This window comes from Microchirus variegatus, assembly GCF_963457635.1.
Source record: "Microchirus variegatus genome assembly, chromosome: 18".
Classification (NCBI taxonomy): Eukaryota; Metazoa; Chordata; class Actinopteri; order Pleuronectiformes; family Soleidae; genus Microchirus; species Microchirus variegatus.
In genome coordinates this window covers 2,450,210-2,522,298 of record NC_139819.1, presented here as the reverse complement: position 1 = coordinate 2,522,298, position 72,089 = coordinate 2,450,210, and the positions used below count along the sequence as shown (strand labels likewise).

The 72,089-nt window shown below is 40.5% G+C and overlaps 4 protein-coding genes across 4 annotated transcripts in view; 2 read left to right on the top strand and 2 right to left on the bottom strand.

Annotated features, from left to right (window-relative positions):
- anxa1a (annexin A1a) overlaps positions 1-7,024 on the bottom strand; it is an 11,078-nt gene extending 4,054 nt beyond the window's left edge. Inside the window, exons 1-6 of the mRNA XM_083905323.1 lie at positions 6,894-7,024; positions 4,288-4,358; positions 3,188-3,278; positions 1,340-1,434; positions 1,119-1,232; positions 1-18 (exon numbers count right to left, since the gene is read on the bottom strand). The exon at positions 1-18 is cut by the window's left edge and continues 73 nt beyond it. Coding sequence (XP_083761449.1) covers positions 1-18; positions 1,119-1,232; positions 1,340-1,434; positions 3,188-3,278; positions 4,288-4,347 — 378 coding nt within the window. The 5' untranslated portion in view covers positions 4,348-4,358; positions 6,894-7,024. The remainder of the gene's footprint in view (positions 19-1,118; positions 1,233-1,339; positions 1,435-3,187; positions 3,279-4,287; positions 4,359-6,893) is intronic.
- Positions 7,025-14,135: 7,111 nt separating this feature from the next.
- Positions 14,136-20,410, bottom strand: gle1 (GLE1 RNA export mediator; the record flags this gene model as incomplete). The annotated part of the gene is made up of 15 exons (XM_083905075.1): positions 14,136-14,954; positions 15,592-15,655; positions 15,765-15,847; positions 16,113-16,217; positions 16,319-16,448; positions 16,545-16,735; positions 17,275-17,487; positions 17,585-17,697; positions 17,799-18,024; positions 18,139-18,396; positions 18,499-18,559; positions 18,678-18,826; positions 18,912-19,070; positions 19,161-19,403; positions 20,312-20,410. 15 exons carry the CDS (start codon positions 20,408-20,410, stop codon positions 14,886-14,888), a joined length of 2,163 nt encoding a protein of 720 aa, XP_083761201.1. The 3' UTR covers positions 14,136-14,885.
- A 616-nt stretch (positions 20,411-21,026) lies between these two features.
- Positions 21,027-25,947, top strand: tmem127 (transmembrane protein 127). The gene is made up of 4 exons (XM_083904421.1): positions 21,027-21,065; positions 21,785-22,121; positions 22,208-22,372; positions 23,837-25,947. The coding sequence occupies exons 2-4, from the start codon at positions 21,854-21,856 to the stop codon at positions 24,145-24,147; spliced, it is 744 nt and encodes a 247-aa protein (XP_083760547.1). The 5' UTR covers positions 21,027-21,065; positions 21,785-21,853; the 3' UTR covers positions 24,148-25,947.
- A 3,328-nt stretch (positions 25,948-29,275) lies between these two features.
- On the top strand, positions 29,276-32,905 carry gatd3l (glutamine amidotransferase class 1 domain containing 3, like; the record flags this gene model as incomplete). The annotated part of the gene is made up of 7 exons (XM_083904875.1): positions 29,276-29,383; positions 29,894-29,946; positions 30,043-30,156; positions 31,429-31,560; positions 31,639-31,731; positions 32,491-32,656; positions 32,771-32,905. The coding sequence occupies 7 exons, from the start codon at positions 29,276-29,278 to the stop codon at positions 32,903-32,905; spliced, it is 801 nt and encodes a 266-aa protein (XP_083761001.1).
- Positions 32,906-72,089: the final 39,184 nt, after the last annotated feature.

Genomic DNA, 72,089 nt, shown 5'->3' with positions numbered 1-72,089 from the left:
CTCCTCTGTGCCCAGACCCTGAGAGGACAGACGGACAAGAATACATCAACACACAAACTCCTCCTCATGCACCTCCTGTTGCTAAAGAAACAACACTTAAATCTACGAAAAAATTGTCAAATTTTGGACGACATAGTAATAAATAAAGTATGACGTTTTTGTCAAATTTTGGACGACAGTATAGTTTTATGTTTCTGTCAAATTTGGGACCAAATTTTTTTTTAGAGAAAAGTTGTCAAATTTTGCATGACATAGTATAGTATGACGTTTTCGTCAAATTTTGGACCAAAAAAAGTTTTTCTAAAAAATTGACAAATTTTGGACGACAAAGTTTAGTATGACGGTTTTGTCAAATTTTGGACCAAAACTTTTTTTTTGAAAAAAAAAAAGGTCAAATTTTGAATGACATAGTATAGTATGATGTTTTTGTCAAATTTTGGACCCAAAAAAATTTTTTTCAAAAAAAAATTGTCAAATTTTGAATGACATAGTATAGTATGACGTTTTTGTCAAATTTTGGACCAAAATTTTTTTTTCAAAAAAATTGTCAGTTTTGGACGACAAAGTTTAGTATGACATTTTTGTCAAATTTTCGACCAAATTTTTTTTTTGAAAAAAGTGGTCAAATTTGGACAAAAAGTGGGCGGGGTTATGTCAGATTTAAGATCTCAGAGAAAGATGAGATAGTGATGATGGAACAATTTTAAATTGTCACTTCTCTTCTCCACGACCTTCACTATTTACTATTTTACACTTTATTTTAATGATGTTTTGTGTCTAGTTGCTGTTGTTGTTGTACCTTTGTAACTTTAGAAATCCTTTAAATAAAACTCTGGCTGTTTTTAAATGTACTTTAGAAATAAATCTGACTTGTTTAGACGAGGAGGTTAGGCCAGAGGTGTCAAACTTGCGGCCTGTGGGCCACATACGGCCCCCCAATCAACTTCCTGTGGCCCACTATTTACTATCAACTTATAATAACTTATTTATTTATGTCTAAAACCAGACTAAACACTCATTGGCCCCTGGGTCATGTGACTTCAGAACATCTCAGGATGTTCCTCACAAATAAACCCAACAATTTTCCAGTGTGTGTGTGTGTGTGTGTGTGTGTTGACCTTCATGGCCAGCTTCAGCTGCTGAGCGTCGTACTGAGCCGGTGTTTTGAGCAGAGCCAGCACCACGTCCTCCAGATCTCCCTTCAGAGCGCTCTTCAGCGCCGACTCCAGAGGCTGCGAGGAGAGAAGAACAGTGAATAACTCTGAGTTGTGGAAACGTTATTGTTATGAATGAAGAATGTTTGTTTGTTTGTTTGTTTGTTTGTTTGTTTGTGTGTTACCTTGCCGGTGGTCTGCTGATAGGCCTGTCTGATCTGCTGCCTCTGCTGGTTACTCCTCTTCACCAGAACCTCAATGATGGTCTTCTCGTCCACACCTGAGGAAACATCCACAACCATCATCATCATCATCAACATCATCAACATCATTATCATCATCATTATCATCATCATCATCATCATCATCACAACAGTACTTACAATAGTAACAGTAGTAGAATTAGTAGAAGTAGTAACAGTAGTAGGAGTAGTAATAGTAGTAGAAGTAGTAATAGTAGTAGAATTAGTAGAAGTAGTAACAGTAGTAACAGTAGTAGAAGTAGTAACAGTAGTAGGAGTAGTAATAGTAGTAGAAGTAGTAATAGTAGTAGAATTAGTAGAAGTAGTAGAATTAGTAGAAGTAGTAACAGTAGTAGGAGTAGTAATAGTAGTAGAAGTAGTAACAGTAGTAACAGTAGTAACAGTAGTAACAGTAGTAGAATTAGTAGAAGTAGTAACAGTAGTAGGAGTAGTAATAGTAGTAGAAGTAGTAACAGTAGTAGAATTAGTAGAAGTAGTAACAGTAGTAGGAGTAGTAATAGTAGTAGAAGTAGTAACAGTAGTAGGAGTAGTAATAGTAGTAGAAGTAGTAACAGTAGTAGAATTAGTAGAAGTAGTAACAGTAGTAGGAGTAGTAATAGTAGTAGAAGTAGTAATAGTAGTAGAATTAGTAGAAGTAGTAGAATTAGTAGAAGTAGTAACAGTAGTAGGAGTAGTAATAGTAGTAGAAGTAGTAATAGTAGTAGAATTAGTAGAAGAAGTAACAGTAGTAACAGTAGTAGAATTAGTAGAAGTAGTAACAGTAGTAGGAGTAGTAATAGTAGTAGAAGTAGTAACAGTAGTAGAATTAGTAGAAGTAGTAACAGTAGTAGGAGTAGTAATAGTAGTAGAATTAGTAGAAGTAGTAGAATTAGTAGAAGTAGTAACAGTAGTAGGAGTAGTAATAGTAGTAGAAGTAGTAACAGTAGTAGAATTAGTAGAAGTAGTAACAGTAGTAACAGTAGTAGAATTAGTAGAAGTAGTAACAGTAGTAGGAGTAGTAATAGTAGTAGAAGTAGTAACAGTAGTAGGAGTAGTAATAGTAGTAGAAGTAGTAACAGTAGTAGAATTAGTAGAAGTAGTAACAGTAGTAGGAGTAGTAATAGTAGTAGAATTAGTAGAAGTAGTAGAATTAGTAGAAGTAGTAACAGTAGTAGGAGTAGTAATAGTAGTAGAATTAGTAATAGTAGTAGAATTAGTAGAAGTAGTAATAGTAGTAACAGTAGTAGAAGTAGTAGTAGTAGTAGTAACAGTAGTAGAGTTAGTAGAAGCAGTAACAATAGTAGAAGTAGAAGAAGTAGTAGTATCAGTAGTTATAGTAGTAACAGTAGTAGAATTAGTAGAAGTAGTAACAGTAGTAGAAGTAGTAACAGTAGTAGAAGCAGTAATAATAGTAACAGTAGTAATAGTAGTAACAGTAGCAGAGGCAGTAACAGTAGTAATAGTAGTACCAGTAGAAGTAGTATCAGTAGTAACATTAGTAGAAGCAGTAACAATAGTAACAGTAGTAAACATAGTAGCAGTAGAAGTAGTAACAATAGTAACAGTAGTAACTGCAGTAGTTCTACTACAGACAGCAGCTCTGTTTGTAGTAATGCTGCATGTCTGCCAGTAGAGGGTGCTGAGGCTCTGGTTATAAAAGTCAATCCATCATAGTTGACACACACGCACGCGCACACGCACACGCACACACACACACACACACGTGGGACATGTTCACACTCGCTCTCTCTCTCTCTCCCCAGTTCCCAGTGAGTGTTTGACAGAACTCACCTTTAACATTGATGGCTTTGTCCAACACTGCGACGTCTGCACTGGGACTGAAGTTTGACGCCGGCCTCACTGTCCCCTCGTTCATCAAGGTCTGACACACACACACACACACACACACACACACACACACACACACACACACACACACACACATCATTATTATTATTACATACAACAGCAGGTCCTACACTGTGATACAAAATAAGAGATGGAACATTAGAGGGACTTGAGTTATGTCCCATAAGCAGGAAAAGTCCCCATTACATGAGTGAGTTTACAAATGCAGGTCCCCACAGCGTGAGTAATAACACAAACACACACACACACATCCTCCCCTCGAATAATCCACATCCTTCTCTCATGCTCAGGTGACCCCGCCCCCCCCCCTATTCATCTACATGAAGACCTCTGTGTCTTTACTGCAGTTACACATATCAACCACTAGATGGTGCACTATACTCTTTCATGACCTCTGATGATTTATGTAGGGTTAAGTTCAGATAACAGCTCAGATAAAACACGCGTCACATTAGACTTTAAACACTAGATTAAGGGAGAATTCGAGGATTTTTTGAAGTTTTCTTGACGTTTTTTTCCTGCATCTTTTCGTCCAAATAAAGACAAATAAAGACTAAAAGGTTGTGCTCGAGGGGAGCAGAGGAAAAAAATAAGGCAGAAATAAGACATTTTCTTTTTGTGTGCACAGTTTGAAAAAAAGGGAGGGGCTGAGAAATTCCTGATTCACTGAGTCACCGTGCGCTCTGAGAAGACGTGTGATCATCATCTGTGTCTGTGTCTGTCTCACACAGATTATAATCTTTATTATCCAGATTATACTTTCTCCTTAATAACCTATCTCCCTGCTCTCTGCTCCACTCCTCTTTTTTCTTCTTCACGGTTCTTCAACGTCACATCCATGAACTCTCCGCCCTCCACACACACACACACACACACACACACACATAATCCAGACGGCGTCTGATACAAGTTTTCCACTCGAGCAGACCACGACCACAGGATGAGAGGGGGAAGAAGAGGGGGATAAAAAAGAGAGCGGTGGTTGCTCTTAGCAACTGGAACACAAGCACAAGGTTACGTACTGAGTCATCGGGCATGCCCAGATAGACCGTCTGCTGCAGGAGAGCGCGGATGAAGGACATGATGACGCTGTCTGTGGAGGAGGAGGAGGAGGAGGAAAGACAGGAAGTCAGCACTCATGTGATCCAAAAACATCAAATATCATGTCATATCATTGGTATTTAAAGGCACATGTGTGGGGTTTAGATGCCTCCAGTAGTGAAGTTGCATAGTGCAGCAGAACATCCCTACATTAGCGATAGCATCAACATTCAAAATGTGTTTATTTTGTCCAACGTAGCCACCTCTGACGTCACTAGAGGTCACTACTCTAACACGATGTTTGTGACTTACTTCCTGTCGGGAAAAAAAAAAGAGAAGCTAGATTTTGGTTTTAGAAGTTAGCCTTAAGAAAATAAAAGTCATTTTTTAATGTTATCTTTCATTTTAGTAGTTATTCCTACAAAATAAAACGCACGTATATATGTTTCTTTTTTCTTTGAGTAGTTATTCCTACAACATAAAATACAAGTTATTATGTTATCTTTCGTTTTAGTAGTTATTTTAACAAAATAAAATACACTCCTTTATGCTACTTTTAGTTTGAGTCGTTATTCCTACAAAATAAAATACAAGTTATTATGTTATCTTTCATTTTAGTAATTATTCTTACAAAATATAATTGACATTTTTTATATTATCTTTCATTTAGTAGTTATTCCTACAAAATAAAATGCACCTATTTATGTTACTTTTAGTTTTAGTAGTTATTCCTACAAATAAAATGCAAGTTTTTTTTTTAATATTATTTTTAGTAGTTATTTTTTACAAAATAAAATACACTTCTTAATGTTAGTTTTAGTGGTTATTCCTACAAAATATAATACATGTATTTATGTTAGCTTTCCTTTTAGTGGTTATTCTTACAAAATAAAATGTAAATTTTTTATATTATATTACATTTAGTAGTACAAAATAAAATGCAAGCGTTTGTTATTTTTAGTAGTAATTTTAACAAAATAAAATACACTCCTTTATGTTACTTTTAGTTTTAGTTGCTATTCCCCCAAAATAAAATACACGTTATTATGTGAGCTTTCATTTTAGTAGTTATTCTTTCAAAATAAAATGTACATTTATATATTATCTTACATTTAGTAGTTATTCCTACAAAATAAAATGCAAGTTTTAATGTTATTTTTAGTAGTTCTTTTAACAAAATAAAATACACTCCTGTATGTTACTTTTACTTTTAGTAGTCGCTCCTACAAAATAAAATATGTTATGATGTCATCTTTCATTTTAGTAGTTATTCTTACAAAATAAAATTTACATTTATATATTATCGTACATTTAGTAGCTATCCCTACAAAATAAAATGCAAGTTTCTATGTTATTTTTTAGTTTTAGTAGTCATTCCTACAAAATAAAGTGTGTAATGATGTCATCTTTCATTTTAGTAGTTATTCTTTCAAAATAAAATGTACATTTTTATATTATCTTACATTTAGTAGCTATCCCTACAAAATAAAATGCAAGTTTCTATGTTATTTTTTAGTTTTAGTAGTCATTCCTACAAAATAAAATATGTGTTATGATGTCATCTTTCATTTTAGTAGTTATTCTTTCAAAATAAAATGTACATTATTATATTATCTTACATTTAGTAGCTATTCCTACAAAATAAAAGTTATATTTTGCTTCAGTAGTTTTCACTCAAACAATCTTACATTGTGCCACCTCTTGGTTTTCAAAATAAGAGCCACTGACCTCAACAATAAAAAAAAAACAAAAAAAAAAACATCACTATATTTAATTTAAATCCCATTTCTGTCTGATTCGGACACATTTAAAACCTTTAAGTGAGAACAGACGAGCTAAGGGTTTAAAATGCAACAAACACTTTATGTTCTTTAAGTTATTAAAGTTACCTTAACTGTTACAAAGAAAAGGTTAAGGTGAAAACAGATCTACACATGTTTGCGTTTCAGCTTAAATCATCCTCACACTGTATTTACTGTAGGATTCTATTTTACCTCACTGTCAACATTTAAACGACTGACCACACCCACACACACACACACACACACGCACACACACACATTCTTCTACAGCATTCTTAAGGACACACACACACACACACACAGACATAATGCATTCCCAAACCCCTTACCCTAACCTGAACTAACCCCACCCCTTAAGTTACCCTTAACCTTAACTTTAACCTTAAACTAAGTCTAACCTTAAAACCTAAAAAGTCTTATAAACTTATAAACTAAACATTTTTTAAAAAAACAGCATTTTTTTCCACAAAATGTAGTCACTTCCTGTTCTTTTTAAGGTTTTTTACGGTCCTCACAAAACACACACACACACACACACACACACACAGCTGCATGACACATTGTATCCTCTCTACGTTTAAGCTCAATAAAGATAACAGCGTCATTGTTAACAGGAGTAACATTCAAACACATAATAATAAACAACAATAATAATAATAATAACGTTTGTTACACTGTAACAGCTACATTTCCCTCAGGCCACACCCTCTTTCACTTTCATGTGGAGCAGAAGAAACAAACTGGAGCTAAAAGTCAAACAAAGTCGAGAGAACGAGTGAACTCACCGTGAGATTCTGTCGGAGGAGAAGAAGAAGAAGAAGAAGGAGGAGAAGAAAGAGTGAGAGAGTGAGAGAGTGAGAGAGAGAGGCTGCAGAGGTGGAGCACACACACACACTCACACACTGACACACTGCAGCTTTATACACGCACACACGACAAAAACCACGCCCTGCAGCCTCCGGGACTGACTCTCCGCCCACTGCTGTCGTCACACTGACGAGCAGCAGAGGGCGCTGTCATATGTGTGTGTGTGTGTGTGTGTGTGGATTTAAACTGGTTTAAACAGTGAGGGGAAGAGATTAGGAACACACACACACACACACACACACACACACACAACTAAATGCCTTACTTTAACCCTTAACTTAACAATAGTCTTACTTTAACCCTTAACTTAACCTTAACAATCCAACTAAATCACTTACTTTAACCCTTAACTTAACTTTAACCATCACAACTAAAGGCCTTACATTAACCCTTAACTTAACAAATGCCTTACATTAACCCTTAACTTAACCATAACTATCACAACTAAATCACTTACCTTAACCCTTAACTTTAACCATCACAACTAAAGGCCTTACATTAACCCTTAACTTAACAAATGCCTTACATTAACTCTTAACATAACTTTAACCACCACAACTAAATGCCTTACTTTAACCCTTAATTTAACCTTAACTATCACAACTAAATCACTTACATTAACCCTTAACTTTAACCATCACAACTAAAGGCCTTATATTAACCCTTACATTTTTAACGTCACAACTAAATGCCTTATTTTAACCCTTAACTTAACTTTAACCATCACAACTAAAGGCCTTACATTAACCCTTACATTTTTAACGTCACAACTAAATGCCTTATTTTAACCCTTAACTTAACTTTAACCATCACAACTAAAGGCCTTACATTAACCCTCAACTTAACTTAGACTTGTGATGTGAACACATTGCGATCAATAAATAAAGACACATGATGAGCACAAGATAATAAAGATCAATGAGTCACGTGTTGATTTAGCTCCTCCCCCTTCACTCACAGATTATCAGGTGAATCTATGATGAGTAAACATTCTTTCACACAGTCTGTCTTTGTTGTGGTGATTTTCTCCCGACGCCACCTGCAGGCTGACATATGTACTACAGTGGGAACCATCAAACTGACCTGTGCATGTTTAATGTGTGTGCGTGCGTGTGTGTGTATGTGTGTGTGTGTGTGTGTGTGTGTGTGTGTGTGTGTGTGTGTGTGTGTGTCAGGTGAAACTTCATCTCCCCAGATTAAATATTTAAAGAGTGTTGAGAGTTTGGTTCCACTCAGAGACCAGGATCAGGATCAGGACCAGGATCAGTGTCAGTATCAGTACGAGGATCTAAGTGTGCGGTCGTCTTCACAGCATCAGTGGGACTGAAATAATCTAATCTAAGCTGTGAAAAAATCTGCAGGTAATCTGTCTTTTATCAGCCGTTTTGTTGTGTTTTCTGCTCAAATGAAAGAAAAATCACTGGATCCTTTGCGTCGGGTTAACGTCACAGTGACTTGTCGTCTTTGCTCAGGTCAGTTAATCTGACAGATTACACACAGACGTAACGACGCCGACACTCCCTGACTCAATCTGCTGAGTCACGGCTTCAACATCTGCTAATAATAATGTGAAGGGTTGAGTGCAGAGGTTCAGAGAATACGTTTGTGCTTTTATTTGCATGTAAATAACAAACGTCCACAGTTTTGTCCTCACACGAGACGGCGTGTGTGTGTGTGTGTTCTTGTACTTGCAGCATACTGAGGACCAGTGAGGGTTTTTAACCAACAAAGTGAGGTCATTTTTACGGAGTGAGGACATTTTGGCCCGGTCCTCACTTTGTTTTCATTGAAATCACTTCCTTAGGTTGCTATAACATGCTATACTCAATTTGTAAAAAAAAAATAAAGACGTCATAGTATGTTTGACGTTTTTGTCAAATTTTGGACCAAAAATTTTGGGTGAATTTTTTTTTTCTAATTTTGGACGACATAGTATAAGTATGATATTTTTGTCAAATTTTGGACCAAAAAATTTTGGGTCAAATTTTTTTCTTCAAATTTTGGACGACATGGTATAGTATGACATTTTTGTCAAATTTTGGACCAAACATTTTGAGTCAAATTTTGGACCAAACATTTTGAGTCAATTTTTTTCTCAAATTTTGGACGACATGACGTTTAAGTCAAATTTTGGACCAAAAATTTTGGGTCAAATTTTTTTTTCTAATTTTGGACGACATAGTATAGTATGACGTTTTTGTCAAATTTTGGACCAAAAATTTTGGGTCAAATTTTTTTTTCTAATTTTGGACGACAGTATAGTATGACGTTTTTGTCAAATTTTGGACCAAACATTTTGGGTCAATTTTTTTTTTTCACATTTTGGACGACAGTTTTGTATGACGTTTTTGTCAAATTTTGGACCAAAAATTTTGGGTCACATTTTTTTTTCTAATTTTGGACGACATAGTTTAGTATGACATTTTTGTCAAATTTTGGACCAAAAATTTTGGGTCAAATTTTTTTTCAAATTTTGGACGACATAGTATAGTGGGGCTCCACCTGCAGACATTTTATGGTGCTGCAAGCAGTAGTTATTTATAGATGTCATTCATGAAGTAGATATTTGTAATTGTGTTGATTTATAAAGTGGAAATGCTGGTCCTCAGTATGCAGCAAGTACAAGAATGTGTGTGTGTGTGTGTGTGTGTGTGTGTGTGTGTGTGTGTGTGTCTCTTTTGTCCACACAGGAAACCGTCATGTTTGTGAATTCATGTGAGCAGAGCAGCTCTCACTCGCTCACCTTCCTGGGGAAGAGAGTGGGCAGACGTCGCTCTGTGGCTCCTGCAGGAAAACAACGTGAGTGGGAAAACAAACCCAAGGCTCGCGGGCCCTCGTCTGGTCCGTCACACCGTTGTTTTTGGCCCCGTGAGATAATCAGTTATAATCCATTATAATCCGTTATAATCCTTCCTGCTCCTTCATCGTCACAATGATTAAGTTAAGTTACGTCACCTGTGAAAGAATTGAACACGTTAGAAACACAGAGGGGTTCGTTTAGCTTTAGCATGTTTAATAAAAATTCAAAGTCAATCATTGATTTCAAAATAAAATTTTAAAAAAGTGAAGACAAATAACTGTAGATATTATTTTAAATATAATTTATTAAAATAAATAAATCAATAGAGATGTAAAATGAATGGTGTAATCATTTATGTGCGACCAAATCTGTTATTGAGGATGAGATTTTCTTATTTATCTTAATTTAATTTTTAAAGTATGTGTCATATTTAAATAAAATGAAATAAATTAAAATAAACCAACGTTATTTAAATTAAGTTGGAAGTAATTTGTTTACATTCAAACTTTATATGATTTGCTGCAGATAATGAGAAATTATCCGGTTCATTTTGAGACATTTAAATTCTCACTGATTTATTGTATTTTATTTCTGAGAATTTAAATTGAAGGATATTTAACTGAGGCTTTTTAAAAAAAAAAAAAAAAAAAGATAAATAAAACGGGGTAAAAGATTCTAAGTTTTGACAGAATCAGCAGAAAGATCCAAAATAACTGAATAACAGAAATATAAAATACAGAAGTTTTTTTTTATGTTCAACCACAGCTGTGTGTGTGTGTGTGTGTGTGTGTGTGTGTGTGTGTGTGTGTGTGTGTGTTATTGTACACTCTTCTATATCAGATGTGATTTAACCTGAGGGCAGAGCTCCGTCATCTGGATATTATTAAAGAAGAATTGACTTCATACCTGTGTAATCTGTGCAATCTGCATCATAACCTGTACAATAATCTGCGTCATCCCCACCATCTTCCATCCAGATGTTTTTAAATCCGGCAGATTTTCTCTTTTCCTGCTTCTGCTTCTGCATCGAAATCAAAAAAACACAAAATCAAATCAAAGGTCAGCAGCTTCTCTCAAACACAAGTTTTTATATGTTAATAATATTATATTTATTCACACATTAATCTCTGTTACACTGTTAATTAGATGAAACTGATGAATAAAAACTGTTGAGAACTTTACAAAGGAAAGTGAAAAAGTTCATTTTACTCAAGATGTAAGTAAGTCCAAGTAGCATGGATTTATCGTCACACATTATTTTTATTTTTTTGTGATTTTCTTGATAAAAGTGAACAATAATAATAATAATAATAATAAACTCATGACACATAATTAACCGCTGTGTTCTTTGATTATATGTATAATTTCTGCAGGATTAAAGTTAAAACTGGTAAAACCAGTGTAAAACACATGTAAAACCTATGTAAAAACACATGTAAAACCAGTGTAAAATACATGTAAAACCAGTGTAAAATCAGTGCAAGACCAGTGTAAAACACATATAAAACCCGTGTAAAACACATCAAGTAGAACCTGTGTAAAGCACATCATGTAAAACCTGTGTAAAACACATGTAAAACCCGTGTAAAAGACATGTAAAACCAGAGTAAAACCTGTGTAAAATACATGTAAAACCAGTGTAAAATCAATGCAAGACCAGTGTAAAACACATGTAAAACCCATCAAGTAAAACCCGTGTAAAACACATGTAAACGCATGTAAAACCAGTGTAAAACACTGTCAGGCACATCATGTAACAGTATTTGAATTTAAATTTTTCAAATTTTAAAATTAAAATAAAGTAATAAAATGTTTCACTAGTAAAATAATTGCCATGTGAAGGTTCAACACTCATTTCGTCCGTTTTCAGACTTTGAATGGAAAATATTTCATTAACATCATGAGCTGGAGTTGACCTCTGACCTCTGACCTCTGGCCTCTGAGGACATCATGGGGCCAGATATTACATAAATACAGATATTACATATTGACATAAACAAAGGGATTTTCTGTCCACGATTAACAAACGTCTTATTTAACCCAAGTTTAGGAGGAAAAACACTCGATGATGATGATGATGATGATGATGTCATGTGACCTGTGTCTGTCAGGAGCCTGGGAGTCCACAGACTCTTCTTCTTCCGTCAGCGATGAGACTCTGGTGTCGTCTGGACCTGGACCCGGACGAGTCTCGGTCTCGGCTGCAGCAGCAGTTCAGGTTCTGGAGGATTTACCGGGCAGCGTTCCACACCTGAAGGACGAGAGGCCGCGTCCCGATATTCAGAGGACGTGAACTCTGCCTCGCGTGTGCTGGGTTTTATTGTTTTTGTAAAGCTCCGGTAGAACCCTCAGGTCTTTGTTTTATTATTATTATGTTAATTTTATGATTTCAAACTCTTGGGTGAGGTTTCCTCTCATTAGAAAGTCTTTAAAATAGCATTTAAAAAGACTTTTATCGATTTACTTTAACTGTTTTTTTTTTTTTACTTTTACTTTTAGTGATTTGCCATAATATTAATTTATCAACAACATTGTGACCATTAAACTTTATGTACTTTTACATTCTTAGTATGTTTTTATGAACGTGTTTCCTGTGAATTTGATTCTTTTACTTCATACGTTATTTTTTTACTTCACTTACTTTGTTTTCGTTGTTTATTTTACTTTATTATTTTTTTTGTATATATTAATCAGATGTAGTGGTAACATTAGTTTGTATTAAAAAGTGCTAAATAAAGTTTTAAACAGTTATGAATCACTGGTCTAGGGTTGCGACGATCGATCGAGGATTAATGATCAACTACTCTGATCATGGATTATTCATTTTTAATAACTCAAACCTGTTCAAACGTACATACGCATATACATATATATGTAAAAATCAATAAATAACCCTCTCACCTCTTTTGTGTGTATGTAATTCCTCACATATTTCTGTTTCTCCACTGGAAGGTGTTTCCGGGAGGAAAGTAAAGAGCGTGACGACATGCCCACATTCCTGTGAGACAAAGAGACAGACACAGAGAGGACAGAGGACAGAAGGTTATGAAAATATTCACAGTGTAAAAACCAGTGAAAAACCCATGGAAAACAAATTGTGTAAAACGCGTGTAAATCCAGTGTAAAACCCATGTAAAACACATCCTGTAAAGCATGTGTAAAACCTGTGTAAAACACATTCTGTAAAACGCTTGTAAATCCAGTGTAAAACCCATGTAAAACACATTCTGTAAAACAAGTGTAAATCCAGTGTAAAACCCATGTAAAACACATTCTGTAAAGCATGTGTAAAACCCGTTTAAAACACATTCTGTAAAACAAGTGTAAATCCAGTGTAAAACCCGTGTAAAACACATTCTGTAAAACAAGTGTAAATCCAGTGTAAAACCCATGTAAAACACATTCTGTAAAACAAGTGTAAATCCAGTGAAAACCTATGTAAAACACATTCTGTAAAGCATGTGTAAATCCAGTGTAAAACCCATGTAAAACACATTCTGTAAAGCATGTGTAAATCCAGTGTAAAACCCATGTAAAACACATTATGTAAAACAAGTGTAAATCCAGTGTAAAACCCATGTAAAACACATTCTGTAAAGCATGTGTAAAACCCGTGTAAAACACATTCTGTAAAACAAGTGTAAATCCAGTGTAAAACCCGTGTAAAACACATTCTGTAAAACAAGTGTAAATCCAGTGTAAATCCAGTGTAAAACCCGTGTAAAACACATTCTGTAAAACAAGTGTAAATCCAGTGAAAACCTATGTAAAACACATTCTGTAAAGCATGTGAAAATCCAGTGTAAAACCCGTGTAAAACACATTCTGTAAAACAAGTGTAAATCCAGTGTAAAACCCATGTAAAACACATTGCGTAAAACGTGTGAATCCAGTGTAAAACCCATGTAAAACCCGTATAAAACACATTCTGTTAAGCATGTCTAAAATCTGTGTAAAACCTGTGTAAAAATCCTGTGTAAAACCCATTGCCAGTGTTGCGACAGACAGACAGACAAAGTGAGTAAACAACAGACTCGGATGATGAAAGACTTGCCGTTACTCACCGATCTGGTTCAAAACAAACATCCTCCAACATTTTTCTCATTGTTTCACAAACGTGTGACGATGACGAAGAAGATGTTTGACGCTGAAGAAGAACTAGAAAATTCAGTGATAATTATAATAATTTACAAGTTTTTGGCTTCAATAATGAGAAAACTCTTTTAATCCCTCGCGGCTTTACATAAACCACACACACACACAACAGGACACGGACACTTTCATCATTGTTTATCACTTTATTTATTTTTTTTAATATTCGCACAATTTATTCCTAATTCTACCTACAGTCGTGTTTATATCCTTATTTTTTATTTACACTTTATTGGAATAATTCATTCTATATTCCCTATACAGCTATAATGTATAAATATACTTTATACATTATTATTGTAATGTTTCATGCAGTTTTTTTCTGTATAATTATGTGTCTGAGTATTCTTGAAGTATTCTTTCATTTGTTACTTCTTAAGTGTTGTATTTATATTATATTTGACATTTTCCTACTTTTGGAAGTGTCTGAAACGGACATAAAAGTGATTAAAAACACCTGATGTTCCTAAAACCATTCATTTTTTTTTTATCTTTCAAATTCAAATTCAAAAAAACAAAACAAACCAAGACGTGATTTTTAAAAAAAGATCTTCTCGAGGTTTTAATTTCATGAATATTTGGTTTAGAGATGTCACATTTGAGAACAACTGCATTATTCTGCAGATTAACGACGACAGGAACAAGAAGGATCTCGGCGGGTTTTCACAATAAAAGCACGCAGTTTTCGTAACGTCTGTCGCAGTAAAGTCACGTCGCCTTTGAACAAACCTCAAACTTTCGTGTCCACACGGTGGATTTTTTAAAAAAAACAAAAACACAGTAAACAAATAAAAACGTCCAGTATTTTCAGAGACTTTCGTCCTGTAGTGACTGAAAAAAACTCATTATTGTTCACTTTCCTTCTGTCAAACAAAAGGTTCGACTCTCTGAAGGACGACGGCGACGCGACGGCGTCCTCGTGATCAGACGTCTAAACGTCTCTTTTCGCCGCAACCCCTCACGACCTCCAGAAGGTGGAGGTCAGCTGACCTTTGGGAGGAGGGATCTGTCGACTGTGCAGCGACGTCTGCGGAAAAAAAGAGGAGAAACAAACACAATCAGCAAAAACTGCAGAAGATGAGATTTACCGTGTGAATGAATAATAACTAAAATACTATTTTTATTCATATTTATTCACAAAGTCGCAGCTTTGGTGACACAAAGTGTATTTTCTGTTAATTGAAGATGTTCTCAAATGTCTTATTTTGTCTAAAACCACACAAAACTGATTTGAGCCAAAAAAAACCTTGTAAATATTCACATTTAAGACACTGGAAAAGCAAAGTTCTTGCTTTTATTATTCAAAAAAGGACTCAAATCAATTCATTCGTCATCAAAAATGCTCAGCGACTGATTTACTAATCAATAAATAAACATCCCGACTGTAATAAGTTTACAATTTACATCATTCAGGTGAAAATAGAGTGGAATGTTGTGTTTCTGTGTCTCTATCTTCAAATTTGTCTTCATAGACTTAATTTGACACAGATTTTTATCACATAAATGTCTTTTTTTAAGAGGCTCAAATCATTTTTTTTCTTGTGTCCCTGTATCTCGAGCAGCAGGGGGCGCTCACAGCACAGTCGGCTCCAGCTCTGAATCAGAAACCACACATAAAAACTGCTGAACTGTCACTTAAAATGTCGTAGAGATGAATTTCAAACCTCCAGAAACTGTTTGAGTCGGATGACTGAGCCCATCTGACCGCTGCTGGTCACCGCCTCGATCCTGCACACACACACACACAGTCACACACACACACACACAGTTATAAACAGGTGAGTGTTACCCGGATGCGAGTGTGTGACGGTCACCGGTCAGAGTTTTTTTTTTTTACCTGGGGAAATATTCCTCTTTGACGAGCAGCAGGAGTTTCCAGAACTGAGCCTGATACTGTTTCATCAGAGCGTGACCGCAGACCTGAGGGACGACAACAAATGCCGAGTCAGCTCCACAGCGCCACCTGCTGTCACATCGCAACTTGCCAACAGCCACTTTTGTGTTAAACATGTCTCTGGTGTACAGCACTGTGTTTCAGCTGCTGCTGCTGTTGTTCATAAAGTGCGTAAAGTAACGTGAAACTTCACAGATGCATTTTACAAACTTGAAATGTTTACATGCGAGTTATTAACAATAACAACAACAAACTAGACCCAAGAAGAAGAAGAAGAAGAAGCGGACTAACCTCCAAAAAGTCAAAGAGCAGCGTTGCTGTGATGTCGGCCAGAGGCTCCATGTTCAACATCTGAGCTAACCAACGCCATCCGTGGTTCAGACCGTGAGGAAGAGGCTGAGATAAACAAACAAAACAAGTTAGAACAGTATTAAAAACAACTGCATAAACAAGAAGATTAAAAGGTACAGTAGCTTTAATTACGCTTTTTTTTTTACCCCTTGTTTGGCGCCGTAGGGCCACCGTAGCTGGATCACGGCGGCGTAAAGTCGTATCATCCCGGACATCCTCTTCAAGAAACTGTCCTGACCTTCCATTCCGCCGTCGTCCACGCGGTAACCAAGAATCCTGAGGGGGGGGGGGGGTGAAGAGAGATGAGTGGATGTGTGTGTGTGTGTCTCTGAGAGAGTGTGTGTGACGTCACAGTGAAGAGCAGACGCTCACCTCTGATAATCCTCCACAGACGTCCCCTCCTTCATCGGAGGGTAATGCGGGACGGCGTACGGACACTTCCTGTGCAGGTGGGCGAGGATGAGGTCTCCCACCCGAGGGTGGCGCTCCCACACGCCCGACGCCACCACGGCGATGGGGAACGCTGCCTCGTGATGCGACGCCACCTCCTCCTCTCCTTGTTTCTGTGCAGAAAAGTTTAGGGTCACTTAGAAATGTTCTTTCCAATGACTACAACAGATTTAGAGAAAGAAATGAACATTTTGAGGAAAATTTTTTAATTTTTGAGATTTTTTTTTTACAATTTTTGAGAATTCTTTATTGAAAATGTTTGAGATTTTTTTTTTATTATTATTATTTTTTAAGAAAAAATGAAAATTTTTGAGATAATTTTTTTTTTTTTTTGAGATTTTTTTTGAGATTTGAGTTTTTTTTTTACAATTTTTGAGAATTCTTTTTTAAAATGTATGAGATTTTTTTTTTTTAATTTTTGAGAAAAAAAAAATTCTAGAATAAAATTCTAGAGAAAAATTTTTGAGAGAAAAAATGAAAATTTTTGAGAGAAAAAATAAAAAATTGTTGAGAAAAAAATGAAAATTTGAGAAAAAAAATGAAAATTGTTGAGAAAAAAATTACAATTTTGAGGAAAAAAAATTACATTTTGAGAAAAAAAAATCAGACTATTCCAGCTGATATATTATCTTTTAACATTAAATAAACTTACGACAAACTTCTCGGCCAGTTTGTAGCTGATGAACTCCAGCCCCTGAGGATGCTGGGAGGTGGACACAGACTTGCCGCTGGACACCACCGCCTGTCCCGACAGCAGCTTGTCCATCTTGTCGAAGATCTCCCGCAGCTGTGATCCCGAGTCGCTGGCGATTTGACTGACGGGGATGGTCGCCGCTTTCTGGAGCTCCAGCTTTAGCCTCTTCGTCTGTGTCGAGGGAAGAGAACACGTGAGTCAAGATCAGCAGCTGAACCTCACGCAGACACCAGTGGGAAAGCGTGGACGCAGAGACGGTGAAACTCACCGTGTTGTCTTTGGGAGTGCTGAGGCTTTCGAAGGACGCGGCGCAGCGAGCGGCCGATTCCTGCAGGTTCTTGTACCATTTCAAAGTGCTGTCTTCAGCGCTGTTCTGCAGACCTGCAGGAGAACGATCAGTGTGATTAGTTACTGAGCAAAAAACACAATTTATTTTGTTAAAAGTGCTAATTACTGTCATATAAAAGCAGTCAGATATTCACCTCTCCTCTGTGCCTTCTCTTTGGCCGCCTGCTCCGCCTTCTTCTGCTCCTCCTGCTGCACCTGAAGCTCCGCCTGCTTCCTGCGAGCGTCCTCCTCCTGCTGCTCCTTCTTCTTCTTGTCCTCGTGAACCCTGGCGACCGCCTCTTGCATGAGCCTGATCAGCGCCCGCATCTCGTGGAGCGCTCGCTCGGCCACGGTCATGTCCTCCACGCTGGGGAACGCTCCCTGGAACGCAGACACGGGGGGTCAAAGGTCACGAGAAGAAAAAGATGGGAGGAAGGAAAAAGAGAAAACAAGAACTAGCAGAACCAGCGTGGCTTCGACAGCTTCCAGACTGACCTCGGTGGTCTTCCTCACCACCTCAGACACCTGCGAGCACAGCTGGTTCCCTCGGCTGCTGTAGGAGCTGAGGCTGGAGGGAGGCAGGTCACTCCTGGTCTGAGTGGTGGGCTCCAGCAGCAGGTTGAGCTGCAGGACCTCCTCCTGGATGGTGTTGAGGTTGCGGAGCCTCTCCTTACCCTCCGTCTGCCGCTGCCGCTCCAGCTCGGCCTCGCGCTGCCGCTGTTGCTCCGCCTCCCGCACCCGCAGGTTCAGGATCTGACGATGGAGAAAATGAATTCAGATGAACGGATCTCAGGACTGTGAAGAGTTTTCAGACCTATAAAAAGACTTATTGTGGAGTTCATGTGAAGATCGTACCTTCATTCTGTATCGCTGCTCCTCCTTTAGCTTCTCTTGGCGCCCGATGCTCTCTTTGGTTCTGGAGAGAGAAAAACAAAAACCAGATGGTTCACATCTCATGATCACAGGGAGGAACCTCTTTAAGAACCTAACAGAAGTCCAGTTGCCTAAATAAATGAAAACTAAACGGCTCTTACTCTCTCTCCATCATGTCGCGCATGCTCTGAAACTCCTGCCGCTGCTTCAGCTCCATGAACTCCTCAAAACGCTTCAACTGCTCCGACTCGGACGTTGCCGCCGCCGCCACAAGCTTCTCCTGCAGCTCCTGTCGCCGCCTGAGCGCCATCTGAACGTTCAGGCAAGAGAGCAGAGATTCAGGTGTTAGATTACACCTTATTAATCACACCCACAGAGAGGTCACTGCGTCTGACCTTGGCCTTTTCTCGATGCTCCTCCTCAAACTTGATGATGCGTCCTGCCACCTCCATGGCTTTGGGCGACAGCAGGGAAATGGCGGACGACGACGCAGGACTGGAAACCTCACCGACGTCCAAGTCTGGATCTTCATCCTTGACCTCGTCGCTGACAATCTGAGGAAAAAAACGAAACAGAAATGATCAGGGTTTGATTATACATTTTATAATATATCACATCAGCGTATATACAGTGTAAAAACTTGCCTGCTCGTGCTCTGTGCTTCCAGATAAACCATTAGAAAGCGTGTTTTGCCATCTGTTGTTGTCAGAAACTGAACCCGTGGAGGAAACCGAGGCCGGGATCTCCTCGCTCAGGCCAGGACTGGAGTATCCAGAGATGGAGTCCAGACAGAAGGACTTCTGCAGGGACGAGGAGCTGAGACGCTCCAGTAAGATCCCGGAGTGCGAGGACAGGCAGATGGTCTCTTTACAGCCAACCATGATGTTCTGCGAGAGCAAATAGACAAGAGTGTGTACACAGAGAAACGTTGTGTTTCTTTTTTTGAAGAATTAAATAAAGTTTCTCTGATTTGTCCACTTCTGAAATGTGAATAATTTCTGGTTTCTTTGCTCCATAAAACAGAGGGATCATTCAGACTGAATCGTATGTAGTTTTAGGACAAATCAAGACGTATGAGAAGATCATCATTTCCAGGTTTCCTTCTACACTACACATTTTAAACTCTTAAACCCTCGCCTTTTTGCTGCTTTGTTTTATATTTCTTCTGCCTATAACTCTCATTAAACGTGTATGTAAACATTGTAGTTGTGGCCTGAGCGTTAATATTTCTGCAGTTATTTTCAATTGGTGCTTGACTCCTGCTTTTAATCCGTCTTTTAAAAACGTTAACTTCACAGTTAATGTTTGTATATTATATAACAATATGTCTTTATTGTTGCAATTCTGTTAACTTTAATAATGTATTATACTTTTACGGTTGAATAAGAACATCTGTCCAGGGACTACAGCCTTCTTACTAATAACTCTGGTGCATGTTTACAGCAATATTAATCAATGTGCACTGTCCCTGTTAAATAAATCAACAAAATAAATAAATATATTCTGGATTAAGGCCTTTTTAATGTTCATATTACATATTTTATATAGTCTGTTGTTGCTGTAATTCGAGACTACACAGTGTATATTTATAACGCTGGGAACTGCACACGGTTTATATTCATGAATACACTTAAATTATTTAGATATATTAATCGCCGTTTTTTTGTTTCAGTGCTTGTTTTGTTTTTAAAAGTTGTCCAAATGCGAAACTATGCTAACATGACGTAAATGGATATAGATGAATGTGGCTAACATTAGCTCACATGCTAACTTCACCCGGACCATTGAAACTCACCTCGTCTCGTTCGGACCAGTGCGGATCAAATGTGATTTTCCCCTTCGGTGAGTTTTTTAACGCCTCTAAAGTTTCCCATCGTAAACTTTCACTCGGCATGGCGACAGAAAGATAATAATATTATCAACTTCTGAGTAACTGACGCCGCAGATTCGAAGCTCTGGGGTCAACGTTAAACTGCTGTCCGACTGGAAACAACGCAGCGGCTCTATAGTTCCGGTCGCACATTTATCAAAGCAAGATAATTTACACAAGCACCACAACACATGTATGGAGCAATATAAATTGCATTATAATAAATAAATTAATCAATAAAAGAATACATATATGAATGAATAAAGGAAAACATTAATAAGTAAAACAACAGAAAAAATACAGAAACAAATACATCATCATCATCATTTATTATTATTTCTGTATTTATTTATTGTAATGTCATTTGCAGTTCTCCATTCCACACGTGTCACATTTTCTTATTTTTATTTCCTTTTATATTTCGTTATTTTGTAACAATTGCAATGTTTGTATAGTTAGTAAGTCGTGTATTCTTAATTATTATTATTTATTTTATTTTTGCTGTGACAAAATCAATCCATCTTTTATTAATCTGGATCACTGAGCGCTGTTTATTTGTGTTTTGACGTGTCACCGGCAGGTGGCAGCACGCACCCACCTCGCGTTCAGACTGCAGCCAAATGAATCCGCGAAGAAGAATGTTGTGAACAAGGAAGTTGGTGTTTTACAGGAAGCCAGCGTAAGCTCTTTATTTATTATCGATCTTGTATTTGTGTTTCTAACAAACCGAACGTTACGTTTTCAGCGCACCGCGCTTCTAGATCATTCGGCGCGTTCGATGTGACTGAATTCGCCTGAGTTTTGTTCATTGTTGCCTGGTAACCGGCGATGTTTCGGCGTTAGCCGTGAGCTAGCTTCAGACGCTAACAACAGAAGAACAGACAGTCACGAAAAGGCCTGAAAGGGTCATTAAACGTCACAATATCCACCGCGTTCCCGTCATTTATGCACTCAGACATGTTTATAGAAGTGACGCGGAGCTGTAATGTCACACTTTGTTCCGAAACAGTGGATGTCAAAGTGGACAAAGCGCTGCTAGCATCGTTAGCTGTGGGGGGCTAACAGCTTTCTATTGTAGTTGAGCAGCGGCAGATGTTCGAAGTCAGAGGAAAATATGAATATAAACAATAATATACATGTGTAGGAAGTACATTACAATCATATTAATATTCAGACAACACAATATTGTGTAAACATGCAATAATAGTGTGATGACATATGACTTTTGCTATATAAAAATAAATGAAACGCATTATATCTAGTTAATAACATTATTTGGAATGAATGTCACACCATAATATCCTTAGAAATGACTGCTCTTTCCCTCGTTCGTCTGATGTCGTGTATTTATGTTGTTTTATTTTATTTTGTGTAATCCTTTGTCTGTTTTTTTCACAGGACAGCGTTGTGAATGAGAGCCCTGCTCTCACTTGAATAAATACAGGTTATCTCTGTGTGTCGTCGAGAATGTACGCTCCACCGGGTTCTGCGGCTCCTGGCGGCGGCGGCGGCAGCAGCGGCGGCGGCTCCAGCAGGAGGAGGAGAGCGGGAACCTCCCTGCCCAAGCAGCCGGAGCGGAGTCTGGTGTCGGCTCTGCCCGGAGCTCTGTCCATCACGGCGCTGTGCACGGCCCTGGCAGAACCGGCGTGGCTCCGCGTGCACGGGGGCACCTGTCCGAGGCAGGAGCTGGGCGTGGCCGACGTCCTGGGCTACATCGACCCAAAGCTTCTGGACGGTGGGAACCGGCAGCAGCAGAATAACGGTCAGAATAATTCTGGTGGAGCTCAGCAGTAACTCTCTCTCTCTTTCTTTCTCTCTCAGATTACTGTGTGAATCCTCAGACTGTCCTGCTGATGCGAGTCATCGCCGCCTTCTGCTTCCTGGGCATCCTGTGCAGCCTGACCGCCTTCCTCCTGGACGTGTTCGGACCCAAACACCCCGCGCTAAAGATAACGCGCAGATACGCATTTGCACATATTCTCACAGGTATTTATTATTATTATTTATATACTTAGCAACAAAGTTCAGGTTTTTTTTGTTGAAGTGTGCCAATATGAGTTATTGGGACTTTGTGTCTCTCCCACACCAAACCTCATAGAGAAAATCAGTGATTTTGGCTCGCAGGGAACACAGGAGCTGAGCTGCTGGTCTACTGCTGCCTCGTGTGGTCACTAAGTTAAGTCGTTAAGTAGTGATGGAGGCAGCAGTGGATCAACAACTCCTGTGTGCTGTGATGTTAAAATCACTGGTTTCCCCTATGGGGTTTGGTGTGGGAGAGTGAGTGGTTTACAAACTACAGTTTCCTGTTGTCTAACAGTGAGATAAAGACGTGAACATGTCACGTAGACGTCGTAGACTTAAACTGACGTAGATTTCATTCAATACGTCTTTCGTTAAGGGGCTAAAATTGTTGTTTTCTAGGTGTAAAAATCCACTCACTCTCCCACACCAAACCCCATAGAGAAAATCAGTGATTTTAACATTACAGCACACAGGAGTTGTTGATCCACTGCTGCCTCCATCACTAACTTCAAATGTCTTATTTTGTCAATTCGGCTTTTGAAAAAAATAATTTAGATTTACCTCAGTGACACAAAGTGACCACACGAGGCAGCAGTAGACCAGCAGCTCCTGTGTCCCCGCGAGCTAAAATCACTGATTTTCTCTATGGGGTTTGGTGTGGGAGAGTGAGCGGTTTACAAACTTCAGTTTCCTGTTGGAAAATTCTGTCTAACAGTGAAGATAAAGAAGAAAATAAACAGATTTATTCTGTCATGATCACATTCGTGATTTACAGTTTACATTTATAGTCACAAGTTCTACCTATAGATACAAATTCTACGTATAGTTACACATTCTACATATTGTTACAAATTCTACCTATAGTTTCAAATTCTACTTATAGTTACAAATTCTATGTATAGTTACAAATTCTACATATTGTTACAAATTCTACGTATAGTTACAAATTCTACCTATAGTTAAAAATTCTACGTATAGTTTCAAATTCTACGTATGTTACAAATTCTACGTATAGTTACAAAATCTACGTATAGTTACAAATTCTTCTTATAGTTAAAAATTCTACGTAAAGTTTCAAATTCTACGTATGTTACAAATTCTACGTATAGTTACAAAATCTACTTATAGTTACAAATTCTACGTATAGTTACACAATTCTACGTATTGTTACAAAATTCTACTTATAGTTACAAATTCTACTTTAGGTTACAAAATTCTACCTATAGTTACAAAATCTACGTATAGTTACAAAATCTACGTATAGTTACAAATTCCAGATATAGTCACAAAATTCTACGTGTAGTTACAAATTCTACGTATTGTTACAAAATTCTACTTTAGGTTACAAAATTCTATGTATACTTACAAATTCTACCTTTAGTTACAAATTCTACATATTGTTACAACATGTGTCTGGTCTCTCGTCAGTGTTACAGTGCGCCACCGTGATCGGCTTCTGCTACTGGGCGTCGGAGCTCATCCTGTCTCTGCAGCAGCAGCACAAAAAGTACCACGGCTCGCTCATATACGTCACGTTCGCCATCAGCTTCTACCTGGTGGCGGGCGCGGGCGGCGCCTCCATCCTCGCCACCGCCGCCAACCTGCTGCGCCACTACCCCACCGAGGAGGAGGAGCAGGCGCTGGAGCTGCTGTCGGAGATGGAGGACAGCAGCGAGACTTTTCCCGCCGACTACGACGTCGCCAACCAGTTCCAGCCGCCGCCCGCGTACACGCCGTAAACGGAAAAAAAACGACAACAACGCCGCGAGCGCTCGCTTTCTCTCTCTCCATCGCATCCCTCCTCCCTCCCTCCTCCCTCTCTCTCTCTTTCTCAGCACGGCTTTTTTGGCTTTGATGAGCAAAAACATTTCAAAGATCCTCTCTGTGAAGACGACGACGTGAGCAGAAACTGTCCGAGCGACGGCGCATGAAAGCTTTTCTTAAGCGGCGACGGATAAAAAAAAAAAGAAAAAAGAAATAGATTATTTTCCTCCTCTTTTTTTCTTTCTTTAACCACTGAATTTTTATTTGTAATTTGCATGTAAATGGCTTTTTAGGATCTCAGTCAATTACATGTAAACCTGACTGGACTCGTCACCAATAATCAATGAAGCGGCCGCAGACACCGATCAATGACGTTTACTCAAGCTCTTCTTTGGACGTGGATGGAGTTCTTTTCTCTGTGTGTGTGTGTGTGTGTGTGTGTGTGTGTGTGGTTTAATTTCACTGAGCGTGAAAAGGTCTTAGTCCAACTTTTAGATTTCTTGTTTTAACAATGTTTTCACGGTCATTTAGAGTTATTTTCTCTATCAGATTTCAACCAGAAAACACAGTAAATGCGTTGATGTTCTCAAAGAAACTAGAAAATATTCACATTTAAGAAGCTCAAAAATCAAAGAAACTGGTTTTAATTTTTTTTTTTTAACTTCAAAATTGTTGCAGTTGCCATCCTTAACATTATATACACATTTAACAGGCATAAAGTCACAATTTTGCATCGGTCAACACAGAAAATGTAGTCTTTTTTAAATTAATTAATAAATAAATAAATAAAAAAAAATTAAGTAATTTAATTAATTAATTACAGAAATTACTGCCATTTTTTGGTGTGAAATAGTTAATAAATTAATTTATTAATTACAGAAATGACAGCCATTTTTTGGTGGGAAATTGTGAAATTGTTAATTCATTAATTTGTTAATTAATTACAGAAATTCCTGCCATTTTTTGGTGGGGAATTGTTAATTAATTAATTAATTAATTTGTTAATTAATTAAGAAATTGCTGCCATTTTCTTGTGGGAAATTGTTTTATGGCGAATATTTGAAATTTATTTTAGCCCAAACTTTTAATGCAGTGAAATCAACACCTGTATATTAGCGCTGCCTAAGAAAAACCTGATTTAGTTCAAACTAAACTTATATTTGCTGTGTTTTCTGGTTTTGTCCTGATTTAAAAAAAAAAAAAGACTTAAAAAGTGAAATATTGACGCTCGTTTTTGCCAAACACTACAAATCCAGTTTTTCCTCCTTAGACGTTTAACTGTTTAAAAAAAAGAAGGAAGGATTTTCTTTATACATAAAAATATAAAAATTGACCGTTTATTATTTATGACGTAGACGTTTTGTGCCGTGTCTTCATTTCTTGGCTGTCACTGGTTCAGTCTTATTTCATTTTTAAAAAATTGTCCCAGTAAAAAAAAATATGATGATGATGATGATGATGATGTGGCACATTTGTGTTGTTTTTTAAAAAAGGAAAAACAAAAACAGGATCATGTGTTTAGAGTTAGAGTGAGATTTAAAGTCTCTTTGTGGATTCCATATGTGTGTGTGTGTGTGTTTGCTGTGCACGTGTGTGTGTGTGTGTGTTAATCCTGGCAGGAACATTTTTGTTTAAACTGTCAGGATTAAAATGACGCACTGATTCTTCTTCATGTTGTTGTTTTTTTCTGCTTGTGATTTGTTCAGTTTTGTTTTGTTTTTTCTTAAACTGTCACTGACGCGACTTTTCATCACCAGAATGTAAATATTAAACGTTTATACTTAAAAAAGAAAAAAAAGTGATCATAATAAAGTAAATGCCAAATTTTATGATGATGATTTAACACAGATTATTTATTATTTAACACTGACTTAAATAAGATTGACACAAGTTTTATGTATAGTTGCAAATTCTGCTTATAGTTACAAAATTCTACTTATAGTTACAAAATTCTATGTATAGTTACAAAAATCTACGTATAGTTACAAAATTCTTAGTAGTTACAAATTCTATGTATAGTTACAAATTCTACATATAATTACAAAATTCTACGTATAGTTACAAATTCTACGTATAGTTACAAATTCTATTTATAGTTACAAAATTCTATGTATAGTTACAAAATCTGATTGTTACAAAATATGTCACTTCATTACGTAATAATCGGACATTACGTAATGGTGAGAGGTCGTGAGAGGTGGTGAGAGGTCGTGAGAGGTCGTGAGAGGTGGTGAGAGGAGGTGAGAGGTGGTGAGAGGTCGTGAGAGGTCGTGAGAGGTGGTGAGAGGTGGTGAGAGGTGGTGAGAGGTGGTGAGAGGTCGTGAGAGGTCGTGAGAGGTCGTGAGAGGTCGTGAGAGGTGGTGAGAGGTGGTGAGAGGTGGTGAGAGGTCATGAGAGGTGGTGAGAGGTGGTGAGAGGTCGTGAGAGGTGGTGAGAGGTGGTGAGAGGTCGTGAGAGGTGGTGAGAGGTCGTGAGAGGTCGTGAGATTGGTGAGAGGTCGTGAGAGGTCGTGAGAGGTCGTGAGAGGTCGTGAGAGGTGGTGAGAGGTGGTGAGAGGTGGTGAGAGGTGGTGAGAGGTCGTGAGAGGTCGTGAGAGGTGGTGAGAGGTGGTGAGAGGTCATGAGAGGTGGTGAGAGGTGGTGAGAGGTGGTGAGAGGTCGTGAGAGGTGGTGAGAGGTCGTGAGAGGTCGTGAGATTGGTGAGAGGTCGTGAGAGGTCGTGAGAGGTCGTGAGAGGTCGTGAGAGGTCGTGAGAGGTCGTGAGAGGTGGTGAGAGGTCGTGAGAGGTGGTGAGAGGTGGTGAGAGGTCGTGAGACGTGAGAGGTGGTGAGAGGTGGTGAGACGTGGTGAGAGGTCGTGAGAGGTGGTGAGAGGTGGTGAGACGTGAGAGGTGGTGAGACGTGAGAGGTGGTGAGAGGTGGTGAGACGTGAGAGGTGGTGAGAGGTCGTGAGAGGTGGTGAGAGGTGGTGAGAGGTGGTGAGAGGTGGTGAGAGGTCGTGAGAGGTGGTGAGAGGTCGTGAGAGGTCGTGAGAGGTGGTGAGAGGTCGTGAGAGGTCGTGAGAGGTGGTGAGAGGTGGTGAGGTGGTGAGAGGTCGTGAGAGGTCATGAGAGGTGGTGAGAGGTGGTGAGAGGTGGTGAGACGTGAGAGGTGGTGAGAGGTGGTGAGAGGTCGTGAGAGGTCGTGAGAGGTGGTGAGAGGTCGTGAGAGGTCGTGAGAGGTGGTGAGAGGTGGTGAGAGGTGGTGAGAGGTCGTGAGAGGTGGTGAGAGGTGGTGAGAGGTCGTGAGAGGTGGTGAGAGGTTGTGAGAGGTGGTGAGAGGTGGTGAGAGGTCGTGAGAGGTGGTGAGAGGTCGTGAGAGGTGGTGAGAGGTCGTGAGAGGTGGTGAGAGGTGGTGAGAGGTGGTGAGAGGTGGTGAGAGGTGGTGAGAGGTGGTGAGAGGTCGTGAGAGGTGGTGAGAGGTGGTGAGAGGTCGTGAGAGGTGGTGAGAGGTGGTGAGAGGTGGTGAGAGGTCGTGAGAGGTGGTGAGAGGTGGTGAGAGGTGGTGAGAGGTCGTGAGAGGTCATGAGAGGTGGTGAGAGGTGGTGAGGTGGTGAGAGGTCGTGAGAGGTCATGAGAGGTGGTGAGAGGTGGTGAGAGGTGGTGAGAGGTGGTGAGAGGTCGTGAGAGGTGGTGAGAGGTCGTGAGAGGTGGTGAGAGGTCGTGAGAGGTCATGAGAGGTGGTGAGAGGTGGTGAGGTGGTGAGAGGTCGTGAGAGGTCGTGAGAGGTGGTGAGAGGTGGTGAGAGGTGGTGAGACGTGAGAGGTGGTGAGAGGTGGTGAGAGGTGGTGAGAGGTGGTGAGAGGTCGTGAGAGGTGGTGAGAGGTGGTGAGAGGTGGTGAGAGGTCGTGAGAGGTGGTGAGAGGTCGTGAGAGGTGGTGAGAGGTCGTGAGAGGTGGTGAGAGGTCGTGAGAGGTGGTGAGAGGTGGTGAGAGGTGGTGAGAGGTCGTGAGAGGTGGTGAGAGGTGGTGAGAGGTGGTGAGAGGTCGTGAGAGGTCGTGAGAGGTCGTGAGAGGTGGTGAGAGGTCGTGATGAGAGGTCGTGAGGGGTGGTGAGAGGTGGTGAGAGGTGGTGAGAGGTCATGAGAGGTGGTGAGAGGTGGTGAGAGGTCGTGAGAGGTGGTGAGAGGTCATTAAAGGAGCAGGAAGTAAGCGCAGTTTGAGAGAGAATATTGAGTTTGACGTCTCAAAGTCAGTCTGAGGTATTTGTGGATTTAATGTCCAGACGTCACACGGAATTACAGCGAGTAAGAGTCTTAAGACTTAATGGACTTTAAGAGGACAGAGACAGTGTCTCACACACACACACACACACACTGTCAATGTTAAAAAAAAATATATAATCCATGAATGAAAATTCATTTAAATATAAAATTAGGTTAAATAATATATTATCTATATATAGTAAAAAATAAAATAAAATATGCAATTTTTTTTTTAAATTTGATCATTATGTTAAAAGAGATGAATGAAAAAATATTATAATATAATACTGAATTATGTTAAAAATATATAGTATGAACAAATAATCCAAACTATTTTATATAATGCAGATAAAATGACTAAAATATGATATTTTTAATAATAATAAAAAAAACAATGGTAGGTCATTATATTTGAGGTAAAATTCAATAAAGTTGCTTTCAAACTAAAATATTCTTAATTTAGATTTTTAAACAATTTTGTCCATAATTTAGCTTTTTTTTTTTTTTTAATTGATTTTATCGCCTTTTCTCTGTCATTTAATATGATTTTAAACTAATAAAGCATAGATATGTGTACATATATGAATAAGAATATGTGCATTAAAAATGACTATTTTCATATCATGTGATTAAACAGGAAGAGGAAATGAGACTCTGTCGCCAAATAACTTAACTTAATCTGGTCGATAAAGACGGAATTAAACAGTGTTTAAGTTCAGACTGAGGTCAAAGGTCACTCAGCTTACACTGCAGCGTCACAGCGTGTGTGTGTGTGTGTGTATATATACAGACTCACACACTCTCTCAGCGTCCACAGACACAGTTTTTCTTCTCGTTTTCCAGACAAAGTGAAGATCAGAACCATGTTGTCGTCCAGAACTCTGCTCAACAAACACACTGTGACTCTGCTGCGTCGTCAGCCCGTCTGCCTCCTGCACGGTGACCATGGCAACGGAGGGAACGTCGCTGTGGTGAGTGACAAACGACAGGGATTTAAACCAAATCTCTGCTTCAATACTGAACGTCCATAACTTTCTGCATGAATTATTAGTCGTTTGGTTAAAAAAATGGTGAAGTTTGAATGATTTGTTTGTTTTATGGAGCAAAGAAACCAGATAATATCATCAATTTTCACCACGTCCTTATTCCAGGACAACATTCTGAGATTAAGATTCAAAAATTCTGACAAAAAAAAGTTAAAAATCAGAATTCTGACTTTTTTGACAGAGGGAAAAAATGCAAAATTCTGAAATTTAAGTCAAAGAAAAAGTTTTTTGTTTTTTTGGACAAAATTCCAAGATTAGAACCAGAATTGACATTAAAACAAAAAATCTGAGATTGAAATCAAAATTCTGATTTTTGAAGTTTAATGCATTTTTCTTCAGTGATAAATAGATTTTATAAAATGTTTTCTGTTATTTTGTTGTTAAAAACAAAAAATCAAAACACATCATACAGTTTGAATCTCATTGTTTCCTCAGGTTTTCTCAGGATGTGGTTGGTGGGACGGGACTGACGTCCACGAGGGCGTGTAGTGAGTACACAGCCATTATTATTATGATTATTATTAGATATTGTTGTTGTGATGATTATAATAATTATTACGTGTGTGTGTGTGTGTGTTGTTCAGCACCATGTATCACCTGAGCAGAAACGGCGCTCGCTTCCAGATGTTTGCTCCGAATCAGCAGCAGATGAACGTCATGGATCACATGAAGAAGCAGCCGATGAGCGGAGACAACCGGTGAGAGACAAGGTCATGAGAGGTCACACTGAGGTCACGCAGAGGTCATGCAGAGGTTACACTGAGGGCACACAGAGGTCGTGCAGAGGTCACACAGAGGTCACATACAGGTCACTGACCACTGAGTTTTTTTTAAAGATCAAACATGAAATCAAATCTCGTTTATTTTGATTTTGCTATACGTGTCCTCTAAAGTGTCTCCCGAAGTATCTCCTAAAGTGTCTCCTAAAGTATCTTCTAAAGTATCTTCTAAAGTGTCTCCTGAAGTGTCTCCTAAAGTGTCTCCTGAAGTGTCTCCTAAAGTATCTTCTAAAGTGTCTCCTAAAGTGTCTTCTAAAGTGTCTTCTAAAGTGTCTCCTGAAGTATCTTCTAAAGTGTCTCCTGATGTGTCTTCTGAAGTGTCTCCTAAAGTGTCTTCTAAAGTGTCTTCTAAAGTGTCTCCTAAAGTGTCTTCTAAAGTGTCTCCTATAGTATCTTCTAAAGTGTCTCCTATAGTATCTTCTAAAGTGTCTCCTGAAGTGTCTCCTAAAGTGTCGTCTAAAGTGTCTTCTAAAGTGTCTTCTAAAGTGTCTTCTAAAGTGTCTCCTAAAGTGTCTTCTAAAGTGTCTCCTATAGTATCTTCTAAAGTGTCTCCTATAGTATCTTCTAAAGTGTCTCCTGAAGTGTCTCCTAAAGTGTCTTCTAAAGTATCTTCTAATGTGTCTCCTATAGTGTCTCCTAAAGTGTCTTCTAAAGTGTCTCCTATAGTATCTTCTAAAGTGTCTCCTAAAGTATCTTCTAAAGTGTCTTCTAAAGTGTCTCCTAAAGTGTCTTCTAAAGTGTCTCCTATAGTATCTTCTAAAGTGTCTCCTATAGTATCTTCTAAAGTGTCTCCTGAAGTGTCTCCTAAAGTGTCTTCTAAAGTGTCTCCTAAAGTGTCTTCTAAAGTGTCTTCTAAAGTGTCTCCTAAAGTGTCTTCTAAAGTGTCTCCTATAGTATCTTCTAAAGTGTCTCCTATAGTATCTTCTAAAGTGTCTCCTGAAGTGTCTTCTAAAGTGTCTTCTAAAGTGTCTTCTAAAATGTCTCCTAAAGTGTCTTCTAAAGTATATTCTAAAGTGTCTCCTATAGTATCTTCTAAAGTGTCTTCTAAAATGTCTCCTAAAGTGTCTTCTAAAGTATATTCTAAAGTGTCTCCTATAGTATCTTCTAAAGTATCTTCTAAAGTGTCTTCTAAAGTGTCTCCTAAAGTGTGTCCTCTAAAGACAGACGTGTGTGTCTCTGTCTCCGTCTCAGTAACGTGATGCTGGAGTCGTCTCGCTTCAGTCACGGTCAGGGACAAATGCAGATGCACGACCTGAACAAGCTGGACGTCAACAGCTTCGACGCCGTCATCTTTCCTGGAGGACACGGCATCGTCAAGAACCTGTGAGGAACATGGAAGATGAAGATGAAAACGACAAAGCAGCGACTGTCAAACTTTATTTTTTTTCTGTTTCCCTCCAGATCCTCGTTCGTCAAAGACGGCAAAGACTGTAAACTAAACGGCGACGTGGAGAGAGTTCTCAAAGACTTCCACCGATCACGTAAACCTATCGGGTTCGTAATCACACGATCACTGATCAATCACTCACCAATAAAAGACAACAGTTAAAACATTAACTTCCTGCCAAATAATGAGCCATTCCATACATCCACCATCAGACGGACTGTCAAATATTGAGCTATTCTAAAATTCCACCATCAGACTAGCTGCCAAATAACGAGCTGTTCTATATTTCCACCATCAGACTGCCTGTCAAATAATGAGCTGTTCTATATTTCCACCATCAGACTGCCTGTCAAATAATGAGCCATTCTATATTCCCACCACATTGACTGACTGCCAAATAATGAGCTATTCCAGACATCTACCATCAGACTGCCTGCCAAATAATGAGCTATTCTGAACTTCCACCATCAGACTAGCTGCCAAATAATGAGCTATTCTATATTCCCACCACATTGACTGACTGCCAAATAATGAGCTATTCTAAACTGTCACCATCAGACTAGCTGCCAAATAATGAGCTGTTCTATATATCCACCATCAGACTGCCTGCCAAATAATGAGCTATTTTATATTCCCACCACATTGACTGACTGCCAAATAATGAGCTATTCCAGACATCCACCATCAGACTGCCTGCCAAATAATGAGCAAATCTATACATTCACCATCAGACTATCTGCCAAATAATGAGCTATTCTCTACATTTGACTTAAACCCCTGAATCTCGCCACTTCCTGCCGTTTTTCTTTAAAAACTCTGACCTTGGACATCGTCTCACCGTCTCTCTGCTGCCGTTTTGTCTCCAGTCTGTCCAGCACGGCGCCGGTGTTAGCCTGTCGCGTTCTGCCCAGCATCGAGGTCACCATGGGTCACGAGCGCGACGAGGGCTCTCGCTGGGGAAACTGGCCGAACACCAACATGGTTCAGGCGGTGAAGAACATGGGAGCTCGTCATCACGTCCACGAAGCTTTCATATCCTTTCACGCGAAAAAAATCAAAAAATCCGTTTGTCGAGTTACCGTAGATGTTCCCGTTCTAAAATAACGTCGACCTTGACTTGACTTTTTTTTTTCCGGCGGGCTCTACGAAGCTTTCGTGGACGAGAAGAACAAAGTGGTGAGCACTCCGTCCTTCATGTGGGAGACGGAGTTCCACTATCACTACATCTTTGACGGCATCGGGAACATGGTCAAGCACGTGATGCGTCTGGTCAACAAGTGAAGCGAAGACGCGAGGAACCCGAAAGGAACCCGGAGGAACCGAGCATCCAAGGAACCGAAGGAACCTGGAAGTCTGACGTAGAGAGAACGAGTCTGTAACTGTGACGATGTTTGACCTAAGAAACTAAATAAATCCTTAAGTTAAAGACAGAAAATGTCCTTTTGTGTGTTTTTTTTTTTAAACGAACAAACATGACACGTTGTACCAGAGTTAGCGCACTGCTAATTAGCATCGGTTCAAAAAAACACAAAAATGGATGCAAATATTTAACCAAAAAAAATTCAGAAACAAGGAATAAAATATACAAATAAGGAACAATTAATATTACAATTTTATGACATTTGTGTATAAAAACGCGACACACGTGCGGTTCTTTCATAATAAAACCATTTATTCAATACAAACATAAAAAAAGACAACGACAAACACGTCAACGTTTATAAAAAATCTCCAGTTTGTACAAAAAAAACATCCGAAACTCAAACTCGCTCCACGTGAATGTTTCATAAAAACATTTTTTTTTTTTAAAGTTGATTCTTTACAAAAAACAGTTTATTTTGAAATTTTCGCTCAAAAACAGGAAAACAAACTTTATATAAAAACAGTTTTTTTTTTTTTTTAAAGTTTTCACAGTTTTGTCGTCACATCAGCGACTTTTCATGTAAACATTGTTGCATATCGTCGTAACTCACTCCTGGAAATATGAACACATGAATATTCACCATGCAATAAATTTATTTTGCTTTTTTGACTTTAAGGCAAAAAATTTGGTGTTTTTTTTTTTTTTTTATGAAGACGATTTTAAACAGTTTAACAGATTTGACAGCGGTGGAGGAAAAATTAACATCTGATGAAAGGATGAATTTATAAAATACGACATTGAACGAGCATATCGACATTTGTACACAAACACTAGGAGGCGACGTGGGGCGAGTTAGACAAAAACAGGGACAAATAAACGATAAAATAAACTCTTTCTTTTTAAATTATTAGAATAAAATAAAAAATATTTTGTTTCATTCGGGAGTGAACGACACGTTTCACCGCTGCTTTTCTCACATTCACTCATTCATGAGATCAATGAAACAAGGTCATGTGACGTAAATGACGATTTTAACACGTGACAATATATAACCGACGTTACTGTTGTACACTTTTAAACCTTTAAATTATACAATACAATCAAAATGTACAAAGTAATGTTGGTTATAGGTTTTCAAAATGTTTACCTGCCAATCCATTTTTTTGAAATTACACTTTTAAAAAAATCTATATTTAAAAAAAAAAAAAAAAATTGGGATAATAAAAAATGTGTAAAGCAATTTATTTTAAAGTTTTTTTTTAAATTGCCAATCTTAAAAAAAAAAAAAAAAAAAAAACTTCAAAATTAATATAATTTTTAAAAATACTGTGATAAAAATAAAATTTAAGTGAAAAAATAAAATTGTACAAAACGATCAAATTGTTTTTTTTTTTGTTTTTTTTTAATTAAACTTCAAAATCAGTGTTTTATTAAGAAAAATGTAACAGAACAAATGAGCATTTTGTTCATTTAAATCTGTGCTTTTAAAAAATAAACATTTTGAAACTGTATAAATGTCACAAATTGCATCGTAAGATTTTATCGTACGAAACTGGAACGTCGGTTCTCGGTTTTCAAAAAAGCACATTTTTTAAAGTGTAATTTCAGGTGAGTTTGTCTTCAGCGATCACATGACCCTCGTTTATCAGCAGCGAGAAACTCGTCGTTCGATCGTGAAATAAAACAAACGAGCAGTAAAATCATTTTCAGTGTTTGCTGATTTTTCAATTTTGAAATTGAAATTTGGGGAATTTTTTTTTTGCTTTAACGGTGAATTAAATGATTTATTTTCACCTCGTCTTTTTATTTATTTTTATTTGTTGTAGTAAAAAAATTTTTTGTGTTATGAAGTGTGAGTTTTCTTTCCGTTATCTTTATAGAAAACGTGGATTTTGCATCGTTTTGTCGGGAAAACGTTGGTGATTTTCTCCACAAACGAAATTGTCGTTAAAGTTACAAATTGTTTGGAGTTTAAAAACCCATTCGATCGTTTCATCTCCGTCTTCGCGTCTGATTGTCGTGGTTTTAAAACGGAATAAAATCCTCAAATACAAGTTTGTTCGTTTCCCCGATGGATTTTTACAGAAAAATAAATAAATTCCCTTCTCGGCTTCGTTTGTTAGTGAATTTAGAGAAAATCCAGACAAAAGTTTCAGTGATGAAAACAAAGCCGACGTCTCTCTCTCGATCTTCTTTTACTCAAACTTTTTAATTTTCCGAGTTTGATGAACCTGTAAAAACACAAGAGACACAAAGTTTAGGGAAAATCCTTTAAAACAAAAAGAGTTTAAATGATTCAGCGTTTACATTTTCATTTAAAAACACACGTCTGCGTCCACTGTTTTTTCATCAAAGCTTCAGATTAAAAGTCCTGATTGAAAGTAACCACTTCCTGTTGGAAACGTTTAAAAAAAAAAATCAGGATTTGAGATATAATGTTATTTTATGATCTTTTATGATAGTTGTAATTTTTACAAAATAAAATACACGTTTTGTTATAGATGTAATTTTTTACAAAATAAAATATGTATATTGATTTGGAAGTAATTCTTTCAAAATAAAATACACATTTTGTGTTAGATGTAATTCTTACAAAATAAAATACATGTTTAGTTTTCGAAGTAATTTTTACAAAATAAAATACCAATTTTGATTTATAAGTAATTCTTACAAAATAAAATACATGTTTTGTTTTACAAGTAATTCTTACAAAATAAAATACACGTTTTGATTGAGAAGTAATTCTTACAAAATAAAATACGCGTTTTGTTTTAGAAGTAATTTTTACAAAATTAAATACAGGTTTTGATTTAGTAGTAATTCTTTCAAAATAAAATACATATTTTGTATTAGATGTAATGCTTACAAAATAAAATACATATTTTGTATTAGATGTAATATTTACAAAATAAAATGCACGTTTTGATTTGGAAGTAATTCTTACAAAATAAAATACACGTTTTGATTTGGAAGTCATTCTTACAAAATAAAATACATATTTTGTTTTATAAGTAATTTTTACAAAATAAAATACACATTTTGATTTAGAAGTAATTCTTACAAAATAAAATACATATTTTGTTTTATAAGTAATTTTTACAAAATAAAATAGACGTTTTGAATTAGAAGTAATTCTTACAAAAATAAAATACATATTTTGTATTAGATGTAATATTTACAAAATAAAATACACATTTTGAATTAGAAGTAATTCTTACAAAATAAAATACATATTTTGTTTTATAAGTAATTTTTACAAAATAAAATAGACGTTTTGAATTAGAAGTAATTCTTACAAAAATAAAATACATATTTTGTATTAGATGTAATATTTACAAAATAAAATACACGTTTTGATTTAGAAGTAATTTTTACAAAATAAAATACACGTTTTGTTTTAGAAGTAATTCCTACAAAATATAATAAGTTCTCATTTTAATTTCACAAAGGTCGTAAAAACGTCGGCGCTAACAGGAAGTCGTCTGAATAAATCGTGTTCCGGTGTCAGATCAGGTAATGTTCTATATTTTCTCTAACGTGGGCGTCGTATTCAGAGCAGAATTGGAGTGTTTTTAAATGAAAACAGAACCGCGTGGATGTAACTGGACTACACACAGATGATGATGATGATGAGAGCAGCAGGCAAGGAAACGACGCAGACATGCTAGTAGTGACAGCAGGAAACAGGAGAGGTCAGAGGTCAGAGGTGAGAGGTCAGAGGGCGGGCGGAGGAACGGACCGAGTCGTGCCGCTACAGCAGAGCGGAGCTGGAGTCGGAGTCGTAGCCGCCGGCGACGCAGACGGACTCCTGAGCTCGCCTGTGCTCGTGGTACTCCTGACGCAGGGCGTTGAAGCGCGACTCGCTGAGGCAGCGGCCCAACTGGCAGCGAGCCGCGTGGTAGGCGGCGGCGGGGGGCGGGCGGAGCGAGGGAGGCGGGCCTGAAGAGGGCGGCGCGGAGAGGAAATGCGTGGATGGACACGTCACGATACGACACAGGGGGGGGAACACAGGGCAGCAGACCACATGCAGCAACCGCGTCGTCAAAGCTTCACGCTCGCAGTGACGTGCATGCAACGTCCAAAACATCACGCATGAGAATGGGGAAAAAAAACGTAAAAAAGTAAAGAGGACCTTACCTTCCTGCCGCCGGTCCTGGACGCCAGCGGCTTGAACGCAACCGAGCTCGCCCCCGCGTCTGCGGGAGCTCGCTCGCGCGTGATCGAACCCGGCGGCGTCCGGGACCTCGGGGTCCACGCAGACGTCGGCGGCGTCCCACTCGTAACTCTCGTCTACCGACGTGTTCCGTCTGACGACATGTGCGGAATAAACAGAACGGTCACGAAACAGGAAAAACAAAAAAAAACATCCAAACTGATGCGACTTAACGGAGACGTGACCTGTGACGATGTGACGTATCGAAGGGTAGATCTTTCTAGCAAAATTTGCTTTCGAGCATACCCATAATCCTTTGAGGCAGGATATGTTATGCATTTCAACCATGGATGTATAATATGAACTGGATAGAGCACCACCCCCCCTCTGCCTTAAAGACAATTTTTACATGGTGGCCACTGTGGGTACTGCAACAGAAAACCCCATGGAGCCCCAAAAAGCAATTTTCCCAAAAACTTTTTTGGCATATGCGCTGGGTGAGCAGCTTCATAGGTATGAACGGAAGCAAGGGGGCGGAGCTCTATCCAGTTCATATTATACATCCACGATTTCAACTTGTGTAAAATTTCCCCTCCGTGAGTTTACAACACAGTGTCATCGGCATATACGATTATCTCAACAGTCATGGAAGGTCAATAACGTAAAAGCTGAAAAGCATCGGTCCTAAAATCGAGCCTTGTGGCACTCCGAGGCTGCACGTTATAAATCGAGACAGTGTAGTTGTTTGTGTACCAGGTTTTGATATCATTACATCAACTATTAAATCGACAACATAAATGAATCTGTCTGCTGAGAAGACGCTTCAGTGTGCTGGTCGTTATGGTCCAAATGTGGTGCTTTGCTGGTCTATCGTTAGTCTAGGTCTGGTTCTGTTTTTGTCCAGCAGTGGTGCCCTTTCACCTTTTCGCTCTCCCCTCCCGCGGCTCCAGCTCGGCCCTGTGGCGCTCGCCCTCCTCGGTGGTTTCGGGGGAGCTCAGCAGGGTGGGCGTGATGGAGAGCGAACGCTGGTAGAAACCGGCGCTCCCTCTGCCGCTGCTCTGACTGGCGTAACTGGCCCGGCCTCCTTCCCTGACCTCGGTCTCTCCCGCTCTACCCATCATCCTCTCTGGCTGCCTATAACCCTCACCCTCCCTGGGTGGAAACGGCGGGTAATAAGGCGAGGGCCAGCTTATGCCTCTGGGCAGGTAGGACCGCGGAGGGCCCCTCCTGGGTTCTACGGGTCTCATGTTTTCCCCTCTGTAACCGGGCCACGGTTGGTAGTGTGGGACAGGAATGGAGGACGGCACGGGGACATACTTATGCTGTGCGGACCGCAGAGTTTCGTGGTAAGATGGAGACCACCTGGAGGACTCGGGGAAGACGGCGGCCTGCCGTCGGGGATCAGACGGGTCGAGCAGAGGGGAAACCGAGTTCTGTCTGGGTGGGTACATGGCAGGAGCGAGGTAGGTAGGACTAGCCGAAGATCTGCGAGAGCGATGAGGCCTCTCTAAGCTACCGATACTCGGTCGCCTGAACGGGATGTACTCCCTCCATGAAGGACCCGGTCTGGGGTGAGGGGATGGACTGTGGTCCAAACTGTACGACTTCACCCTGACTTCTGGGTTTGGGAATTCATCCCAGTAACACTTCTCGGAAACGTAAGGCCTTGGGCTCTCAAAGTGTTCCCACCTCTGTGAACCTAAGCTGATGGATTTCTTTAGGAAAGGGCGAGGCGGCCCGATGCCGGACAGCGTCCTACACGGACCAATACTTAAAGATTTTTTTAAAAATGGCACAGGTACTTGGCTTATCCGTGACGCAATGTTATTAGTCCTGCTACCCTGAGAAGCCTGTCTTTGGGATTGCTCGGATAAAGATTCGTTACCGTCTAAAATACTCCAGGAACGCTTCGACACTATATCTGCCATTCCTTTGGCTGCACTCAGCAAACTGTGAGGCGATGCGGATCGAAGTCTGGATTCTGTGCTTCTACTCCTGACTCGAAGTTGCGTTTTCTCATCGTAGAGCTGCTTGCTCGTTTTCTCTAGACCGCTTGACAAAGACTCCATCTCATCCGGAAACCTCACTCTGTGTAGTGAAGGGTCTCTGTGGAGGAGCGAGCGTTTGTGGCCCTGTTTGCTCCGGGGCTCTGCAGCGAGCCCAGCTTCAGGTTGATCAAAGCGAACCTCTTTTTGGTTTGAGTTTGTTTCCTTGTTCTCTTGAACGTGAACCTCCCAGTTTTTAGGAACGACATCAGGCTTGGCTACCAGGGATTTTTCTGGATTTACTTCCGAACTTTGTCCATCGGTGCCCTCAGCTTCCTCCACAGGTTCGTCGACGCTCATTTCAATGAAACCCGGAAGGCTCAGGTACTCGAGAATTGCACTTGTCTGCAGCGGGGACATTTTGGCAGATGGGGCTTCAGATTTGACCTTCAAGGACTCTGACATTCTGGGCACAGAGAACTGTGACTGGTCACTCTCTACTTCCTCTACAAGGGTTAATGTCGAAACAGGACTGGGGCTATCGGAGAAAAGACATTTGTCACTCCGTCTGGAGCGTGCGCGGACGCCCTCTCTTTCTAACTCGGAGCAGAATCCTGAACTACGGCGGTCATCCCGGCCCCGAGTCTCTCCGTCTTTGGCCTTTGCCGCCATGTCATAGGGTAAGGTAGAAAAACTCAAAGGACTGGAGTCCCTTTTCGCTGCGTGGTCTCCACTTCTTCCAGGCTGCCTCTCACCGTCAACGGCTAAGGGACTTCTGGCAGTTGAATCCCAGGAATGAGTCCCCGCGTGAGCGTACGAATGCCTGGACCTTGACGCACCACCTCTGTCCTGCTCGGTCAAAGACCTACTGTATGAATCCGACAGCGGACTCAGCGACCTCGCTCTGAGCGGAGTTTCCAAACACAGCACACGCGAGCTTCTCGAGGTGACGTCGGGGGAAAGAATGGTGTTCTGGGTGACCGGGGAAGACGACGCAAGGGAGCCCTCCGAGGTTTCCCTGCATGTGCGAGGACTTTGGAACCTATTTTCTCGGTGGCTCTGAGCAGGAACAAGGCTCGTAACAGATGTGACTGGACTGATATCCCACTGTATGCGAGATGTCGGGAGTCGGTCCATGGGACTGCTGGTATTCCCGAAGTAGCACGCCTTGCGGTAGTCCGACACCCGGCTCGTGTGACCTGAGGACCTGTGTTTCTGTCTGATGGTCACATCCTGCGGCTTCCATATTGGCTCTTCCTCTGACTCGGGTGCATCCGTTGCGATCGAATGTCGCTCATCTCTTCTGCGGCTCCTCTGATTGGCCGTGTAGCTCTCGAGCTCCCGCTCCATCTCTTCCCGCTCCTTCGCCAGTTGGACGCACTTACTGATGCTGCTCCTCTCCAAGTCACCGTGCAGTCGTGACGACACCAGAGTGCTGTCGTCGGTCAACTGACTTTCCATCGGCTGGTAGCCTGAATGGTGAGGTTGGCCTCGTTCTCCGTCTCGGTCCAGAAACCTCGGTCTCTTTCCCAAAGTGAGGAAGAGGTCGTCATTGCGGCCGCGATATCTCCTGAGAGAATCGCTGGGTTTTTTCTCGCTGCTGTCTGAATAGAAGCTCGCCCTTTCCAGCAGAGCCTCTGAGCCGTGTTCATCGTCCGAGTAAAAGCAGCCGTGGCGGGAGAAGTTTCTGGCCATGGCTTGAACCCTGCCGGGCGAGGAAGGAGGTCTGCTGAGCTCGGGGACGTCCACAGTCAGAGGAGAATCTTTCCGCTCCTCTGAGCTCAGGATGCTCGACTTTGGAGAGTCCTTTAAAGATGTGCGAGTGCTCCCTGAGCCACTTGCCCCACCGTTAAGCTGCAGGACTTCTGTCTTTGAGTTTTTATGATTAGAGGCACTGGAACCCTCTGGCAGTGTTTGGACACTGAAGCGTCCATCAGGTCCTCTCGAAATGGACTCCAGCGCAGACGGTGACGGGGCCTCGGAGCCCAGGTGACTCTCAAAGAGAGTGTAATGAGGCGGCGGAGACGAGTTGGACAAGAGTTGTTTCCGCTGGTCGTGGTATTCCCGGCGGCTGCCTCTGTCGAAGGAGAAACGATCGGACTGCGACGAGGAAGACATGGGGAAGAAGGGAAGTGGCGGACAGAGCTTCAGCTTCAGGACACTGTCTGGGCTACGAGGAGGCGGACGAGATCTGGAAAAGCAATAAATTGCAAATTATTTGACGATTTTACGATTCAAAAAAATGCATTTAAGGGATAGTTCGGAATTTTGGACATAAGACCTATTTTCCATCTCAGCCGATGTGATGGAGACGTCTGGAGACGTTTTCAAGACATTTCATTCAGTTCTTCTAGTTGCCGAGTTCGCTGGTGCTATGGCTAGCGCAAGTCAATGGTACCAGCTAGTATGGCATTAGAAACACTCATACCGACTCCACAGCAAATCGATTGTAACGGCAGACTATAGATGTACATATCTGTGTTGATAGAATGTTTGAAATAAAACCAACCTTGCAATCTGAAGGATGTCTCAGCAGCAGCGCGTCATACTTCCTGTTAGGCTATGGCAGCGGCGGACTGATTCCGCTGCTGCTGAGAAAGTAGTCCCTCAAAAATTCATGCGATGCGAGGTTAGTTTTGTTTCAAATATTATTCTAATGTGTTTCTAATGCCATGCTAGCTGGTACCATTGACTTGCGCTAGCCATAGCACCAGCGAACTCGGCAACTAGAAGAACTGAATGAAATTTCTTGAAAACGTCTCCAGACGTCTCCATCACACCGGCTGAGTTGGTAAATTGGTCTTATGTCCAAAATTCCAAACTATCCCTTTAAAGCTGCAGATTTAAATATAAACAAATGCAGAAATAGAAATGCGTCTTTTAAGTGACTTACTGTGGAGAGGAATTCTTCTGGAGGACAGTTGACAGATCTAAGAACAGGTAAAGAAATGATTAAACAAACGGTCGCACGGTTGAAATTCAGAAAATCACTTTGCGTCCGTCTCTGTGAATTGAGTTTTTTACCTCGTCGCCTCTTTCTGCGTTGCCGCCGCCGCTGACTCATGTAGCACGCCGTCACCAGCGAGAGGACGATGGCGAAGAACAGGAAGCACACGCCCGCTATCACGCCAGCCAACAGCGGCTCAGGGATGACCTCCAAGAAGCTGGGGCGCAGAGGATAAACTGCCATTCCTACAGTCAGACCACAACCAACAGCAGCAAATTAATTCCTGTCCAGATTCACGTAATCAGAGCAGTAAAGATTTTGAACAGATTTAAATCAAAAGGTGTTTTTTATCAGAACTTCAGTAACATCTCGTTACCTTTGGTGGAAACAGTGACGATCTCACTGGGTTCACTGAGAACTTTGTCGCTACGTGACATCAGCCTAAAATCATAACTGGAGTCCTGCGAAAAAGAATAATAATAATCGAGAGTTTCATTTTATTCATTCCTCAGAATGTAATAAAAATATAAACTCTTTCTCGTTCTCCATGAATTCCCGTACCCTCAGCAGTCCTTGAACGAGTAGTTCACTCTGATTGGCGCCGACGTCGCCGCTGAGGATGACCCACGGGCCGCGATCCCTGCGAGTCTGTAGAACGTAACCCGTCAGAGGGGAGGACGGCGCCTCCGGTGGCGACCACAGGAGGAGAACGCCTCGATCGGTCCGGTTGGCTGAGAGGAGAAAGGGAGGATCCAGGAGTGGGAGAGTGTCGACGGCTGTCGGTGCTTCTGTTGGTACAGCTGAGAGAAAGATGGATATAAATACACACTGATGTGTTAAAGCAAAAAAAACATTGGAACATTCTTAAGGAACAAGAAAATCACAAACAGTTATAGCTAGCTAGATAGATTACAAGATCGCTGGCGAGCAAGATAACTACTTAGCTAGATCATAAAATTGGTAGCTAGCAAACTAGATGATAAAATCTATAGCCAGCAAAATAGCTAGCTAGATTACAAATTGGTAACTAGCAAGCAAGGGGGTCGTACCTATGTTCCCCGGGTCCTATGTTCCCCATTTTCCCCAAAAAAGGTCCCAACATGGGATCCTTTTTTTGAAAAAGGGTAGGGTTAGGATTAGGGTTAGAGAAAGGGTCCTATGTTCCCCTGTCAAATACAAAGCGGGGAACATAGGACCCGGGGAACATAGATACGGTCCCGCAAGCAAGTTAGCTAGCTATCTTATAAAATTGGTAGTAAGCAAGATAGCTAGCTAGATTACAAATTGGTAACTAGCAAGGTAAAATTAAGCTAGGTAAATTAAAACATTGGTAGCTAGCTAGCTAGGTTATAAAATCTGTAGCTAGAAAGATAGCTAGCTAGCGAGCTATATAACTACGAAATTATATAAACATTGCCTTGTCCTGTAAGTGTATTAATATTTTACACCATATGATTATAAAAAATATGACAAAACTTTTCACAATGAATCAAATATATTTGAAGTTTAAATGCAAAACAGAAAATTATAAACCCTATGTTTGCAGTGTTTTCAAGGCCCACAAGGGGGAGCTGCAGGATCAAAACAAAACAAATCAGTATTAAAGAGAAGGAGGCAAAGAGGGAACGGAAACACACACCTTTGGTTCGCACAGAGACGATTTCACTGAACGGTCCTGAGCCTAGTTTATTCTGAGGTAGAACACTGAACTGGTAACTGGTGGCGGCGAGAAGTCCGCTCACCAGAAGGTAGTTTTTGGACGTGGGGACAGGAAGAGACGCCCACTCATGTTTCCCCCGGGACGCCTGTTTGAACCTGAAGAAATGTAGATAAAGAGCAATGTTAAATTGACGTTGTTGTTGTTGTCGTCGTCGTCAGCTGTGTGACGCGTTACTCACCACACTGTGAACTTCTGCGTGAATCCACCGTCAAACCCCGGCACCCAGGACACGTTAGCCTGATTCATCTCCATGACGACAGACACGGAGGACACGGCGTGAGGACTGGTGCCTGTGGAACACAAACACACTTCTGTCAGTCAATAAACAAGAATGTTTGTAGCAGACGTCTCAACGTGGATAAACGCATCTTGTGCTAGCTACTGCTAGCAACGCCAGCCGATAACAGCGCTCTACGTGGTATTTCGCTCCGAGTTTCCAAGTTGGAAATCTAAAGTCGTGGGGGAACTCAGAAATAGCAAATTCCGACCACAACTGGAGCGCACCATAACCTCACCAACCCTGACATTACATTCCAAGATGGCTGCCGCCCGTGTTAGCAGTAATCCTACTCTGCTACTTTTACTCTTAAAATCACTTTTGTCATACACGTTTCACAGTAAATCAGTTGTACACATAGTACTTAGAAACATGGTATTGCTAACAATGGCTAACAATAGCTAGCCCAAGATAAGTTAGCATCCATTTTGCGCCCCGACTTCTGAAATGGAACGCAGTGAACTTGAAGACACAAATGTGGATATTTTTCTATTATTCTACATTTACAGATGTGAAAATGCATGTTTATTACTATTTAACTACTCCTTTAACTCGGAAATACCAACTTCCGAACACAACTGGAGCTCACCATAACGTCACCAACCCTGACGTTACATTCCAAGATGGCCGCCGCTCGTGCTAGCAATAAAAATACTCTGCTAATTTTACTCTTAATATCACCTTTGTGGTACACGTTTCACAGTAAATCAGTTGTACACATAGTACTTAGAAACATGGTATTGCTAACAATGGCTAACAATAGCTAGCCCAAGATAAGTTAGCATCCATTTTGCGCCCCGACTTCCGAAATGGAACGCAGTGAACTTGAAGACACAAATGTGGATCTTTTTCTATTATTCTACATTTACAGATGTGAAAATGCATGTTTATTACTATTTATTAGCTTTTATCTTTACGGTCTTTGCTGCTGTAGGACGTATGCTATCTTATCTTAAAAACACACACACACACACACACACACACACAACACCATAAAAGGTGGACCCACTCACCCAGGACCGTGACCACGGTCCCTGCACCGACAGTCGCCACAGGGTTCGAGGCCAAACACTCCCAACCGCCGTGATGGTCCTTGCCGAGCGGCTGCAGCAGCAGGGAACCGTTAGACAACACAGAGTACGGCGAGCGCGGGGAGGAGCCGATCTGTCACAAACAAAAACACACGTATACAACAAATGCATAATAATATCGAGAGCGTGAAAAGTGAATTCAGTCGGATCGATCGACCCGATTCCGCACCTTGCTCCACGTCACGTTCGGCGTCGGGTCTCCGCCGGCCTCGCAGGGAATCACCAACTCTCGTCCGACCTCCTGGAAATACTCGGGCCGAGGTGTCGCTCTGAAAGAGGGAGGGTCCTGAAAGAGGGAGGAGGAGGGGGAGGAGGAGGAGGAGCCTCGTTAAGCGTACGCTTTAACGCGTTTTTTAAATAAAGAAGAAGAACGAGTGCGACCTGACCTTCAGAACGACCTTTGTGGGTTCAGACTGACCCATGGTGCCGTAGCTGTTGTAGGCGGTGCAGGTGTACACGCCCACCGCGTTGTCGTTGGCCGTCGCGATGAAGACGGAACCGTCCGAGTTCACCATCCAACCCGGGAACTGAAGAGGAAGAACATTGCATTAGCTCTGTTTTTTTCTCTGAATCAATAAGATGCTCGGGGGAGCTTCCGTTTCTTCTCGAGAGCTCGATTTTGCTCGACGGCGTATTTTCAGGGTGAATTCCGATTCCTCGCTTGACCCTCAATCTCAAAAATGTGCGCTCCCGAGTGCTGTCCCGATACTCAGAGGAATTAAGTGGAGGGGCAAGTTTAAGGGCTGTATCGCCCTCAATATTGAGATTTTCCAAGGGCTACCCAGAATGCATTGCGTGTTTTGACAGAACAAAGATGGCGTCGAAAGCAGCGAAACGAGTACGCCACAAATGAAGTGTTTTCTTTGTTAATAGAGATATAAAAATGATGAAAACCATTGTATTATCTTAGTTTAGGCCCATATTATGGATTACTGACGTCATTGTTGCGTAACATTTATTTAAATTTTTTACGATCTTTTGTCAATAGTCGGCCGGTTGCGGACAAGCGATCGTTTACTTTTCAATAAGTCGTGGTGTGTGGTAACTGTCAGCTGAATATTTGTATGAGTATCATCTTATAACTAACTGACAACCTAATAACTTGACTGACAAACGGATCGTAACAAATAATCCTGACGTAAATACGCTAGCTTTCGCGTTATTCTGCCCCCTGCAGTCTGAAGACGTACCTGCATTTAAGAAGGTGTCCCATTTCTAAGTGACAAAATAACCCTCAACGCTTGGTTTTGAGGCCCAGTTAAGATTAAGGGTTGAGCTTGAGGGTTAAAGATAGGAATTGGAATTGTCCCACAGTCTGGATAAACTCACGTTGTCCGGATTCAAGCGGTCGCCGTCTTTGGTCCAGTTGACGAACAGCACGGGCGGGTCGGCCTGCACCGGACACGCGATGACGCCCTCCATTCCCGCAGGCAAGTACGTTTCCCGAGGCATCCGTCCAACGCGAGCGGGATCTGAGACGGGGGGGGGACGGGAGAATGAACCTGGCAACCCACAGCTCATTTAGGAGAATATGTACTTATATAACACAAAGTAAAACCTTACGTTTGACTTTCAGATGAGCTGAGGCAGTGGGCGGAGTCAGGATCCCGTTGGTTGGGACACATGTGTAGTTTCCGGCGTCTTCTGGGATTAGATTAGGAATGAGAAGAGTTCCGTCCACTAAGATCTTCACTCTGGACCTTAGAGACCTAACAAAATTTAAAATAAAATGTAAAACTCATTTAATCTGTAAAGATACGTGGATGTATAAAAATCTGCCGTAAAAAAAACGTGGACTCACTCGATGTGGTAAACGTTGCGTCCTTGTTTCAGCCACTCGTACGTCAGATTAGAAGGGTACGCGTCGGCCTGACACTGCAGCACTGCATCCTGGGAAATATTCAGTGTGGTGTCCTCTGGGGAGATGATGATGACGGGAGGACCTTAAAAACAAAAACACAAAAAACCACTACATTACATTACATTACAAAGGGCACATTTTTGTCATTTTAACGGCCAAATAAACATTTTAACACATTCTTTACAAAACAAACAAACCCCAAAAAAATGTGTGATTTTGTGTTTTTATTTAAAGCACTTTTTTGTTGTATTTTTTTGCGTATTAAACGTGCTGCTATTGAGTCTCAGATTATTGCAAGGGTAGGGAGTGGACAGTAGGGGGCAGTATTGGCACATGCTGCGTTTTACTGTCTTTATACACAGCCAGAGAGGAAACGCACAACACACAAAAGAACACATAAATGAAATGATTTTGATTAATTCATTTAAAACCCATTGCAACGTATTAATTATATATTAAGTAAGTATATATATATATATATATACGTATTAAGTAAGTGTTTATGTTTGAAATAACATGTTTGAAGTAACTGTGATTTCTCTGATTAACAGCTGGTTTATCTGTTCAAAATATTATTTAACGACCATAAAAGGAGTCAGAAATGTCAGATTATGCACAGATTTTCTCTCGTCGTGATTTAAATTGGGTCAAAATCGGCTTCTCGTCTATAAAATTGGATCCTAAATATATATTTAATGGGGGAAAATAGAAAAAAAATCACATTATCTTTTCACCTAAAGACAGACATATTCATAAAAGACTGAGGCCACGTTAACATCAGGATAACGACTGTTGAAGTCAAAGATAAATGTGATCCAATTAAACAGGCGTTTTCTCCCCCCCCCCGTGTGTTTGATGTTCTCTTCCGCAGACTCGGAGGTCGTTAGCTCACAGTTTCTGTTTGAACACGAGCGCAGATTGCGTCTCCGGGGCTGAATGACTGACAGTTCACAGACTGACCTTTGACCTGCAGCTGCAGAGCGTGGGTCAGGTTCCCCTCCGAGTTGGACACGTGACATCTGTACACTCCCGAGATGTTCCTCGTGACGGCGGCCAGAGACAACGTCCCATTGAGCACCTGATGGAGAGTGAAGGTGACGAGAGAGAGAGGATGAAAGACAGAGAGGGAGAAGAAGATGAAGAAGAAGAAGAGGATGTTAAAAGAAAGAACATCAAAGCTACTGCCGCTGCAGGAAAAGGCGAATTAGAAATCGCTCGACTAATCCAAGGAATGTCTCGTCTTTTAATCTCGTAACTGTCCAACCGTTCACTGGACAGACGTCAAACCCGGCAGATGTCTCACTGAGGACATCGGGGTGTGCAACGCCAAATTTGGCGTCGTTCGGATAAGAAATGTGCGAGATATCGATGGAAACGCGTCCACCTCGTCGCACACGGAGTGCCACAGGGTTGCGTTCTTGGCCCGATACTTTTTTCATTATACCTGCTACCGTTAGGGGTTATAAATGTGTTGGTATATAAAAAGGAAGCACAGTTTGACTTTAGCAAAAAAAAAAGGGCACGTGTTCACGATCCTCACTTTGATTTTCTCGTGTTTCTGGACAGGATTGTCGTCTTTGTGCCAGACGACCGTGGGCCGAGGGTTTCCGTGAGCGCCGCAGCTCAGCGTCAGAGAGTCGCCCAGCAGCACCTCCACAAACGACGGAGGCTTCTTGATGAAAACGGGCGGAGCTGGAACAAAGATGGAAAACAGTTATTTTCAGAATATTCTTCATCTTTTTGGACCAAACGAGTCACCGATTGATCGAGGAAAGTGATCAACGTTAAGGGATTAACTGGTAAATGCTCTGTGGGTTACGATTTATCTTGTTACGTGGAGCAGGGAAACCAGAATATATTCACATTTAAGACGCTGAAAAATCACATTTTGAGGACTTGAAGTTTTAAAGGTGCATTATGTAATAAATCTAAAGCAACTGGCCATAAAATCCTCCTAATATGTCACAGAGACGCAGCAATAATTTTTATATAACAAACTGAACTCACCAACAACAACAGTACAGACAAAATATTTGCATTAAAAAAATATATTTTGCAGACTGCAAATCATGTTTATGTTTCGAAATCATGTTTGGGCATGTGGCGCCATCTACCAATCATTGCAGTCAGTAGAGTCTCAGCTGCCGAGCAACCACGGGTTGCCAAAACGAAAACCTAAAAGACCTCGGTATTTTGAATTTGAATGTAGTAACTGTTTTTGGCCACATTCTTACATATGCCACCTTTAACCCTAGAACACCGTTGCCGGGTAGTTTTGTGATTTTCATGAAAACCAAGTTTCATCTTCATTATTCGATTTTTTTTTAGAAATTTTTTGTTCCCAAATTCCTAATTTTCCTGTAATCTTGGAATATTTTTATATATGGTCCACCTCATAACGCTTTTCTTTCATTTTGTTAGACATGACACAGTTTCAAATAAAAGAACACTACTCAAATTTGTCATGTTTTGATATATTTCAATGACAAGTACTTTTTATTGTGTGTCTATTATCTCGGGTAAAAAACCACCCGGTGTTGGTGTCAATGTAACGTCCTCTGAAGTCACTGAAACCAGACTATAGATTCTGCGCAAACGTCAGAACTTCCAGAATCCTGCCGAGCCGCACCTGTGATGGAGAGGAACGTCCATGTGCCGTTACGGAAGTCGTCCGTCTTGCTGTCCAGGAGCAGGATGCGACACTCGAACCAGCCCTCGTCCTCCAGGGTCAGGCGCTCCACCAGCAGGGAGGCGCCGCGGGTCAGAGACACACGACCTGAGGGAGGAGGAGGAGGAGGAGGAGGAGGAGGAGGAGGAGAGAGAGACGGAACACAGGTGGCAGAATCAGCACTCTGAGGTCACAGAGGTCAAAGTCACGGTCGCAGACGACACCGACCGTTTGATACCGACATAAATCAAATCAATATTTCCGCCTGATATTTTGCGATAAACGCGGGTATAAATCAGCGCGGTTTTTCAAACGTCGATGTCATCGTAACGTCATCGTCTGACGTCACGATGACATCATCGGTTATTTTTTAGACTGCGTGTTTTAGACACACTGTTTTCTACAATCAATAAAAAGCTACGGTCGATGTAAAGAGGCAAACGTTAATAATCCCACACTTTGTTTTGGTCTCCATCGTGAGGATGGTCGTGGTCCTGCCAAGGTCCGCGTAACACACACACACACACACACACACACACACACACACACACACACACACACACACACACACACACACACACACACACACACACACACACACACACACACACACACACACACACACACACACACACACACACACACACACACACACACACACACACACACACACACACACACACACACACACACACAGACATCCTCCTCTCTGTTCTTCTTACAACTCCTTGTCAGGACTTTGAAACTTGATCTGCTCGGTTGCCGCGGTGACGGCGGCCCCGGTTTTTCAGGATACTGAAACTTACTTAGCCTGCCCTCCCCTCCCTCTTTTAATCTGTCTTTCAATGAACCCTTTTTCACCCCCCCCCCCCTTCACTCTGAGCACTTTAAATGACAGGAGGATGCACGCACACACACACACACACACACACACACACTGAAGCAGTTTGAAAGTAAACAGAGGAAAAAGTTCAATACAATAATGAGCCGTTAAAACCAGGAAAAGTCATCATCACAGACGTTTTATCACGATATGATGATCTAAAATCTAACACCAGATCTCGTCTTGTGTCTATAATATATATATGTGTGTGTGAGTGTGTGTGTGTGTGTGTGTGTGTGTGTGTTGACCAGCCAAGAATTGCCCTCATTCAGCTTTTATTTTGAAGAGAAATCGACCGAAGAAACCAAAGCTGCTCAGTGTTCATAGGGTTTTCCTTTCATTTTCAGGTGACACACGCGCACACACACACAGACACACACACACACACACTATGGGAGTATAACACACACACACACACAGACACACATAGGTAACAATTAACCCCACATTCCTGAGCGCGGCTGTTGCTGAGCTTTAATGATTGACTGACCTTAAAGACAGCCCTAGTGTTTTAGTGGGCGGGGCTCACTTTAGAGCTGCTATAAAATTAAACAAAAAAAGAACACACACACACACACACACACACACACACAATGGTTTCAGGTCAGCATCTTTTTCAAACGAGTGGGCGGGGCTTAGCGAGAGGAAACACACAGACAGATGAAAGCAGGTGTGTGTGGAATAACTTCAGGCATTTTCCCTTTAATCTGTGGGGGAAAAAAAAAGAAAAGGATCCTCCCTGAAAGTTTCCTGAACGACTTTTTCCAAACGCCCTCAGCAAAGGAAACACACACACACACACGCACACACACACACACACACTATATTTAAAGTGATTACAGCAGAGGTTTCAAACATGCGGCCCGTGGGCCCACATGGGAACACTAGATCTATCTCCTGTGGCCTCGAGCTATAATAAATTATTTCTGTACATTTTTTGAATTATTATTATCATTATTATAATTATTATTATTATTAATTGTTACGTGTCAAAAACAAACACTTTCCAAATTTCACCTCCTGCGGTTGAATATTATGGGATACGCCGTCGCTCTCTCAGCCTGTGAGAAAAAACCCCCACGTGGTCGTGTATACACACACACACACACACACACACACATGTTGATTTTCAAATTTCAGGAGTGCTGGCCCCGCCCCCTCCTCCTCCTCCTCCTGTGTGTGTGTATGTGTGGAAACACTGGACTCTTTATGTCCTCCGTATCCACTCTGTTGTCCATCACGACAAAGACACGGCCGCCCCACACACACACACACACCCTCCCCTCATTCTTCCACCATGGTTACCATGGCGATGCGTCCGAGGAGAGGAAAAAAAAAAAAAAAAAAAAAAGCCCGGGCTGCAGGTTTAGGTTTGAATTCGGTCGCCGTAGAAACAGGACGCAGCCGAACACGAGCGGGGAGGGAGGGGGGGGGGAGGTTTTTATATATCTGTCATGGATTTGAAAAATGACTGTGGATGAAAAACATGTTGAGAGAGAGAGAGAGAGAGAGAGAGAGAGAGAGAGAGAGAGAGAGAGAGAGAGGACTGTCTTGGTCTCAGTGTGGACGGACAAAGACGCTGAGTGACAAATGTTGACTCTTTCACTCTTTAATGATGTTCGACGAACAAAAAAAAGGCAAATTTTTCTTCTTTTTGTTGACGCAAAATCATTTTACTTTTTTTGACTGTCGTACAGATCGACGGAAACCAAAAAAATACCAATTTTAGATTTTTACTAATTGAGTTGGATAAAAAAAAAAAGGTTATGGGGCTTAAAATGGAGCCTTGGGGAACACCACAGCTGCATATAACAGCTTTGTATTTCATCAGTATAGCGCCACCTTTTGGCTGCTATACTCAGCAGCTTCAGTAGAAACATCACTAGTGCAGCACTGTCTACAAACTACAAAAAAAAAACAACCCCAAAAATATTGGAAACGACTCAGAACGAGGTCCAAAAAGACACGTACAGATCGACGGAAACCAAAAACATAACCAATTTTAGATTTTTAGAAATTAGTTCAGCAATTATTCAATGTAAAGAATTTTCAAAAATTTGTTCAAAAACGACAAATTATACATAAAATTGCTTAATTTGAAAAAAATAAATTGAAAATTGTTCATGTATTTATTGATGTTAGCCCGTGCATTAAAAAGTTTAGCAAAATAAAAACCATAAAAACTGTTGTTTACAATGCTAACAAAAATATTTCATCAAAATGGCGCCTCCTATTGGCTGTTCTACTCGGCAGCACTGATAACTACGGTCTAAATTACAAAAAAAACCCATTAAAAGTCGATTTGAAACGACTCGGAATGAGTCAAAAATAGACTCAGATAAAAAAGTGTCGGGCCTAAACTTGAGCCTTGTGGAACGCCACAAATCAGCTGTGAACACGTCCTGGTTTCTTTGCTCTATAAAACCATCAAAAATCATTAAAAATCAATCATTTTACGTCGCACTAATAAATCACTGCTACTGCATACGCTAATGTGTAGATTATTGATTCATAAAATGTTCTTAAATGTCTTTGTTTTTGGTCCTCAAACACAAAAAAATGACTGATTGATGAATGAAGCTGAAAAACAACAGGAACTCGTTACCGATCAGAATAGTTAATGATTCGTTTTGGTAATCGATGAGTCATCAATTAACACTGAAGTGGACACACACACACACACGAGTTTGGAAAAACGATCAGTAAAAAGCTCAACCTGTTCTTCAAACCCGGGGTTAGGGTTACAGAGAGGTTAGATGAATCGTGCGCGTCGATAATCCACCGACAGCCAATGAGGGCTTGACCCCTCTGACCTCTGACCCCTGTGGGCCCCGCCCCCCCACCCCCCTCCCACCAGACTCATTCATCACGCCCTCTCGCCGCTGCCGCACGAGCACCGCGTCCACGAGTCCTCCGGACCAGACAGACGTCATCAGACACCGCGGGAATTAAAGAGGAGCGGCCCCCGAAAACTGAAAACTATAGCTGAATTTGAATCGTTTATATTTGAATTTGAATCGCTAAACTTGAATAATAGCAATTGAAAAAACTGAATTTGAATCACATCATTTGAATTTGTACGGTCTAATTTGAATTTGTTTACTTGACTGGAGTTGTTTAGGTGCCACTGGTTAGCACATGAGAGTTTGACAAACTCCGATCTATCCGGCCGCTTCGGCTAAGGTAACGTAAACGTAGGGCTAACGTTAACGTTAGCGATGAGAGTTTGTCAGCCTCTCATCTGCAAACCCAGTAGCACATAAACAAACCCCCAGTCGAGTAAACAAACTAACGCAAATTACCGGTAGGATAGAGCTACGGCCTAGTGGTTAAGGAAGCCGTTCGTGGCAGCTGTTAACAACGCCGAGCCGGGCAGATCCTGCATCTGCGCTCGATTGCTCTTCCTTCGTCCTCGAACTAACCGGATGTATGTCGCAGTAATTTGAATCTGAATTTTGAGAACTGAATGCAAAGACGCATGGAGTGTTTCTCTTCTATTCAGATTCAGTATTATCAATGCAATAATTCAAATTAGACGATACAAATTCAAATGATGTGATTCAAATTCAGTTTTTTTAATGCAATTATTCAAGTTAAGCGATTCAAATTCAAATATATAAACGATTCAAATTCAGTCTCTGGTGGCACATATTTCATTCCATACATCCAGCAGCAGCAGCAGCAGCAGCGGCAGCAGCAGCAGCAGCAGCAGCAGCAGCAGCAGCAGCAGCAGCAGCAGCAGCAGCCAAGTGCAGAGAATGGAAGCTGTAATCCAGCAGTGGCTGAATGACCGTGTGAGGCTTTTTAAAGACACTCAGGTTCAGACGCGGTGGGTGGCGGCAGGTTGGGAATAACTCAAAGACGCCACTGCTGCTGCTGCTGCTGTTTGTGCTGCTGCTGCTGCTGTTTGTGCTGCTGCTGCTGCTGTTTTTGCCTGCAGCCACGAGGGGCCAGAGCTCGCCTCACGCTCTCCGATCTCCTGATGAGTTTCTGTCTTTTTCCACCAACTCTCTAAAGATAAGATGGATGTGGCTTCTTTTTTTTTTCCTCTGAAAGTGAAACCGCCGCCGCCGCCGCCGCCGTGTAACCGAGCCGACGACAGCAAACACCAAACGCATTCAGCAGCCGTCGCTCTGTTGTGATTCATCGCCGTCTCTTTTTCGATGCGCCGCGGAGTAAAGTTGCGGCGTTTTAAGAACGAGGATGTAGTTTCTGTCCCGACTGCGACGGGCTGGACAATAATTCAATAAATAGAAAACGTGCGCCACAACTATTTTGATTGATTCATTGGGTTGAGTTTAGAGCTGCAACTTACGGTTATTTTGGTAATCGATGAATCTGTCTATTTTATCGATGAATCAGTTAGTTCATAAAATGTCATAAAATGTTAAAAAAACGTTGATCAGTGTTGTTGATGATGTTCTCGAACGTTTTGTTTTGTCCACAAATCAAAATGATTCAGTTTTAATGATTTCTTTGTTTATGTGGAGCAAAGAAACAAAGAAAATTTAAGAATTTAAGAAGCTAAAACAATAAGAAATCTTGTTTTAATCATGAAAAAAGCTCTAGTTGAGTTTTCAGATTTTTCTATTAAATGTGAATATTTCCCAGTTTCTTTGCTTCATATAACAGTGTTGTATTTAATCATCTCAGGAGAGCGCCTCCTGGTGGTTGTTATGTCTAAGCTCCAATAGAAAATACCCCAAAACCATTTGAAATGACATTTGAAAATTGAGTTGGATAAAAAAAAGAAAAAAGTATGGGGCTTAAAATGGAGCCTTGGGGAACACCACAGCGCCATATAACAGCTTTGTATTTCATCAGGAATGGCGCCACCTATTGGCTGTTATACTCAGCAGCTTCAGTAGAAACATCACTAGTGCAGCACTGTGTAAACTACAAAAAAAAACAACCTCAAAAAAGATTGGAAACGACTCAGAATGAGTTCAAAAAGATAGATTCGGATAAAAAAAAAAAGTTTAGGACCTAAAATAGAGCCTTGGGGAACGCCACGATTCAGCGGTGAGAATGTCCTGGTGTCTTTGCTCCATAAAACAAAGAAAGAAGAAATCATTTAAAAAAAAAAAAATCAATCATTTTGTGTTTGTGGACGAAAACAAGACATTTTAGAATGTCGTCATTTCCAGGTTGAACAAATATGGGAGTTTTTGGACTTGGAAATCTGGATTTATGACAAAAAAATCTGGATTTTGATAATGGCTGGACAATTTTCGATATCAACCCTTAAAAATTACTAATATTACCTTTCATTTCCAATAAATACCTGCTGTACTTCTTTAAATGAAGGATATTTACATGTGTTACAAACAATGACATTAACTCTAAATATGATCAAATTCTGCTATAACACAAATAATTACATGCTTAAAATTAAAGATGTGACTTATTTGAATATATTTTGTATATTTCACACATTATAAATGTGATGATTTTCAATGAACAGCATTTAAAACCAGGAAATGATGAAGATGACCCAGCTCATGTCTCCATATATAGATAAAAAAATATCGATACATTGCTCTAAAGCCTTATTTTTCAGGGCCGTCATGACTCTTGTTCTTCCGGAGAATCAAACCGTTAGTTCCTGTGTGTGAACGAGTGAAAATTCATGCGACACATGTTTGGAGAAGCGTCGGTGTCACTGTTTTTCTTTGTCCATCCCTATGTGTACAAGAGCGCCGGGGGCAGAGGTGCATTGTGGGATGTGTTTTGATTTGAATACAATCATAAGTCTGGGTCCGGGGGCCCCCCAGCTCCCACCCCCCCCCCCCCCACTAACCCACACACACATTTCCCTCTTCAATCCTCCCGTCTGAATAATCACGTTAACCCTCTTATGAATAGCTCTTTGTCGTGAGATAGATTACAGTTAACTCTGTCCCCTCTCGCTTCGTCGGACGCCGCTAACCCCTCGACACCGACGAGTCAACGCTAACAACACCAACCAGCAGCAGGTTCAACACTTGTGTACAAAGAGAAACATTTATGTTTATTGATAAAAAGTAATAATAACGTAGGACTCGCGGTAAACAGAAATTTCACGTAGTTCTATTTACGTTAAAGCTTTCAATCAATTTTTGGAAAAAAAAAAATTTCAATTCAATTTTAATCATTAACTTCTCGAGAACACATGGAACTATTTTGACGTGGCTAGCTCTAACATGCTAGGACAAATGCGTAGACTAGCCATTTTTGTTTTTTTTCCAAAATGGCCGACTTTTGGGTGGGCGGAGCTTATGGAAGTACCTTAGAAATTAGTTTGGAATCATGAGAGCAACAAGTGTACCAAGTTTGGTTAAAATTGAGACAACTATGTGCGACTTTTCCTGTTATTTTAACGTCAATTGTTGTAACTTTTGATCATTAGCTTCTCGAGAACACATGGAACGAGTTTGACGCGGCTAGCTCTAACATGCTAGGACACGTTCGTTCAAATGCGTAGACTAGCCGTTTTTAGTTGTTTTTTCGCAAAATGGTCGACTTTTGTGTGGGCGGAGCTTATGGAAGTACATTAGAAATTAGTTTGGAATCATGAGAGCAACAAGTGCACCAAGTTTGGTTAAAATTGCGACAACTATGTGCGACTTAGACTCCACGAGTCTCCATCTTTGTCATCATGTGGATGATTTCCATATAAACCACTGAATCTCATGGTCTTTGTATGACACTCAAACCTCAGGTATGTGTCGGCAGAACCTTTTGTAATAACCTGCCGCTCTGAGCTGGTTTAACAGAGAATTCACAGGCTTTTTTTTTTTGTCATCTATTCTCCTTTTCACTGTGTCATTGTTTGCTGCTCAACATCACCGTGGTCGAGTTGACGCAGGAAAACCGGTTGGTGTAAATAAATAAAGGTGATCAGTTTCTCCTTTTATCTTGAGTTCCTTTGCTTTTCTTTTCATTTTTTGGCTTCTGTAGACTCATGTTTCGAGATGTTAAGCTATTAAATTCACTTTGACTTCACATCAGGTGACGTTTTCTGTCATAAATACGGTAAATACATAATATATGTCACCAACAAAAAAAAAAATAAAAAGGTTTTGTCCAAAATTTTACAAAAAAAACGACATACTATACTACGTTGTCCAAAATTTTACAATTTTATGTGGAAAAAATGTTTTGCTCCAAAATTTGACAAAAACGTCATACTATACTATGTCATCCAAAAATTTACAATTTGTTTTGAAAAACATTTTTTGGTCCAAAATTTGTCCAAAAACTTCATACTATACTATGTCGTCCAAAATATTTTGAATTTTTTTTTTGGTCCAAACTTTGACAAAAAACGACATACTATACTATGTCGTCCAAAATTTTTTGACAAAAGTTTTTTTTGGTCCAAAATTTGACAAAAACGAAATACTATACTATGTCGTCCAAAATTTGACAATTTTATTTTGAAAAAAAATGTTGCTCCAAAATGTAACAAAAACGTCATGTAACATTTTTGGTCCAAAATTGAACAAAAACGACATACTATACTATGTCGTCCAAAAATTTTTGAAAAAAGTTTTTTTTGGTCCAAAATTTGACAAAAACGACATTATACTATGTCGTCCAAAATTTGACAATTTTATTTTGAAAAAAAATGTTGCTCCAAAATGTAACAAAAACGTCATGTCATCCAAAATTTGCACATTTTTTTGAAAAACATTTTTGGTCCAAAATTTAACAAAAACGACATACTATACTATGTCGTCCAAAAATTTTTGAAAAAAGTTTTTTTTGGTCCAAAATTTGACAAAAACGACATTATACTATGTCGTCCAAAATTTGACAATTTTATTTTGAAAAAAAATGTTGCTCCAAAATCTAACAAAAACGTCATGTCATCCAAAAATTCAAAAAAAAATTGAAAACATTTTTTGGTCCAAAATTTGTCAAAAACGTCATACTATACTATGTCGTTACGGAGACTAAAACCTGGTCCTAATGAGGCAGAAGCTAATTTTGGAGGAGCTGGTTTGAGGTAAGGTTTTGTTTAGTCAATACAGAGTCCTGAGAAGAACAGCTGTGAGTCTCCGCCCACTTTCCTTTAAGACTGTTCCAAACAACTATATCAAAATATATCTGGTCAGGATAATCGAGACGGGGACATTTTTCCGTATCCACCCATGCCCGCTAACAAACGCGCTTCTTAATTTCTCCAGTGTCCGGCGGGGATTTCTTGATGGTTTCGGTGAGCACCGCGGCGGCGGCGGCGGCGTCCTGCTGAGACCCGAGGGTTTTCGGGGGTCCTTTGTCGTTCTAACCCTCAGGTCAGAGTTCTCTCCTCGGTGCCTCGGCTGATTTACTTGAGCGCACAGCGGACATTTGATCTGCCTGCGCCGCGGTAAACCATCCCGACACCGTCGGCCCCCGAACATATTGTCCCAACAGATACAATTCAAACACATTATGATCGTGTGTCAGTCACAATTCATCCGGCTGGGTCCTCTTTGTTGTGGGTTTTGACTAATGTTCGGGCCTGCGGGGGCATGAAGGGTGTGAAATGGAGAGGAAGAGGGATGATTTACTCTGAGGCTTCACCCACACGGAAAACACAACATTCCCTGTGCGAGCCTTTTTCCCTTTCATGCACGAGGGTCACTCACATTCACTCACGCCTACAGTGTCCACTTAAGCCCTAACATGTACGTATGTTTTTGGACACACGGGAAAGAACCGTTCAAATACCGAGACAGGTCAAGGTCTAGGTGCCTCAGGCTTGCCGAGCATAGATAATTGAGGGCTAAAAGGTTGGACTAAATTCTAATTCTTAGGGCGCTTTCACACCTATAGTTCGATTGCTTTGGTCTGCACCAGTCAGAAAAATGTTACAATGTAGCAAACAGACATGGGGAGTTCTAAACTAACCAAAATAGACCGCGAAGACCATCGGCACCGGAACCCGACTAACCCCCGATTTCACCGGGCGTGTCACCGCCGCAGAACGTAAGCGACTCGGTCACCGCTGGCTGGCTGAATACGGCCGGCTCACAAGGCAGTGCCCATGGCAACGATGCGCTGCCATAATGTGCCCGGTGGGGATGAGGACGCTGGGCAGAGGAGGGCGCAAAACCGTCCGGTAATCCCGTATCTCATATACATAATGCATTAAACTAGACTGTTTCGCCCCATTTGGTTTGGTTGCTTTCACATCAGAGGAACCGCACCAAAGTAGAGCGGACAAAGCGGTCCGAGACCACTCCTTCAGGCAGGTCTCGGACCGGTTGATTTGGTGCGCACCAAAGTACCGAGATTGCATTCACACCTACGCAAACGAACCTAACCAAATGCTGTAAGTGTGAAAGCACCCTTAAATGGCCTTGGTCAAACTGGGATCCGAACCTCCGACCTTCTTGCTGTACGACATCCGACGCTAGCCACTGCAGCACCATGGGACCCCACTCTTTCTTTCAGAAAGGGGTCAATGTGGCATCGTTTTTCTAGAAATGTCTCGTCGCGCATCTGAAAACCCCTAAAAACAAACTCTAAATGCTACAGTACGTGGCCGGGCCTGTGTGCGGCGCTGTAACGCTGGCAGTAAGACAATAAAGATGGAGGAAAAACCCATAACACATGTAATGATGAAGAAGAAGAAGAAGAAGAAGACAACAACTAGGACAACGGACTATGACGTCATGGATTTCCTGAAGTTGCCTTTTGGTCGCCTCCCAATAGCAAAGGAACGATTAAACCGTACTACGGTATGTGTACGACTGACTATTAACGGTAAAATTAGCAGTGTTTGTTTGACGGCAGCCAACTTAGAATCCCGTGTCGGGGTTTCCCCGAGTTTGACACCCAAGTTCAGGAATGCCCTCTGACCTAATGATCTAAGGTTAATGATCGGACATTGAAGTATACAGCGAGGTTTTTGACCGAGGGTCTGGAATGGTGCGTTCCATTTGTAGTCAAAACTGGGAATTTCTGAGGTCATGCTGGACTCAGAGCAACCTCGATATAACCCCGCACGTACACACCGTACTGTGTTTGTGTGAGCGAAAATACCACGTAGATCGTTGTTATCCGCTAGTATTCCGATGTAAACGGAACACAGCATGACATCAAAAGAGACAAAGCGAGTTCTGATTCCCTCTGTTGAACCTCGACAGGCCGACGTTTCAGCGGAAGGACGCCGCTCTCTCACCGCGACACTCCTCAAAATACAGAATACACCTGATACCAATGGACGGAAGATACCGTCTGCTCTTATTCTTTCATCTCAGCGTCTATAAATGGCCGACGACATCAGTGTGTCTGAGACAAAGCAGCAGCAGCAGCAGCAGCAGCAGCAGCAGCAGCAGCAGACGGAGGACCGACACCGTATGGGAATGCTTTTATGGTTTATTTTAATCTCCTTTAATGGGAGCCCACGAAGGGAAGAGCAAGAGGGGGGAAAACACTTCATATTCCACATCCACGCCATCGCAAACCTACTTATCTTTATTGGGAGGCAGCTATTACGCTGCAAATCCGCTCCCCAACTCCAAAACACCAGCACACAGGTCGCTACAATACCTATAATCCAATTTCTTTAAAGTGTTTCCTGATCTTAAAAACCCCCACCCCCCACCCCCCCAACCCTCCGCCCCGGAATATAAATCACCGCACCGCCGCCCTCTTGTTCCAGACGAGTCGAGACAGATATCAGGAAATGGCTTCCTGCTCCTGACCGTCTTTGCCGGGTTCACTCTGAAATCCCCCAACATTTTTAATTTGAGGGTAGAATACATTAGACCCACAGCGTTGACACGCTTCACATGCAGCCATCTGCCTCCAGAGGGAGGGGACATGTGAGGATCTGAGGCCGACAAGCCCACACACACACACACACACGAACACACACACACACACACACACGGGCAGGAATGGAAACATTAGAATATGGGAACACCCCAAACAATCTTCTACTTCTGCTTCAACTCTGCGATTCTGTTTACTCCCATCACAGCTGCCTGTGCGTCACAGCATGACCCCCCCCCCCCCCCCCCGGAAAACAAAAGGCACGGTTAATGAATTACAGGAACGCTGAACGTGACAAACACTTGTAGATCAACTGTGGAGCAGGAATTTTGTTTGTTTGTTTGAGTGACATCATCACAGAACCACAAGCCGACCCTGTCGGTAACGACCTCGACGCGGTGTTCGGTGCACGAAAAACGGCATAGCAACACGTCCAGGGGTGGCTGAAAATATTTGCATATCTCTTAAGGAATAATTTTAGTGAATTTTTGAAAATCAGGAAATGATCCATTTGCCCTGATGCACTTTGACAGTGAGCTGAGTTTCTTCTCAGAAACAAAAAGTATCTCAGAATGACTTGAAATTTACCGTGATGATAGTCGTTATCGCCCTGAACAAGGATCTGTTGAAAATATTTGCATATCTCTTAAGGAAAAATTGTAATGAATTTTTAAAATCAGGAAATTATCCATTTGCCCTGATACACTTTGACAGTGAGCTGACTTTCTTCTCAAAAACAAAAAGTATCTCAAAATGACTTGAAATTTACCATGATAATAGTCGGTATCGCCCTGAACAAGGATCTGTTGAAAATATTTGCATATCTCTTAAGGAATAATTTTAATGAATTTTTGAAAATCAGGAAATTATCCATTTGCCCTGATGCACTTTGACAGTGAGCTGACTTTCTTCTCAAAAACAAAAAGTATCTCGGAATGACTTGAAATTTACTGTCATAATAGTCGTTATCGCCCTGAACAAGGATCCGTTGAAAATATTTGCATATCTCTTAAAGAATAATTTTAGTGAATTTTTGAAAATCAGGAAATTATCCATTTGCCCTGATGCACTTTGACAGTGAGCTGACTTTCTTCTCAAAAACAAAAAGTATCTCGGAATGACTTGAAATTTACCGTGATAATAGTCAGCATCGCCCTGAACAAGGGTCCGTTGAAAATATTTGCATATCTCTTAAGGAATAATTTTAATGAATTTTTGAAAATCAGGAAATGATCCATTTGCCCTGATGCACTTTGACAGTGAGCTGACTTTCTTCTCAAAAACGAAAAGTATCTCGGAATGACTTGAAATTTACCGTCATAATAGTCGTTATCGCCCTGAACAAGGATCAGTTGAAAATATTTGCAAACCGCTTAAAGAATAATTTTAGTGAATTTTTGAAAATCAGGAAATGATCCATTTGCCCTGATGCACTTTGACAGTGAGCTGACTTTCTTCTCAAAAACAAAAAGTATCTCGGAATGACTTGAAATTTACCGTGATAATAGTCAGCATCGCCCTGAACAAGGGTCCGTTGAAAATATTTGCATATCTCTTAAGGAATAATTTTAATGAATTTTTGAAAATCAGGAAATGATCCATTTGCCCTGATGCACTTTGACAGTGAGCTGAGTTTCTTCTCAAAAACAAAAAGTATCTCGGAATGACTTGAAATTTACCGTGATAATAGTCAGCATCGCCCTGAACAAGGGTCCGTTGAAAATATTTGCATATCTCTTAAGGAATAATTTTAATGAATTTTTGAAAATAAGAAAATTAACCACTTGCCCTGATGCACTTTGACAGTGAGCTGACTTTCTTCTCAAAATGGAAAAAATTCTCGGAATGACTTGAAATTTACCATCATAATAGTCGTTATCGCCCTGAACATGGGTCCGTTGAAAATATTTGCATATCTCTTAAGGAATAATTTTAATGAATTTTTGAAAATCAGGAAATGATCTATTTGCCCTGATACACTTTGACAGTGAGCTGACTTTCTTCTCGAAAACAAAAAGTATCTCGGAATGACTTGTAATTTACCATCATAATAGTCAGCATCGCCCTGAACAAGGATCTGTTGAAAATATTTGCATATCTCTTAAGGAATAATTTTAATGAATTTTTGAAAATCAGGAAATGATCTATTTGCCCTGATACACTTTGACAGTGAGCTGACTTTCTTCTCAAAAACAAAAAAGTATCTCGGAATGACTTGAAATTTACCATGATGATATTCGGCATCGCCCTGAACAAGGATCCGTTGAAAATATTTGCCTATCTCTTAAGGAATAATTTTAATGAATTTTTGAAAGCTGACGAGCATCTTTTTCCAGTCAGTCGTCATGGAAACGCGTCATCCGCTAACGTCGACGCCGTTAACGCGTTAATGTGCCCAGCACTTAACGATCTAGATCGTAAAAACATTGACATCGTCTTAAAGTCGTTGTTTTCGTGGGGTTAGCCCTGAGGGATTCAGCGTGGCCTAGCATGACAAAATTATTTGTCGCTAAATCCAGGAAAGGGAAAAGGCAACTTTCACTCTCAGACATTTTCTGCTGTGAAAGGGAAGTTCTAACGCAGCAGGTTTCCCTGTACAGTACATGCCGTTGACCTCGCTGGGACAGTACGGGGATGGATTTTTGGGGGTGTCCTACATGTCCCTGTTGAGGGAGGTCGTGATACCACCCCTCTTTTGTCTTTTGTCCACTGGTAGACAATGACAGGATTATAGAGCTCCAGCAAGGAAAAACTCTCCCATTATTCCCAGAGCTTCATCCATCCTCCTCCTCCTCCTCCTCCTTCCAGCACAACAATCTCCTCTTACTGGGTCACCCCTTCAGCATACTAATAAAACACTGTCATCAGACCAACAGGCCCCCTCCTAATCCCCCCCCCCACCACGGCGTTACTGGTACCCCCTCTTCTTATTGCTCTGCTGCCCCACCCCCCTCTTCAAACGGCCTCCATTAAAACAGTCTGGAAAGGACGCAGACACAAACACGGGGATTGGGTGTGGGTGGATTTAGTCGTCTGTCATCCAGGTCACCCGCCGTGGGTCGTCTCTCTGAGACGAGAGCCTTTTAAGAAAAGTCAACCAGCGTCCAGATGCTCAGACGTCTACGCTGTCGCCACGTTCTGAGGAGATCTGAGGAGGCCGTTGTTTTCATCCAAACCTTTAAGTCCTCGTAAATACCAGTGAATCCTCCTCAGGGCTGCCATTACCCACACACACACACACAAGAGACAACTGAAGGCATCTCAGCCTACGTCCATACGACTACGTTTTAGAGACGGAAATGAGTATAGAGCAGCGTTTCCACCGGGTGGAACTGTTCGGTACGGTACGTAGTTTCTTCAACGCCCGCATAACAAAGCGCGCCGTGTTGTCGAGAAAAAACAAAAAAGGTACAAAACCAATCGTTTCATCAACGATCGCATTCATAAAAGAACAAATCTTTCTGTGGTGCGTTTGCAGAAGTGAGCAAATTTGCTCCAGATCTGCTCCACTAAAGCGATGGAATTTACGAGGGTGTTTGAATGCAACTCGAATCTGATCATCGTGAATATTTTCTAATCTCGGAAAGTGAAAGTCTTCTAATCTCAGAATGTGAACGTTTTCTAATCTCAGAATGCGAACACTTTCTAATCTCAGAATGTGAACATTTTCTAATCTCAGAATGTGAATGTGAACATTTTCTAATCTCGGAATGTGAATGTGAACATTTTCTAATCTCGGAATGTGAAATTTTCTAATCTGGGAATGTGAAATTTTCTAATCCCAGAATGTGAACATTTTCTAATCTGGGAATGTGAAATTTTCTAATCTGGGAATGTGAAATTTTCTAATCCCAGAATGTGAACATTTTCTAATCTCAGAATGTGAATGTGAACATTTTCTAATCTCGGAATGTGAAATTTTCTAATCTGGGAATGTGAAATTTTCTAATCTGGGAATGTGAACATTTTCTAATCTCAGAATGTGAATGTGAACATTTTCTAATCTCGGAATGTGAATGTGAACATTTTCTAATCTCGGAATGTGAAATTTTCTCTTCCCAGAATGTGAACATTTTCTAATCTCAGAATGTGAAATTTTCTAATCTGGGAATGTGAAATTTTCTAATCCCAGAATGTGAACATTTTCTAATCTCAGAATGTGAAATTTTCTAATCTGGGAATGTGAAATTTTCTAATCTCAGAATGTGAAATTTTCTAATCCCAGAATGTGAATATTTTCTAATCTCTGCATTCGAAAATGTTCTAATCTCAGAATGTGAATGTGAACATTTTCTAATCTCGTAATGTGAAATGTTCCAATCTCAGAATGCAAACATTTTCTTATTTCAGCATGTGAAAATGTTCTAATCTCAGAATATGAACCTGAACATTTTCTAATCTCGGAATGTGAATATTTAAAGTTGTTTACAGGGTGGGGCGGGGGATGTATGAAGACACTTTCTTAAAACAGAAAAAGGGAAAAATGTGTGTGTTGCATGATGGGATTGCATGATGACGTCGGCTACCGGGAGGCGTCACAGCGCCACGTACGGGCCTGGCATGTAAACTACAGTCGTTTTGCGGGGTGTTTTGTGTGTTGATTTAAGAACAAACAAAAAAAGAAGAAAATATGGTAAAGATAAAGTGGATGAGGACTAAAATGATTTCTAACTTCAGACACATGTGGAGCAGATCTGACGTTGTGCACACGCCCAGTTTCTCCTCAACCACAATTAGAGCAGCGGCGCGATATTAGCTGTAATTTCAGTTTACGGAAGGAAAAACGCTTTCGAACCACAGCCGCGGCCATCAAAGCGGAGAGAGTCAAAGTCAAATCTGGTTTCCCTTTACTGAACCCGCCGCGACACGACGTCTCACTCACCCTTGTAGTTGGGGTGAACGCGCGGCGCGTACACTCCGAACTTGATGAGGACGGGAACGCTGTAGCCGAGGCGCACCCACTCCACCACATGCAGCGGGAAGAGGTTTGGACTGGAGGCGTGGTCTTCTTCTTCTTCTGCTTCTTCTTCGGTGGGCGCGGGAGCGGCGAGACTGCAGCTCAGCTCTGCAGAGCCTCCCTCTCTGGAACGAACCAACGACGACGAACCCTGAGACGCACCTGAGGAGGATGGAGGAGGGGGGGGAAAGCATATCGTCAATAAGATAAAGCCTGGGTTTGACTGTGTTTGACATGTGCTGATAACAGAGGAAACAAACAGTTCTTTAAGAGGCCTGAGGACACACACACACACACACACACACACACACACACACACACACACACACACACAGAGTTATGGCAGCCACACAGACCAGATTAACCTCTGTGGAATTCAGTGGTCAATCATTCCTGTGAAAATTGTTCTGCAGAGCTGAGGAGCTGAGAAAAAAAAGTTCATAAATGTGAGCGGCGATAACTGTGAGGACAGAAGAGGTCAATGCAGTAAAAGTGACATATATATATCGTCCTCCTACAGTCACTGCAGATCTGGATTATTGATTTATTTAGTGCCTGTTATCGTCCGTATATTGTTTCTGTGCGTTACTCATAAAGTCATATTCTCCTCTAATCTCATCTTTAGAAATCAATATGTGTATAGTAAGTGTTTTATATATATATTTATATTGTTTATCGACTTTGTTTTAATGGTTTTAAATAGTTTTTTTTGTTCATATCAGAATGTGAACATTTTCCAATCTCAGAATCCAAACGTTTTTCTACTCTCAAAATGCAAAAATTTTCTAATCTCAGAATGCGAAAATTTTCTAATCTCAGAAGGTGAAAATTTTCTAATCTCAGAATGAGAATGTGAACATTTTCTAATCTCAGAATCCAAACGTTTTTCTACTCTCAGAATGCAAAAATGTTCTAATCTCAAAAATGCGAAAATTTTCTAATCTCAGAATGTGAAAATTTTCTAATCTCAGAATGAGAATGTGAACATTTTCTAATCTCAGAATGTGAAATTTTCTAATCTCAGAATGTGAAATTTTCTAATCTCTGAATGTGAACATTTTCTAATCTCTGAATGTGAAAATTTTCTACCCCAGAATGCGAAAATTTTCTAATCTCAGAATGCGAAAATTTTCCAATCTCAGAATGTGAACATTTTCTAAACCCGGCATTGGTAGATGTTCTAATATAAGAATGAGAATGTGAAAATTTTCTAATCTCAGAATGTGAAATTTTCTAATCTCAGAATGTGACATTTTCTAATCTCAGAACTTGTTTTAATGGTTTTACATAGTATTTTTGTTCATATCCCGTTTGTTTTTCATGAATTTATGCGATTTTTTTAAATATTGGGAGTGGATTGGATTGGATTTTTTGACTTCTGAGAAACTACTGATGGACATTTTTCAACATTCTCCGACACTTTACAAACCAAACTCGCGATTAAAAAGTGGTAAAAGTCGTCGCTCTGCCGCAAAAAATCTGCAGAACTGGACCTTGAATCGGACAACGAACCGATTAGAAGACTTTTTCCTTTTTGTAAAACAACCGGATCAGGATGTCACTGCAAACACACTTTAATCCCATCAGTGACACGTGTGTGTGTGTGTGTGTGTCCACACCAGCGTCCACTCTGATGCTCATCTGCTCCTCTAATCTTAGGAGGAGGAGGCAGGGAGGGATGGGCTGGTGCAGCAGGACCTCCACCCCCTGGGGTTCACACATGGTCTGTGTACCAGTACAATCAATGGACCCCCCCCTACCCTCACACACACACACACACACACACACAGACTGATGCGTGTACGGGGGGGGTCGTATAAATCCAGGATTGATCTAAATCCACACCCAGAAAAATTATATATTTATTTTTAAGTTGGATTTTGGCCCCGTTCTCCCCCCACCCCCACTCATGTACTGACCCACCCCTCAACACGCCCCCCCCCCCCCCCAAAACTTTCCCTCATGTAAGGCAACAGGAAGTGAGCCATTCGGTCATTATGGTGTCAGTCAAACTGCAGCCGCGCAGCTTAGCGGCGACATATGCCGACCGCTGTGCCGCGTTGTTACCGTTTTACCATAACAACGGACGCAGATGTTGTTGTAAAAGTGAATAAATAAGGAAGTAACAAACAGTTTGTGCTTCGATTTCAAACCAGTTCAAGGTTAAAGGTGCATTATGTAATAAATCTAAATCAACTGGCCAAAAAATGTCACAGAGACTCAGGAATAATGTTCATATAACAAACTGAACTCACCAACAACAACAGTACATACAAAATATTTGCATTAAACACTATATTTTGCAGACTGCAAATCATGTTTACGTTTTGAAATCATGTTTTGGCGTCATGTGGCGCCACCTACCGCCGTCTACCAATCATTGCAGTCAGTAGAGTCTCAGCTGCCGAGCAACCACGGGTTGCCAGTTACGTCAGAAAACGAAACCTAAAAGTATTTCCTCTGTATTTTGAATTTGAATGTAGTAACTGTTTTTGGCCACATTCTTACACACGGCGCCTTTAAATTAAAGAACAGTGGCTCGTAAAGATATGAATTTTTACAGATATGACTGTAAATGAGTTTTGTAATGATGTAAATGTATGCGTTTGTGCTGTAGCCTGAACGTTGACTGTACTTACTCAGCAGACAGATGGTTAGCGCAGCGGTGACAGTCAGAAGCCTCCGACTCTCCAGTCCCATGGCCGTTCGTCACGCGTCTTCTTCGCACATCGCTCGACCTGAAAGAGGCGAGAGCAAACTTCATCAACATCGATCGGAATACGACATCTTTATTGTGTCAACGCAGTGGAGTGCACGTCCAGATTAACGCCCTCTGGTGTCCCTACGACACCAGAGGGCAAATTATTACTAATTTTGAGTAGCAAATAGCGACAAAGCGAGATATTTCTTGCTAAATAATTAATACAAATACGATTACGCTAAAAAAACTAACCCTGAAAAAAAAACTTACTAATTTGTCCCTAGTGGCAGAAAATGTCACCTTCCCCAAAAACTGCTGCTAAAAAAATATAAGATATATTAATATTTTTTTTCCACTTTAAATTAGTTAATCTTTTAAATCTACCTTAGCCTGAAATATAAATATAAAATATTAATAATATATATATTTTTTTATTTTAACCCTTGAGCAGCGTTTTCAAGAAGAAGCCAAGACAAAAACAAAGAAAAGCTCCGCCCCCAAAAAATTCAATGAATTCGAGAATTCAAGGATTTATTATAAAGATTTCTGCAATGAAATACTTATATAAAAATAAATAAAAAATACTACACAGAACAAGAGGAGAAAATGGCAAAGCGATTAGAATAAGGGGCGTGTCTGCTGCGTTACCATTTATATGTATTTATTCCATGGGATACATATGTAATTCATTTTTAGAATTTCCTCTCACGTGTTGATTTATTTCAATTATTTAATTCGATTATACGACCGTTTTGCATATCGTCAGGTGTGTCTTTTATGCTTTTTATTCCTAAAGGAGCTCCACATACGATCATTTACAGCATGATTTTTTGTCGTTTTTGTTCCGATTTAACGGACAGTAGCTCCAAAAATCTTTGTCTGCTCTTGTGTGCTTCCATATCAGAAAATATAAACACATATATACACATATATATAGTGAAGACAGTCAAGGCCACGCCCACGCTGAGCCGCTGTATAGCAGAGACACAGAGGATAGCGGAGGCTTTGTCTGCAGGTGCAGCAGCAGACAGAAAAAAGACAACCAGGTTATTTCCTCAGGCAGCGAAAACAAAGCAAGACGCCATTTAATTGACACGTGCGACAAAGCGGAAAGAGAAGGAGTCTTAAAAATGTCAGAAACTAACGCAAAATCTGTTCGTTTCTCACGTATATACGTGTGTGACTGTGTTTGAGCTAATAAGTGACTTAAAGTGGACGAGAGCTGCTGTTTGAAGTGAATTCAAAGCGAAACACAGAGTTGGTTTCTTCTCCGTCTTTCTCTTATGTGACGCGTTTGAAAATAGCGGCTGAAAATGAAGAATTTTGGAGGATATTTTGATCTTCAGCTTCTTAAAGGTGCATTATGTAATAAATCTAAAAAGCAAACTGGCCATAAAATCCTCCTAATATGTCACAGAGACTCAGGAATAATGTTCATATAACAAACTGAACTCACCAACAACAACAGTACAGACAAAATATTTGCATCAAAAAACTATATTTTGCAGACTGCAAATCATGTTTATGTTTTGAAATCATGTTTTGGCGTCATGTGGCGCCATCTACCAATCATTGCAGTCAGTAGAGTCTCAGCTGCCGAGCAACCACGGGTTGCCAGTTACGTCAGAAAACGAAACCTAAAAGACCTCGGTATCTTGAATTTGAATTTAGTAACTGTAATGTCGTTTTTGGCCACATTCTTACATATGGCGCCTTTAAATGTGACTATTTTCTGATACCGAACACTTAACACGAGCAAAAACTAGGGGTCAGTAGAGAGCGAGAGAGAGAAAGAGAGAGAAAAAAAACCCCTCAATTTTAACAGAAGAAGAAATCTGTGAAAGAACCAGATTTAAAAAATGTGCATCATCTGCCTAGATAGGTTGTGGTGAAAGGATTGCAATTCAATTAAAAATATTTGACTCTAACTATACAATTAAGTTAACTTCATTAAATTTTTCTAGTTTTTCAGCTTGTTAAATGTGAATATTTGGTGGATTCTTTGCTCCATAAAACCAAGAAATCATTCAAACTGAATCTGAATTTGTTTTACGTTTGTGGAGAAAAACGAGATGTTTTTGAGAACATCATCATTTACAGAGTTTGACAAACACTGATGGATATTCCTGCGCATGTAAGAATGTCATTGTACTTTTTTTTCTGCCGTGGATCTGCTCCTCCTGACTTTGACTTTGTCTGGATAAAACATTTCTAACACCTCGTCTAATCCCGTCCTGCTGCTGCTGCTGCTGAGTGTTAAACAACAGCGTTAACAGCGTAATTGAATTAGGGACCGACGTGGTTGAGACGAATCAAGGACACTGTCATCGTGAGGCTGAGGCTGTGCAGCAGGTGATCAATCACTGCAGATTATTCTGGGATTAAAACAGTATCCGACAGACATTTTTGTGGGGTTTTTTTTCACAAGGACACAACAAACCACAGTCAAAAGACACAAAAGACATAAAAAGACGATGATATATTCAGGGTTTTTCCTTCAGGGAGCGGAATAAACACACCAAAATTCTGAGTTCTGACTACAAATGGAACATACCAAAATTCCAGGTTCCGACTACAAATGGAACAAACCAAAATTCTGAGTTCTGACTACAAATGGAACATACCAAAATTCCAAGTTCTGACTACAAATGGAACATACCAAAATTCCAGGTTCCGACTACAAATGGAACACACCAAAATTCCAAGTTCTGACTACAAATGGAACATACCAAAATTCTGAGTTCTGACTACAAATGGAACATACCAAAATTCCAGGTTCCGACTACAAATGGAACACACCAAAATTCTGAGTTCTGACTACAAATGGAACATACCAAAATTCCAGGTTCCGACTACAAATGGAACACACCAAAATTCCAAGTTCTGACTACAAATGGAACATACCAAAATTCTGAGTTCTGACTACAAATGGAACATACCAAAATTCCAGGTTCCGACTACAAATGGAACACACCAAAATTCCAAGTTCTGACTACAAATGGAACATACCAAAATTCCAGGTTCTGACTACAAATGGAACATACCAAAATTCCAGGTTCCGACTACAAATGGAACACACCAAAATTCTGAGTTCTGACTACAAATGGAAC

Bases quoted from the DNA above. Each gene is read 5' to 3' on its own strand.
- tmem127 (XM_083904421.1), top strand. From the start codon at position 21,854: ATGTACGCTCCACCGGGTTCTGCGGCTCCTGGCGGCGGCGGCGGCAGC. The intron at 22,122-22,207 runs GTGGGAACCGGC...TTTCTCTCTCAG, and splicing joins CGACCCAAAGCTTCTGGACG to ATTACTGTGTGAATCCTCAG. The intron at 22,373-23,836 runs GTATTTATTATT...GTCTCTCGTCAG, and splicing joins ATTTGCACATATTCTCACAG to TGTTACAGTGCGCCACCGTG.